The sequence below is a fragment of the Cervus elaphus genome, chromosome 32 (assembly GCF_910594005.1).
Source record: "Cervus elaphus chromosome 32, mCerEla1.1, whole genome shotgun sequence".
NCBI lineage: Eukaryota > Metazoa > Chordata > Mammalia > Artiodactyla > Cervidae > Cervus > Cervus elaphus.
The window spans coordinates 8,103,761-8,175,849 of NC_057846.1; the positions used below are offsets into that span (position 1 = coordinate 8,103,761).

The following is a 72,089-nucleotide window of genomic DNA, read 5'->3' on the forward strand; positions in this document are numbered from 1 at the left end:
GACCTTTATGGATGAGGGTAAAAATAATTGAAAGCTATGCTTGTCATATCTAAAGAACTCAGTTCAGTTCAGTTGCTCAGTCATGTCCAACTCTGTGACCCCATGAACCGCAGCATGCCAGGCCTCCCTGTCCATCACCAACTCCCAGAGTTTACCCAGACTCATGTCCATTGAGTCGGTGATGCCATCCAACCATCTCATTCTCTGTCGTCCCCTTCTCCTGCCTTCAATCTTTCCCAGCATCAGGGTCTTTTCCAATGAGTCAGTTCTCCGCATCAGGTGGCCAAAGTATTGGAGTTTCAGCTTCAACATCAGTCCTTCCAATGAACACCCAGGAATGATCTCCTTTAGGATGGACTGGTTGGATCTCCTTGCGGTCCAAGGGACTCTCAAGAGTCTTCTCCAACACCACAGTTCAAAAGCAATTCAATTGAAGAAGTTCAAAAGAAGTTCAATTCTTCGGTGCTCAGCTTTCTTTATAGTCCATCTCTCACATCCGTGCATGACTACCAGAAAAACCATAGACTTGACTAGACAGACCTTTGTAGACAAAGTAATGTCTCTGCTTTTTAATATGCTGTCTAGTTTGGTCATAACTTTCCTTCCGAGGAGTAAGCGTCTTTTAATTTCATGGCTGCAGTCACCATCTGCAATGATTTTGGAGCCCAGAAAAATAAAGTCATTCACTGTTTCCACTGTTTCCCCATATATTTGCCATGAAGTGATGGGACTGGATGCCATGATCTTAGTTCTGAATGTTGAGCTTTAAGCCAACTTTTTAAGTTTCCTCTTTCACTTTCATCAAGAGGCTCTTTAGTTCTTCTTTGCTTTCTGCCATAAGAGTGGTGTCATCTGCATATCTTAACATCTTTTGTGATTTTTTTTCCTCTAGCTTGCCTTTCTTCTTCACCTTTATATCTCAGTTCCTGAACTAATGCCTCACATGGTAGATTCTCAGAAACCTAAAGCTTATAGAATACTTGAATCAAAAGTTAATCACTACAAGTGATTATTAATAATTTTGTTAGATGCCTTAATTGTATTTGGCAATATAATATCAAAAGTACTGCTTTTTAAGGATGTATTCTGAAGAATTTCCAAGGGAAATAATTTTAAAATATCTGGGATTATTTTAAAATACTCCAACAAGCAAGAGCAGTAACTAAAATGATATTATATTGGTAATTATAAAAGCTGAATGCTGCATGTATCATACTAAAAAGTCTTGTAAAGAGATCAGTCGTGTTAAAGCTTTGTGACCGACAGGTAAATTCTGGTCTGGGGAATTTTATTTTCTGAGTTCTAAGACATGACAAGTATTTTTGCCAATTATTTTTTTTGTAACACATTATTGAGAACTGAGGGCTTCCATGGTGACTCAGCTGGTAAAGAATCTGTCTGCAATGCGGGAGACCTGAGTTTGACCCCTGGACTGGGAAGATTCCCTTGGAGGAGGACATGGCAACCCACTCCAGTGGGAATCCCATGGACAGAGCAGCCTGTGGTCTACAGTCCATGAGGTTGCAAAGAGTCAGACATGACTGAGTGACTAAGCAGAGCACACAGCATTGAGAACTGTAAAAAATATCGGCACTCATCAATCATCAAGCTGTCCCTGAAAGAAAAGAGAAAGCCTGGTAGAAAGAGCAGTCTCCTTTCCAGTGCTTCCCTCACTAGCCTACTAGAGTCTGGGCTCTAATCCCATCACTGCACTGAGCTACTCAGGCCACCGTGGGCCTTCTGCTTGCCGAATCTAATAGACTCCTCCTCCTCTCACTCCAGATGCCTGCTTCCTTGTCTACTGTGTCTTTCAGATTTCTGTCCTTGGGCTTGGCCCCAGTGCCATTTAGCTCCTGGAACCAGCTAAATGGTTAGTGGTGGAAGCTAACAGTGGTATCCCCACTCACAGATGCTTGAGTCAGGGATTTGGGAGGGGAGTGGGGGCAGCCTGTGTCTGTCCTATGACACCTGGGTCCTCACCTGGCAAGGCCTGAAGGCTGGGTGAATGCTTGGGGCATGGAAGCATCTCCAGGCACCCTCACCCACCTGTGTAGCTGCTTATGTTGATGGTTGGCTGAGATCTCAGCTAGGCCATCAGCCAGGCATAGGCACACAGTCTCTCTGGGGCTCATTTGGCTCCTTCACAGTGGGGTGACCAGGTTCCTAGAGAGCAAGTGAAGGTAGGATATATCCGACGCAAGTGAGGCTGGGACACAGGCCCCCCCCCCGCCCCCAACACGAGGAGAAGGCATCACAGACCCCACTTCCCAGCGAGAGGTTGTCCATGTCAGCGTGCCCGGGAGACACTGTCAAGAGATCTTTGGGAACATGGTCTCCTTGGCCCCATCACCCTCCTCCATGCTTCTCCCCCATCTTTGAAATTTCCTTCTAAACCTCTCTCTACTCTCAGCTTAAGGACAGTAATCTCCTGGATGGGTCTGGCCTGGATCCTTTCCTCTTTTCACTTTGAACTTTCTCCTTTCATCTTGGTCTAGGCCACAGCCACAACTACCTCCACTTTGTATCAATAGCTGCAGTAAACAACACAGCAAGCAGGTCTGTAGAGCGCAGACTCCACTCCTGAGCCTTAAATCCAAAGCGCTGTTTACAGACAACCCCATTTTAATGCCCTGTAGACACCTTAAACTCATTTTATATGGATGGAATTCATTATGTGTGTCCTGTGTTATTACAGGGAATGGCACCCCTGTCCCGTTGCCCCAGATAGAAAATTGTTATCTTAGATTCCTTCTTTTTACTGCACGTATCTTTTCTATCAATTTCCAAGTCTTTTAGAAGGATTCTGCATCCTTCTAAATATCTTTTCAAAACCTAACTTCTCTCCATTCCCACTGCCCCTGCCTGGTTGAGCCGCATATGACCTCTTACCAGGATCACTTCACTGTTTCTCCTAGTCTTTTATCCTTAACATCCACACAGAATGTTCCTCGTTCTTTCCACTGGTACACTTTAAACTCCAAGATCAGCACACTTCTTATGAAAATCTCTTAAAGTGCCACACTCTTTTCTGCCTCTGAGCCTTTACTGTTGTTCCACTTGCCTAGAACCCTTTTTCCTTTTGTCTCCCAGCCTCTTTGTTCGTGGTTGGCCTTTAAAATCTCAGTGTCACCTCTTCCAGGAAGCTCTCCCTGATAAGCAGCCCCCTTCACTGGCACACATACACTTTCCAAGCAAATCAACAACTGCAAGAACTTGGTACACTTGTGGATGGATGCAGTGCTCTGCAATGATTCCTCTGTGGCCCTCCAATTTAAAATAACTCCACGTGTGGTCATGGCTGTATTGCATAACTCTCTGCAGACTGTAAGCCTCTTCCCATGAGAACTCTCCTCTCCTAATCTCTTATTTATTAATTCTGTCCACAAACAATGATAGCATCTCTTGCTGCTCTTGTAGGGGCCAGATGCCATGGTAAACAGGACTCCATTCATAGCTTGGCTGTAGCTCATGGTAGATTTTCAGAAAAATCTGCGTTTATAGCTTGGCTGTAGCTCATGGTAGGTTTTCAGAAAATCTGTGTTTACTGTTTGAATAAATGATGAACAGTTGTGGGTGCTCACCAGCATTTTGCAACGGCTGATGAGAAGGAAGCCACCTCCCTGAATCTCCACTGGGGTCGTTACGGAAATCCTCCTGTACACATAGGGTCAGGACTGTGATTTGCCAGTTTACATAAAGCAAGTCAGTAAACCTCAAGTATGCTGTGGAAGCTCCCTTGGTTTAAAGGCTGTTGACATCCATGTCCCAGAGGAAAAACAGCAACATCACATCACAGAAGCCCTCACCTCACTGACAGACACGTGCTGTCTGCATCAACATTCCCAGCTCTTTTCCTTTCCAGGCTGCACCTGCCGGCCTGCCCGATAGAACATCTCCAGGCCTGTTCTCCCAGGTCTCCTTTGGTGAATTCTCTTGGGAACTGTCTCCTCTTGAGTCAGGTCATGTAGTCCACTCCCAGATTTGAAAGCCACAAATACTTGTTCTTTACCATTCTATTCCCAGGTGGTGCAGTGGATAAAGAACCCACCTGCCAATGCAGGAGATGTAAGAGACTCAGTTCGATCCCTGGGTTGGAAAGATCCCCTGGAGGAGGGCCTGAAAACCCACTCCAGTATCCTTGCCTGCAGAATCCCATGGACGGAGGAGCCTGGTGGGCTGCAGTCCATGGGGTCAGAAGGAGTCAGACATGACTGAGCGCACCACGCACAGTACACCAGTCTATGGAATCAGCTACCATTGCCCTCTGGGCGGCAGGGACTCTGGGGGAAATCATGCTCTAGGCGAACATCATTTATTTCACTTTTAGCAGCTTTTATCTTTTGGCGGGGGGCTCGATCGCATTGTAGACATTTTTATAATCGGCGTAAACCTTCATTTACTTTTATTTGACCTGTGCTGCTTTAAAAGCACCGCATCGCCACTGAGTTTCCCTTGCTTAGTGACTGAGCTCTGTTTGTAGTTATGAAGGATCGACTTTGGGTGTGATGGTCCAGAGCCACAGAATGGCCACTTTTGCGTGGTTAAACGTGCTGTCAGGCCAGTCAATCCACACACATTTACCACGGCATCATCACAGGTCCGAAGGGTGCAGGGGCTTCCTTATGGGGAGGAACACTGCCACTTTCTCAGTAGGTTATCCGTTCTAACTAAATGCCTGACAGTGTCGGGTGAATAGATTCTGTGCATGCCGAAGCACACTGCACTGCCTCCAAGAGAAAATAGTAAAATATACTTGTTATATTATTTTCACACTTCTAACTATTCTGTATTTTCAAAATTCTCCTTATGTGAGTAATGTGCATGTGTGTGTGCGTGCATGTGTGTGTGTGTGTGTGTGTGTGTGTGCACGCCTGCCTACTCAGTTGCTAAGTTGTGTCTGACTCTTTTGTGACCCCATGGACTATAGCCCACCAGGCTCCTCTGTCCATGGGACTTCCCAGGCAAGAATAATGACGTGGGTTGCCATTTCCTTCTCCAGAGAATCTTCTCAACCCAGGGACTGAACCCGCATCTCCTGCGTCTCCTGCATTGGCAGGCGGATCCTTTGTCACTAATGCCCCCTGGAAGCCCTATGCAAGTAATACTGAACCATCTGTCCAATTTCAACTGGGGCTGTTCATTGTGCCCTAATGGATGACTGGGATCCTTCCCCACCTGTGAGCATGGGCCGTGGGGGAGAACGAGAACCTTCTTTTAATCACAGAACACCAATCTGTTCCTTGTAGACAAATAGAAACACAGGGGGCCTGATGCCCAGAAATAGCCTGTGAGGCCTGATTCTGAAGCAGGAACCATGAGACCCGAAACACAGCTAGACAGCACCTGCTCACCCACATAAAGGTCAAGCCTGGACACTTTTTCCTTTTCAGTTTGAAATAAGGGTTAATCACATAATTTAGGAAGCACTTGGGAACAAAGTCCTGTGAATTCTCACAGTTACAGTTAATATTAAAAAATTAACCTCACATGTGGTGAAAAGAACAGGAGAACTGAGAATGCTTTCAAGTTAAAAAAAAAAAAAACTGTGATATTAATAACACAGAAGAAATTTATTTTTATTAACTCATGCTTCTAAAATTTCAACCAGTGTGATTCAGGCTCCCATCTTATCATACTGTGATGTTGTTCTGCCAAAAGTAACTCTGTATCGATATTTTAGAAATGCCGCAGGGCTTTTATGTAACTAGTTGCCATTTTACCTCAAAAAAAAAAAATAAATAAATAATGCTTCCTGTTTTTACTTTTACTTATCTGGAATAAGTAGCTATTGACATCGGCTGAAGTCAGTATAAAGGTTTATTTACCCCAATGCAAATGTTGACCAATAGGGAGCCTAGCTTGGTGTTTATATTGAAGGACAATAAATTGTGATATTGACTGGGCTGGGGCATCAATATTTGCATTGTTGTAAACATTTAAAAAATCTCCATGAAATATTCTTCAGAAATCCTCTTGTCATCAGAGGAGCTGAGCTAGGGCTGTTTGGGGACGAGCTGTGTCTAGAAGCAAGCAGGTAACTTGAATGAGCTATAAATTGTTCTGGTTTCCATGTTTACACAAAGACACATTTTTTATGGTGAGGGATAGTGGTGATTATTAGGAGCTTTCAGGTGACAACACCCACCCCCACCCCAAATAAAAGATTTTTGTCTAAAACACCTCCCTGTGCAGAAATAGTCTCCATGATCAGCTTATGTCTTAAAAAATCTCATGTCTTCCAAAGAATATATGCTCCTAATAGAGTGAAACATTAATTCCAACTAGACTAATTCATACCTGGGGATATTTAGACTCCACTGGCGTGAAGTTTTCCTTTGTGTTTACAGTGGAAAGAAGATGATTTAAAACAAATTTGTAGGTAGGGGAGGTAAGATGATTAATTGACTACTTAGTCAGTTGAGCAAAATCTATACAAAATCTTATCAGTGCCTATGAATACCTGTGTGCTCCTGTGAGTTCTTAAATACAAGTGGGGTGTGTGTGTGTGTGTGTGTTAGAGTATGTGTAACTTTTACCTAATTGCATACACATGTGGTTGCATACTTTTGACAACATGCCTTGACATTCTGGTATGGAATTGGAAGAAATGAGACAGGGGCAGTTCCTACTAGAGAGGATACAAATACACTTTCTAGTTAATCCATGCTACCGCATGTGTGCTCAGTCATGTCCAACTCTTTGCAACTCCACAGATGGAATTTCCCAAGCAAGAATACTAGGGTTGCCATTTCCTCCTCCAGGGGATCTTCCCAACTCAGGGATAGAACCCGCTTCTCCTGCATTGGCAGGCAGATCTTTACCACTGAGCCACCTGGAAAGCCCAGTTAATCCATAACTCCTAATTATTTCCAAGTTGGCAAAGCTGTAACCTCCCTTGGCTAGCCCAGTAATCCTAGGTGAGTGACTCCAGGTAATGAGCCCCCTGTTGGAGAAGCAGGGATTGAATGTCCCATCACAGGGTTTGAGGTCCAGTGTCTTTGTAAAGAAAGGCAGCTCCTACAGCACCCTGATCGGAGGAGATCAAAGAGCTTGGGAAGATGTGCCAAGTAGGATGCCTGTTAATGTGTGAGCATGAATTTGGATGGAAAATTTGGAATTTCAAGATACATGCACCATGGTTACATTCCTAGAGGATGTGAGATACAAAACAGAAAAATAAAAAAAAAAATGCTGTATATGCCTTGTGATGCCTAACTTTCTCCTCTAGGCAGCTCTCTCTGGTTACAGAGCCCTATTCTCAGTCTCTCAGCTGTAACCCCAGTCCCTCCCTGCCCTCTGCCTCCCCAGCTCCAGGACTGCACCCCTCCCCACGCTGACTCCTTCCCTGCTGCCCATCAGGGGAAGGCAAGGTGTGTAGGGGCTGCGGGCTTTCCTCCAAGGCCCCAAGAGCCTGCCTTGAATGCCCAGCCACACAAATGCCACAGTCATCTGGCTCAGAGACACCAGGACCCAAGTACTCAGGAGTCTGAGCTCCTGGTTTTGCCACCTGGACATGATGATGAAGCACAGCTCAAAGATGCATGCAGGCTGGCTCCCCTGGGCAGCCGGAGGGGAGGGCAGAGTTTGGAGTGGGGCTACCCGCCACCCAGGACAGCAGGAGAAGCAAGTGAAGGATCAAGGTTCCCATCTGTGCTGTACCCTCCAGCCTGCCTGCATCTTGGTCTTCCATCCTACCCCTCACAGGACTGGACCCTGACTTCCATCTGCTTCGTGGCTTCCCCTGGGCATGAGCTGGGTGCCATCCTGGGTGGTCACGCTCCACAGTCCCCACCCTCCACCCTGTGATCACAGGAACATCAGAAGGCACTGCTCTGGGACCCTCCTCCTATCTCTCTCTTCTCATCCTTTTGAGCCTTTTTATAAATTGCCATGTGAAAGTGAAGTTGCTTACTTGTGTCCAGCTCTTTGCGACCCCATGGACTGTAGCCTACGAGGTTCCTCCATCCATGGAATTTTCCAGGCAAGAGTGCTGGAGTGGGTTGCCATTTCCTACATGTAAATTGCCATGTACATTTAAAAAAAGTGGAGCAAAATCCCTCAGCTGGCTGAGTCTGTCCCTCTCCATCGCAGCCCTGAGCCAGCTGGCACCTCCCTGGCCCTGTCTCTCCTTCCTCGTCTCCAGGCTGTGACCTCACTTCCTGCTGCCAGATGCAGCCAGGTGTGGCCACCACATGACCTGGCTGGCCTTGCTCTGTAATACAACATCACCCACCCTGCTCAGCTCTGCTGCTCCTTGAGCAGCATCCCCAGGGCTCCCCTGGGACCAAATTCACAAAACAAGTTTCGCTCTCGGGTCCAGTCGCCGCTCAGAAATGATTTATTCTTCGCAGCACACTCCTTTCTCAGGAAGAAATGAATCTTCCCGTCTCTGCTCCAGCCCTGTTTGCTGCCAGTCCTCGAGCTGTCGGCCCCTGGCCCGGCCTTGACAGATGAGTCTCGCTGCACTAGGGTCTTTGCAATTCCAGGCACAGCCTACCCTCTTGCAGATGGTCCTTTTATGAATGCCCCTCCTCCAGCTTACCCTGCTGCATCCTGAGACCGGTGGAGCTGAACACAGCATGGGCCCCAGGTAGGCGGCGCTGGCGGACACCTGCAATCTCAGCATCGTCCCCTGCGAGGAGGACCCATCACCCCAACAGCTGACCCCAGAGGCTTGGCCACTGGCTATCAATGGACCACTAATCAGTGCCTTCACTGTGAGTGTCTGGGTTCTGTGAATTAATAGCTTCTCGTAGCTCTGCAGCATTCTACGCTGTACAGAATATGTCCATATATTTAAAGCATTTAAGCACATCTATAGAATGCAGAGTAGATATTCACACCCTCCCCTCTTGTTTCAGAGGGAACATAAGGGACTCTGCCCAGATAGCCCAGTGACAGTTCAGCTAAAGCAGCCAGGGGACTGACAGTGGGACACCCCTGTCTGTTGCAGCTGCTGCTCCAGAATCCATCTCAGGAGAAGCAGTTTAAATGCCTTGTTGTTCTTTTCAAAAGGGGTTGTGTTTCTGGTCCTTTCTTGGACGAGGGTATTGTCTGAAGGGCTGGAAGAAGATCAGAAGGAAGGAGGCATAGGAGTAACCCAGAAGTGCCTCCAAGGACGCCAAAGAGGGAGAACACAGAATCACGAACCAACCCCCCCCCCCCGCCCCCGCCGCCATCCTGGCCACTACCCCTGCCCCCTCAGTGGGCAGCTTGGTCCCATGTCCTCTTGTCTCTCTGCTATGTTACTACAGCTGGAACTTCTCCTGCTTCATCACCACGCCTGAAGAAACTCTGCACTCAAGGCTCTCTGCTGGGGGCACTGTCCCTGGGGTGTGTTTGAGTATGTGAGGGCATGTTTGGTCCTCAGAATGACCGGAGGGTCTGATGGCACCGAGAGGAAGGGAGAGCCTGAAACACTACACATCGGCACTGTGGTGGGGGGTCCAGCCACCACCCCCCAGCCCCCCGGACAGTGTCACCACCTGTGGACACAGCACATTTAGGAGGCCCTGCTGTTGGTCCCTGGACTCGCTGAGAACCTGGAGGACCATGCTTCTCTGCTTCTTCTTGCGTCTGCCTGCTCATCCTTCCTTCGAGATGTTTTTCTTCTTGGGTGCTGTGAAGAATCACACACCTTTTGAAATGACCCCACCATAGGAAACCTCTCCCTGATTCGTGAACAAAGACTTCCTCCTTTAAATTCTTCTTCATGTGTGGGCGCAGTCACTCAGTCGTGTCCGACTCTTTGCGACCCCAGGGACTATAGCCTGCCAGGTTCCTCTGTCCATGGGATTCTCCAAGCAAGAATACTGGAGTGGGTTGCCATTTCCTTCTCCAGGGGATCTTCCCAACCAGGGATCAAACCCGTGTCTACTGCATTGCAGGCAGATTCTTTACCACTGAGCCACCCAGTGGGAAACCCAAGTTCCACTTTAGTGTGTATTTATTCTTCAAAATATTCTCTGGACCCCTCAGGCACTTGACGACAGAGACGATCCTGTCTAAGCCTCTTGGATTGTTCTTTGGAGTCAGATCTGTCTCCCCAGTTTTAAGCCCTGGAGGCAAGGCCAGTCTCCGTTCTGCGAGGTGTAGGGCCAAGTGTTGTTCTCATGCACAGATAACATACAGTCACAGTGGTCATCATCAGAGTCATGAGTTTTGGTAAGTGGAATATCCTAGGCTTTCTGAACACTTCGTTTTCATAACAAATTGAATAATGCAAGAGACATGGAGCTCTCAGTTCAGAAGTTCTGTTTGGGGACATTTCTCCCGATGACTGGGAGGAGCCTTCTTTGATGTAGTGCTAGATGGCGTGTCAGGCCAGGTGTGCGTGCCACCCAGCAGAGGGAACCTCAGCCCGTGTATATGTCACACTGGGAGTGCATGTGAGGTTGAAGTTCTCTAAGTTCCGGGGCGGGTGGGGGGGATCTGGTTTGTAAGGAAAAATGAAACACCAGAAAGGATTGAAAACAGGATCTGAGAGACTGAATGACCCCTAGAGAATATCATTATAGAAAGTCAAGTGCTAATGAATCAGGATCTTGGGATTCCATGAATGTTCCCCAACATGGAACATCTGAGAAATAGATTTACAGGGAAATAAATGGCAAGTTAAGTATTCTGCTAAATAAAGAAAGAAAATGTGCTAACATATATGCATGTGTGGGCATGCAGGCGAGTTTGTCTTAAGAACTGACAAATGTATGAGCTTACTATCTGGGGTCTGTGTGTGCCCAGGAGCGTCGACATGAATAAAAAGAAAATGACAATGTTCTGGGGATGTCTTTGGAGTCTTATACATCTATTTTGAAAAATATTGAAGAAAAATGTGGGCAGTTTATCCAATAAACATTTCTGTGGTTGATGGGGACAATGTATGTCATCCCTGGAGACTAGACTGTTGAAAAGTAAAATTTCAGTTACTTTATATGCTTTGTGGAGTATAATCTCTTTTTTTCAGAAAACTGTTAGCACTGTGTGTATGCACTGAGTCTAGAATCAGTATTTCTCTGGGAACTGAAGCAGACAGTTTCCCAACCAGTGGAGAGGGAGCTACCTGGGGAAGGACCCAAGATAGGGGTGGAGAATGTGACCTTCAGTGGAATCCAGAAGCAAGACTCCTAAGGTCAAGAGGGGTGTGAGCGTCTTAAGAATCCACAAGCTGTTTGAAGGAATGTCAAGTTTCTCAGCACACAGACCATCCAGATTTACTTAAAGGACAAGTCAATTTTAAGAAGCTGCAAAACTTGAGGACAGCCAAGATTCTGACATGCGATGAAGTTTGTTTGGCACCTGTGTTATTCCACACACTTTGTGAGCTACTAAAGTTATCTGCACTTTGTAGTGTGCATGTCTGTGAGTTTTAACATATGCTCAGATTCAAGCACCCGCCACCCCCAGAACTGGACACAGTACGTGACATAAATCATCTTGCCCTTTTGTAATCAAGCTCTTACCCTTCTCCCAACCTCTGCTGTTCAGATGACATGAATTCTGCTCATCTGTTTTCAAGTTTGCTGACTCTTGACTCTTTTTGTTTTCATTCCACTGTTGAGCTTATCCAGTGAATATCTGAAATTCAGTTCTAAATATTCTCAATTTTTTATTGTTTATGGCTTCTGGGTCTCTGTGGAAATTCTCTATTTTCATATTCCTTTTGAGAGTGCTACCTTTTACTTCTTGGGACATAGTTATACTAGCTGCGTTAAAGTCTTTGATCATTGTAACATCTAGGTCTTCTCTGGGTGGGCTTCTGTTAATGGTCTTTTCCCTAGTGAATTGTTTAGCTTTTCCTTGTTCTTTGTGTGATTATTAACGGATTGTATCCTGCCCATTTTGAATATTATGTTAGTAGACTCGCAATCTGGTTAAAATCCTTTGAGAATACACTGGGAGGTAGAATCGACCCAGTCTTAGCAGCCAAATAGACCAGTTAGGCTCACACCACAGTCCTGGCCCTCCCGCTCCTGTGGCTCCAATGTTAGTTCTGATTCCAAAGTGTTGGCAGTGTCAGAAGATTGTTGTGCATTGGCCAGCCAGGATCCTGAGTGGAGGCATGAACCATAGTTTAGTTCTCGAAGCCCTTGGTATACTGTCCTGGGTGAGTCCCACACACGGTCAGTGGTGAGCCTGAGATTGCTCACATGCTTCCTGTGAGCTCCCTTTTCTCTGAGATTTCCCCCCACAGGCTGGCTCCGTGGGTCCCCCTTCCTTGCCTGCAGCCTGGAAAGCAGAAGTCTTAGCTCCTGTGAATGTCTCTCACTTCTTGTGACGGCAAGTCAAACTGCAGGGCAAAGCGGGGAAAGAGAGGAGAAAACTATAACTGCGATTCCTTCTGTTCTTCTGAACACAGTTCCCTTAGTACCCCAGGTCACAGAGAAGATCTTGGTTGTTTTGCTGTTTTGTCTTCAGTTTTAGGTGGCCTCTGAGCCTACTACCATTGCTCCTGGACTTTAGCCTCAGGACCAAGGTTTATCACAGGGCAAGGAGAGGGGGAAAAAGAACAAAACCAATAACAAAACTAAAAAGTAATATCTCTCCATCTTGAAAGTTTTCCCTTTCCTTTTCTCAGACCAGAAAGCGAGGGTTTTTCATGATATTTTTTCCGTTAGCATCCTCTACGCAGTTTTAGATTCTGGCTGCTCTGAGTCAAGCCAAGAAAGAGGAAGAAAAATATCAAGAAATTTACCACCGTGGTGTTCTTCATACAAGTTTCAATTCTCCCGTTCATCTACCTTCTATTCTTTACTTTTCAGAGTCCTCGGGGTTTGTTTTTTTTTTTTTTTTTTTTTTTTAATGTTTCTTGTCTAGTTGTAATGAGCAGGGGAGATCAGGTAAAGTGTGTTTGTGTGCGTGTATGCTAAGTCACTTCAGTCATGTCTGATTCTCTGTGACCCCATGGACTGTAGCCCACCAGGCTCCTCTGTCCATAGGATTCTCCAGGCAAGAATACTGGAGTGGGTTGCCATGCCCTACTCCAGATCCAGGGGATCTTCCCAATCCAGGAATCATATCCAGTTTGATGTGATTCGAGTCTCTTAAGTCTCCTGCAATGGCAGGCTGATTCTTTACCTCTAGTACCACCTGGGAAGTCCCAGGTAAAGTATGTTTACTCCATCTTAACTGGAACTATGAATGCTGTCATCAGAATTGATGATACTGACAATAACTAATTAAATCAGTTTGGCTTTTTATTATCACCGTGCTTGTGTGACTTTAAACGATATTGATGAACAGACATTCCCACCGCCCTGCCTTTGATAAACCAGCGATGTAGGAAAATGGAAACTGGGAGTCATAGGAAATGGGGCTGCAGAGTCAGGTATTATGTCATACCCCTTCAATTATAGGGGAGGCACCAGGTTTAAAAAGACGGAGTCTAGAATTTCCATGGCAGAGCAAGGATACGAAAAAAGAATCAAATACACCTGTAGCCTCCAGTGGACAGGACTGGTCTGTAGGGGCATCCACTCCCCCAGACCAAGGATGTCAGTGGTGGGAGGTGAATCTCCAAGAAAAGCAGAGGATGACAGAGATTGTGCAGAGCAGGTCCAGCGTGCAGACGGAAGGGTCTGAAAGAGAGTGGAGGTGAGGCGGAGGGAGTAGTCTAGGGAATGATGTGGCATGGGAAAAACGGGGAACAGGAGGCTACTGGAGAGGTCAGACACGTCCATCAGGAGACATGCCCGTCAGGGGCCAGGGGACTGCAGCTCACGGCCAAGTCCCATCTACCAAGTCCCATCACGGCCAAGTCTCATTTTCTGTGTGTCCCTCAAGAATGTCTTATTATGTTTTTAAATAGCTGAATGTCCATCAAAAGAAGAGGAATACTTTGTGACGCAATAAGATGCTGTGACATGAAAATGTTGCTGTGCATAATCGACTTTGCTGGGACCCACTCCTTCTGGCTCTTTCTTGTGGCTGCATTGGACTGGCAGTGCCTGAGTTCAGAAGTCCCTGCACAGGCAGCATGACCTCAAATATTTGGGAGGTCTCAAATATTTGCCACGTGGTCAAAAAAAGTGTGCTGACCCTGTTCTAGAGGCTCGGTGATGAGGGCCTCACAGAGAAGGGAGGTTCCTAGGGCTGATGCTGGGGTCTTCAAGGCATCACAGGACACTCAGGTGAGGTCTGGGAGTCAGCTGTAGCTACAGGCTTCATACAAGCCTGGCTATGGCCAAGTCCTCCCACGGGGCTGACAGTGGCTTTGAGCTTTGGTGAGAACAGAGTAGTTGTGGGAGCGAGCTTCTGATTTACCTGAACTACTGAGTGACTGTCTTCAACAGACACCCTTCGTTCTCCCTGCTTTCTCTGTTTAACGTGTTATTTTATCATCTGCTTATGCTCCGTCTCTGTCTCTCTCTGCCCGCTTTCTTCACCAGTTGCTGACTTCACTGGTTGATCCACGAGCTCCCGTCCACCCCTCCCCTGCACCATGGAAGGTGCCAGCAGTCGGGTCTCAGATGTGGTAGTTAGTCTGCTGAAGAAGAGAATTAGAACAGAAACAAAGAATAACTTGTTTTCCCTCAGTTACTGTTGTTAGATTTTTCACTTCAAGGACCAATGTCATCAAACAAAAGTATTCCTCTATCCCGTGTCTTGGGGTTGTGGGAAAGGAAAAGAGTGACTAGGTTGGAAGGAAACCAGGGGTCTGGGAGTTAATGCCATCTAAGCAGAGCAGCTGAAGAGAGGCAGAGAGGGAAAGAACTCAATGCCCTCAGGGCAAGCAGAGCTCAGGGCTCCAGAGAAGGAAGGGGCCAGGGAGGTCACGTGCATCTCTGTGCACTGTAGGTGTCAACCCCCTTGAAGCAGGTGCTGAGGTTTTTCAGGGAGGTTTTGATGCTCCAGCATGGTTTTGCCCTATTAGGTCAAGTTCAAATTCAAGTCCTTGCTTGTGTCCACATCCCTGTTGCCAGCTTCCATTCCTTGCCTAGAGCTCTTATCACAGCGCCTGTTAGTGTTTCTGCTGCGGAGGCTGCCGGTGGCTCTGCAGAGGCCTGTTTTGTGTGGACGGCAGCACTTTTTCCCTGCCTGCCCATTCCAGGAAGGTAGAGAGCCTAATCACGTTCCCTGCAATCATTCCACTGCTAATTGCATATAGACAGAGCTGAATCACCAAGCTGATTCCACTCGGGAAAAAATGCAACCCAATTGATGATGCCATAAGAAGACTCTCTGAGACACTTCTGGTTAGACACTTCTGAAACCTGCTGCATCCTAACTCATTCGGAGGAAGCAGGGGCCTGAGCTACAAGAGCTTTTAATGAGGGGTATTTGTGGAGATGGACAACCAAGCTCTTTTCTTATTCACTCCAGGTCTCGCTTGATGAAGGCTTTTTAGTTCCCCCTTAGGAAATGTGCAATAAAATTATTTAACCTTAGGAGATTAGGACACATCAAGGACACTCTTTATGTGTCCAGTTCTGTATCAAAAGAAATATTAAACTTAAAAGATATCTGCTGGTTTCTTAAAAGTCACCAAAGAAGGTTTGAATAGTTCATTACAAGAGCCAGACTAGCCACCAGAATTATAGTCAGTTACTTCATTCATTCAGTCTTGACCATATGATCATTCGGCGACTTCTGTGTGTTCAATGCTGCCATACATATTGGGGCTAAAGATAAATAAAACCCCCTTCTGTCTTATAAATTCGAGTGGGGTAAACACAGGCAATTATATAACAATGCACTGTGATTGGTGCAACACTAGAGGCAAATAAATAAATAAATAAACTGTAGAAAGGAGGTAAGGAATTTTGATTGCAAGAAAGGGTTCCCAAATGAGTGATATCTAAGATGGTTTTGAAGACAAAAAGGAAGAGGATGCAAAGCACAGGTAAACAGCTCAGTCTGTAGGAACTTCATGGCACATCTAGTGGGTGGGGGGAGAAAGGAGCTGGGAACAGAACCGAAAGACATGGATGAGAGCCAGCTCAGAAAGAGGAGCGGAGCAGGACAAGGTGCTAAGGATGGGGGAGGGGAGGTTTGTTTTGTTTTGGTTTTGCGATCCTTTGGGGATCAATACTAAATATAATAACCTGGAGGAAGGGGTAACAGTGGAGAAGGGATTGTAATAATCCAGAGTAGGTAACTGGCATTGAGTTAACACAGGTAACAGGATGAGAGAAAGAAGAAAATAGATTTGAAAACTATAAAGGGGGTAAAAACAACTAGATTTGTTGATGGAAGGGAGGGAATGAGTGAAAAAGTAGAAATTAAATGTGACTCTCTTTTATCCTGGGAGAATGGGGAAGAAGCCCCACCACCAGCAGAGATTAGCAGACGCAGGGTAAGTGCAGGTTTGAGGGGTGAATGATGGTTCAGCCTGGGGTGTCTGGGAGACACATGAGGGGTGTTATCCTGGCAGTTCCAGGAACAAAGGTCAGCAGATCGTCCTGGGATGCTGACATGGACCTGGAAATTGGGAGTAGAACTGGTCATTTAAACTGTAGACACGGGATTCAGAGTATGGATTGACCAAGGGGAGGAGATAGAGGAGAGCTGAGGAGGGGACTTTATAAGATGCCATCAAATTGCCAAATTGCTCCTAGAATCTGTTCTTTCTGACTCTTTTAGATCCTTCTGTGAAGGATCTAAAAAGAATTTGCTCAATTTCTCTCATACAATTCTCAGACCCAACCTAGGAAGGAGGAATAAAAGCATTTCCACGTGTCACTAACAAGGGAACTGGGGCTCAGCAGTTTACTCAAGGCTGCGTAATTCCTAAAAGAAAGAGCCATAATGAGGGCTCAGAAGCACTGAGTTTGTCCTGACAAATCATAGTTGTCTTGTTTTCTTACATTGTGCTCCATCGGCACACAGGTGTGCCTGCCTATGTTTAGATTTTGTGTGAGATGAAGAGAGATGGAAGGAAACCTTAGCAGTGGAACCGATGAAAGAGTAAATAAGCTCCTCTTTTTCCTCCACCTCTCTTCACTTCTACGTGACGGGGTTGAAGGCCCACCTGTGTGTGGAGTTCCACTCGGAGCCGAGGAGGGAGGCGGTCCCAGACAGCCAGGCAGGGTTGTGCACGCATCTCAGCCAGTGATTCAGTAGCAGGTAGATGTGGTGGTGGGTAGATTTTGAGAACTACTTGCAAAGATGATTATGTTATGTTAAATATATTCAAAAGTGATAGTGAAATTCGCTCAGTCGTGTCCAACTCTTTGCGACCCCATGGGCCACATGGTCTGTGGAATTCTTCAGGCCAGAATACTGGAGTGGGTAGCCGATCCCTTTTCCAGGGGATCTTCCCAACCCAGGGATCAAACCCAGGTCTTCCTCATTGCAGGCAGCTTCTTTACCAGCTGAGGCACCAGGGAAGCCCAAGAATACTGGAGTGGGTAGCCTACCCCTTCTCCAGTGGATCTTCCCGACCCAGGAATTGAATTGGGGTCTCCTGCATTACAGGCGGATTCTTTACCAGCTGAGGCACCAGGGAAGCCCGAGAATACTGGAGTGGGTAGCCTACCCCTTCTCCAGTGGGTCTTCCCGACCCAGGAATTGAATTGGGGTCTCCTGCATTGCAGGCGGATTCTTTACCAGCTGAGCTACAAAGTGAAAGTGAAAGTGAAGTCGCTTAGTTGTGTCCAACTCTTTGCGACCCCGTGGACTGTAGCCTACCAAGCTCCTCCGTCCATGGGATTCTCCAGGCAAGAATACTGGAGTGGGTTGCCATTTCCTTCTCCAGGGGATCTTCCTGACCCAGGGATCAAACCCGGGTTTCCCGCATTGGAGGCAGACGCTTTATCCTCTGAGCCCCCAGGGAAGCCCCAGGGAAGCCCTAAATATGTTCAAAGCCTATAATCAAATCTAGTGTAAACAAAGATTTTCACCATGCCTCCCTTTCTCACTGGACCCAAATAATCCTACATCCTCAGGCTTTCTCTTACCCTTGTGGGTAGCCTGTGTCCCCATCTCCTCTCCGGGCCAACCGGAAGTGCAGGCTGGCTTTTCCAGCTCCAGCATTGATGACACTTGCAGCTTCCTCTCAGGATCTGATCTGAATTTATTCACTGGATTGTTTTAACTATAAATCTGATCCCATCCTGGGCTTTCTTCTCTCTCCCTTCCCCCAGGCGGGATGTTTTCACAGCCTGTTTGCTTGGTACATCACCAGTGCTCCCTCCGTGTCCAGCAGGCCTCTCATTGGCCTCCAGTGGTTGTGGGTCTTGGGGAAGGAACAGAACCCTGCCCGCTATACTTCTTTCCTCCTAAGTCTGGGTGGGAGGAGAATTCCTCTTGTTTAGTGAACAAAGCACTGCTCAGATCTGCATGCCTGTTCTTCAAAAGGATGACTTATAAGTTACTTCACTTTCCATCCTCTACAAAATATTTAACATATACACAAGGCTGTGCTTTACTCCTAGAGTTATTCCTTCTTCCAATCATCGGTTATATTTTAAGAAGTTTTTTCATTTTTCTTTGTAAGACTGGAGGTTGATAGAGACTTGGTTCCATGCAGTCACTGTTAGATGAACCACAGGACCATAGAGGGGTCAATATGAATCTTTCTGGGTTCGGTACTCCTTTTAGACCTCTTTTCAGAAAGAAATAGGATCTTTTGTTAAAAACACACACGCACACACACAGAAGCATACGTGCATGATGTCATTTCCGTAGCTTCAGAAACCCCTAGGGTTGGAGCTCTAGTTTTCAGACAAAAATCCTGCTCTTAGTGCGGAAATCGTCTTCATGGCTAAAGCACAGACAGCCCTGCTTTCCCAAGGCAACTCAGGACGAGGTGGCTGCAGTGACCCCCTGCAAGTGGACTTCTGACCATTTGTGTGCATAATAGAGCCTGGGACCTTAACCCATTAAGAATCTTTTTTAAAAAACCCATTAAATTAATCTGGACAAGGATTTTCAAAGCAACTTCAAATCCCACAGCCCTGATTCCTGGCTTATATCTCTAGGGATTTAGAAAAAGAGAAAGCAAACAGCCGACGTTCGAGGTAATATGACACTGCGGAGTTCTATATTTATCCCCTATCAATGTCTTTCAGACCAAATTGGCTGAGTTTACAAATCAAAAGCTGATTCCTTCACTTATTTTTTTAATTTTTTTTTTTTTTTTTTTTTTTTTTAGCAGCCATCAGCTGCACCATTGCAAACATCCAGGTTCCAGACATCAAGCTGCAAACTCCGAACCTCCAGCTGTGCATTTTCTGACTTTGAAACCATCCCCCGTAATAGACGGTTTGCATGCAAACCTGAGCTGGGGTTCCTCGTGAAAAGGCAGGCAGCAGAGGGGCACACAACTCCAAGAGCCCAACCAGTTGCTGGAGCTGGGTCTCCAAAAACAGCTTGTTGTTAAAGGAAGGGATGGGTCTCAGAGATATATGGGACCTGGTGCGGTGGAGTGCAAAGGGGTCACTTTCATATAATTGTGTTTTGTTTGCAGCTCCTTCTCAACACAAATGTAAAGATGATTCCCAGAAAGTGTTCCACTTTAAAAATTAAGGGAATTCCCTTTTCTTTTTATATATCCATAAAATATATTTCATGTATGCATATTCATATGTTTTCACAAACATACATTTGGTTTCAACTGTCACAAGAGTTCTTAATATATGTTTTGCTGTTACCTTTATATCTAGATAGGTAGGTATGCAGATAGATTGATAGGTATATAGATGATAGATATGTAGTTAGATGGATGGTACATAGATAAGTAGATAGATCAATAGGTTGAGAGATAGTCGTGCAATTTACAGTTCAATCAGTTTATGTAAACTTAATTGGATTTATGATTACTGCTTTATGATGGAATCAGTTTAAGAGGTTAATTTGAAGGTTTGGGGGACTCCGTCATCTGAGTGGGGATGCTGTGGGAAATGAGATGTTTCCAGGTCTAAGAGAAGTCCACCGGCAGTAGTGATGACTCTAGCCTGGCAGGCAAGCATGGGCGGGGACTGCAGCTCCTCCCCAGCAACCAATGCGGGTGTGTTTAGGGAGGGTTCCTCTCCTGTAATGGGAACCAGAGACTCTGGAAAACTCATCCCACCCCACTCCCCAGCACTGGCCCCTGTGTTTGATGCATAACGTTCTGTGTTTGATGCATAACGTTTGATGCATAACGTTCTGTGTTTGAAGCTGTACCTCAGCGCACGAGCAAGAAAAATTCAGAACTTTTCCCTGAAGAGATCTTTGACATTCACGCATTCTTAGAGAGATTGTTAGACTCTCCTTTCTACCAGCCAAGCTATCTGCATCCAAAGGAAAGGTCAAGAAAAATACATACGTGTGTATGTGTGTGTGTGTGTGTGTGTGTGTGTGTGCGCGCGCGCGCGCATGCGCATGCTCAATCATGTCTGACTCTTTGTGACCCCAAGGACTGAGCCCCACCAGGTGCCTCTGTCCATGGGATTTTCCAGGCAAGAGTACTGAAGCGGGTTGCCATTTCCTCCTCCAGGGGATCTTTCCAACCCAGGAAGACTGAACCCATGTCTCCTGGGTCTCCTGTATTAGCAGGCAGGTTCTTTACCACTGAGCCACCTGGGAAGCCTCTAATGTGTGCATATGTGTGTGTATGTATGTATGAATATATATATATATACATATATATATATATATATATATATATACACACACACACACACATATGTTGGTGGGGTGGGGGCGCTTCCCATGTGGCTATGTTAGTAATCTCCAACATGGTAATTGCCAGTGCAAGAGATGTAAGGGATGGGGATTTGGTCCCTAGGTTGGGAAAATGCCCTGGAGAAGGAAATGGCAACCTACTCCAGTATTCTTGCCTGGAGAATCCCATGGACAGAGGAGCCTGGCAGGCTACAGTCCATAGGGTGGAAAAGAGTAAGACACGCCTGAAGCGACTTAGCATGCATCTACATATATATATGTATGTTCTTGTGTTCTTAGCTGTGAAATTAGAGATACTTCTCAAGCCCCCAGTTGGTCTCACATGGGCTATACAGCTGCACCTGCCTTCTTAGAAGAAAGGATCCCCAGGAATTGTAACCCTTGTAAATCAATCAATCAAGACTTTGATTTTCTAAATCAAAATCTCCTAATTTAAGAGAACAGAGTAGAACTTTCTAGTCCCAGGATCTGTGGTAAATCGTTTGTAAAGTTATTATGATTCAGTCCCCCTGGAAAAGCAGAGATCTGATTATTCTTTCATTTTCACATCGAGATGCTCCTGTATCAAGGATCTGGAGTACTATAGTATGCTCATATCAGTTGTGGGTCAGTAAGGGTAATCATGAGAGCTGCCGGTTGTTCAGAGGTTACCATATGCTGAGTACTTTACTATACTTATTGAATACTCACAACCACCCTGTACGTTGGTGTCATTTTCCCATTTTAAAGAAGAGGAATCAGAAGAATGCAGAGTGAGTCATCAGCTAGGATGACTGCGGGGGCCAATGTGCAGACATGGGAACTCACCCCTGCCCACAGTGCGGCTGAAGGCCAGTGGGGCTAAGAGCTGAGATCAACACTTCAACCATTTTGCTCCAGCTGAATACCAGTTCTTCGGAAGCTCTCCTGTGTCAGTTGCTCAGCAGGAACAAACATTGTATTAATATTTAGAAATGACTTTTGACACTGGTCATCTCACCCTGTCACAGCAGATGTGGCTTTTGTCTGGAGCCCACGAGCCCCCAGCCTGATCCCACAGCCCCAGGATTCCCCCAGCACCAGGTTAAGATCGCCCTGAGGGCCCATCTCCATGCCGAGAAACCCCAGCTTTACCTCTTGTTAGTTCTCGGAGGACCCCTCCAATGCAGCCTCCCCACCACTGCCTCTTCAGGCTGAGGTAGAGTGAGGGTCTGCTATAAGGGTTTTTGGCTGAGGCCTGGGAGCCCCAGGCTGCTCTGAGTTCTCAGCAGGAATGGTGGAAGGGGATGAGGAGGGCTTCCTTGCTCCATCGGCAGCTGCTGACTCTGGATCTCACAACACCCTCACCCACCTCTAATGTCTTCCCTGAACACATCTTCTCTAGTTCCGCCCTCACCACTTCCTCCCTCAAACCTCAAACGAGTCCTCTGGCTTTCGAGGGCTGCTGTTGAAGATACTAACCATGCTTCTATCACCATGTGTTTGTGGGCCAGACCTCCCAGCACCTGAGCAAAACCATGGCTTCCTCCATCAAAGCACAAAACTTCCAGCACTGCTCAGCTCAAAATCAAGACACCTTGGAGGGACACCCTCTTACCTGTCCCCAGCTCTCCCCAAAGCCCAGTCTGCATTGAACAGGAACTTCCTGATGCAAATCAAAAGGGAGGAGGGAACCAGAGTCTAGAGGACTAGTTTAGGACTAGACGAATCTTCCCTGGTGGGTTTTCCCTGGTGGCTCAGCCGGTGAAGAATCTGCCTGCAGGAGACCTGGGATCAATCCCTGGGTTGGGAAGATCCCCTTGAGAAGGGAACCGCTACCTACTCCAGTATTCTGGCCTGGAGAATTCCAGGTACTGTGTAGTCCATGGGGTTGCAAACAGTCAGACACGACTGAGTGACTTTCACTTTCAGACAAACCTAGAAGATGAATCTAGGACTAGACAAGTCTAAGACTAGGCTAGTCACAGAATTTGAAATAATTTTTTAAACGATTCCAAATTTGGAATTCTAGAATTCTGTGCTCTTTTTTTCTCTTAGTTTCTGAGGTCCAGTGATTTTTTTATTTCAACTCATATTTATGCCATAAAAATATTAAGCAAGGAGACAGCTGTGCCTTCTCCTCTCCAATAGCTACAGCTGTTCTCCTTGACAAGTGTTTCTCGGGTGAGATAAAAATGATAACCATGGCTATTATTATTTTCAGTTATACAGATTTCAGAGCCCAATCTATGAACTCAGAAACTTGGGGTTTATTTTCCAAAGGAGTGTCACTTACACAGGGCAGTTTTCATACTTCCATGGCTTATAAACTTCTGAGCTTAAGTCCTCCGAAGAATATGAAGCTTCTCTGGAGCTTCAGGAAATGAAATTATCATGTTTCCAATTTGCTTCCTTCCCCTGCTTAGATTGTCAGAGTCTGCTTAATGAAATAGTTCTGTTCCTGAAAAGTTGGTTGCAAAACGAATTCTGTTAGATAAATCACAATTCCTCATTGATCTCCATTTTTAAATTAAGGATGCATCCCCCAAGGAAATAATCAGCCCCAAGATTAAATATAAATTATACTAAACACTCGATAAAACTTTTAAAATCACATATTTAAAGAAAGACTATTGTTAGAACACTAGTGGTGATGATATTTTTTAAAGTCGGGAAATACAAATATTTTGCCAGGAATAATGACCAAAGGTGGTGCTGTTTGGGAACAGAGTGAATGGATAAGAATGATATGATCCATATATACATTGGAATATTGTTCAGCCATAAAAAAGGAGCAAACTTGAGTCATTTGTAGAGATGTGGATGGACCCAGATCCTGCTGTACAGAGTGAAGTCAGTCAGAAAGAAAAAAGCAGGTATATATATTAATGCATAAAAATGGAAACTAGAAAAGTGGTTCGGATGAACCTACTTTTAGGACAGAAATAGAAATGCGAATGTTGAGGACAGACTTATAGACAGTGGGGGGAGGGGAGGGTGGGATGAGCTGAGAAAGTAGTGTTGACACATACACACTGCCATGTGTAAAATAAATAGCTAGTGGAAGGCTGCCGTACAGATCAGGGAACTCAGCACGCGGCTCTGGAATGACCTCGACGGGTGGGGTAGGAGAAGGGTGGGAGGGAGGCTCCAGAGGGAGGGGATATATGTATACTTAAAGCTGACTCCTGGGTCAGGAAGATACCCTGGTGAAGGGACAGGCTATCCATTCCAGTATTCTTGGGCTTCACTGGTGGCTCAGATGGTAAAGAATCCACCACCTGTGATGTGGGAGACCCAGGTTCGATCCCTGGGTTGGGAAGGTCCCCTGAAGGAGCATATGGCAACCCGCTCTAGTATTCTTGCCTGGAGAATCCCCATGGACAGAGGAGCCTGGTGGGCTACAGTCCATGGGGTCACAAAGAGTCGGACAGGACTGCGCGATGAGGCACAGCACAGCATAGCTGATTCACGTTGTGTACAGTGGAAACTGATGCAACATTATAAAACAATTATTCTCCAATTAAAATAAAATTAATAACATAGAAGCAATAAATAAAAAGAAAAAAGAAGTTGACAAACTTCCAATTATGTAAACTACATCCTGAGTGCCTTGAAAGCCAGAAATGCCCAAGACATGGCCCCTGCTGTTAAAGAACTTCAATTACATGGGAAATAAAGCCAGTGAACAAGACATAAACCCACCCTTAGAAAACACTCATCGCTGCGGGATTAACAGGTGTGGGGGCATCCTGTGACCTAGTGTGCTGCCTCTGTCCACACATGTGATCCTGGACTCCTTTAAGCTTCAGTTTCCCACATAACAAAATACAGGATTGACCTAAATCCCTAATTCCCAACGTTGAGTATACATGAGAATTTTTAAGACTCCTCATCCCAGGAGATTCTGATTTCGTAGGTATGACTGGCAACTAAACTTCTCTATTCAAACCATGATTCTATACAGTTCTACTGACCTCAGCTTCTGTCCTGCCTCTGTGGGTCTGTTTTCTTTTTGTCTTTCTTCCAATATTTTTATAAGTTATCCATTCGAGCAACAAAGCACTGGTCATTTCATAGCCAGAGCACAGATGCTACTAAAAGAAAACTTTCCTTGAATCATTAACTCTATAAATCCAGATTTCAGTTAAGTGTTTTTTTTTTTTTTCTTTTCTGTTTGCTTGTTTAAGTAATACTGATAGTTACCTCATTTCTGGTGATTCAGAGTTTTATTTGTTTTGTATGTATATGTATATATGTTTAGTCACTAAGTCGTCTCTGAGTCTTTTCGACCCCATGGACTGTAGCCTGTCAGGCTCCTCTGTCCATTGGATTTCCAGGTAAAAATACCAGAGTGGGTCTGCCATTTCCTTCTCCAGGGGATCTTCCTGGACCAGGGATCGAATCTGTGTCCTCTTCATCGGCAGATAGGTTCTTTACCACTGAGCCACCTTGGAAACCCATATATGTATATATACTAGCTTTCTCTCTGGTTTTGATATTTTTGCTTCTAATTGAGAAAAAGTATTTGGGGAGAAAGATGAAAAATATGACAATGAAAGCTAAAATGTATAAAGCGTTTTAATCTATACATATTAATTTTCATATGCCTTACCCAATTTAATCAGGAAGTGTAGGGACTTCTGCTTTATTGATTACGCCAAAGCCTTTGACTGTGTAGATCACAACAAACTGTGGACAATTCTTCAAGAGATGGGAATACCAGACCACCTGACCTGCCTCCTGAGAAATCTGTATGTAGGTCAAGAAGCAACAGTTAGAACTGGACATCGAACAACAGACTGGTTCCAAATTGGGTAAGGAGTACATCAAGGCTGTTTATTGTCACCCTATTTATTTAACTTACATGCAGAGTGCATCATGCAAAATGCCGAGTTGGATGAAGCACAATCTGGAATCAAGATTGCTGGGAGAAATATCAATAACTTCAGATACACAGATGACACCACCCTTATGGCAGAAATTGAAGAGGAATTGAAGAGACTCTTGATGAAAGTGAAAGAGGAGAGTGAAAAACTGGTTTAAAACACAACATTAAAAAAAAAAATAATATCATGGCATCCAGTCCTGTCACTTCATGGCAAATAGATGGGGAAACAATGGAAATAGTGACAGATTTTATTTTCTTAGGCTCTAAAATCACTGCAAATGGTGACTTCAGCCATGAAATTAAAGGACACTTGCTCCTTGAAAGAAAAGCTATGGCTAACCTGGACAGCATATTAAAAAGCAGAGATATTACTTTGCCAACAAAGGTCTGTCTAGTTAAGGCTATATTTATTCCAGTAGTCATGTGTGGATGTGAGAGTTGGACTATAAAGAAAGCTGAGCACCAAAGGACTGATGCTTTCAAACTGTGGTGTTGGAGAAGACTCTTGAGAGTCCCTTGGACTGTGAGGAGATCCAACCAGTCCATCCTAAAGGAAATCAGTCCTGCATATTCATTGGAAGGATTGATGCTGAAGACAAAACTCCAATACTTTGGCCACCTGATGCGAAGAAGTGACTCATTGGAAAAAACCCTGATGCTGGGAAAGATTGAAGGCAGGAAGAGAAGGGAAACAACAGAAGATGAGATGGCTGGATGGCATCACTGACTCGATGGACATGAGTTTGAGCAAGCTTCAGGAGTTGGTAATGGACAGGGAAGCCTGGCGTGCTGCAGTACTTGGGGTCGCAAAGAGTCGGACACAACTGAGCAACTGAACTAAACTGAACTGTAGGGACTTCGCTGACAATCCAGTGGTTAAGACTTTGCCTTCCAGTGCAGAGTCGTCCAATGCATGGGGTGTGGGCTCAGTCACTGGTCAGGGAGTTAAGATCCCGCGTGCCTCGAGGCCAAAAAACCAAAACATGCAAGGGAAGCAATATTGTAACAAATTCAGTGACTGTACTTTTTCTCTAATTCTACATTTGTTCTGGAGAACACAGGTTAGTAAAATTAAGCTTCCTTGGTTTTTGAAGGATGACATTAGTGTAATTCTCTTCCTCTAGTAGTACAGATGTAGATCAGTAGGAAATGCACACTTTGCCCAAATCTTAAACTATCAAACTTCCTTCCCTACATAAAATTGCCTGATATTAATATTGTAAATTTCACATGCAGTAGTGCAATGTTCTCACAAAAAACATGAGAATTTTTTTTTTTTACTATGATTGCCCTTTTATTTACATCCTTGCATCTCACCCTGTGGCAATATCCCCCTCTCTGCCTCAACTTCTCCGTTTGGATGTTCCTATAACAAGTTCATTGGAGTTTGGTTCCTGTAAGTCTTACTGTGGTCACACAAGAACCTGTTTGATTGGTAGCATTAAACCAGAAGCATGCTTTGTGGTTGGACAGAACAAGGGACCTGGGAACCCTGCGCCGTTTTGTTTCCTTGCTTTGATGGTGTCATCACAGCCTCCCAGGAGATCTGAGGTCCTACCAGCCACTGTCCTGACGCTGGAACTCAGTCCAGAAACAGCTGTCCAAAGCTAATTTATCTCCTAATGCTATGGCACTGTTAATTTATAAATTACACTGGTAATTTGAGCTATTATTAATTTCAGATGGTGTAGGGCAAGCCTAATTAAAATATGACACCAATTGCCACACATATGTACCAAGGACCACCATTTAAAATTAATGGGAATATCAAGTGTGACACTAGTGTCCGCGATGCTCTGCACAGTAATTACAGCATCTAGTGGGGAAGATCTGACAAATGTAGGCTCACGGTGGGTACAAATAAACAACGACAATGTAAAAGGAAGCACAAGCTCTTCATTTAAGCCTCTCCTCCACGTTTCCTCCACCCTTCATCAGTTCAAGGTTAGTGCTCTTTCCCCTAAAGATGCTTAGTGAGCAGTGAGACAATTAAGGCCACTGTGCTTACTGGTGGGGACCATGTGTCTCTATGGGCTAATGTTGACTGTCTTCTCAGATTCTGGACTTTGGGGCCCTGCTTACTACTTTCAGCATGTTCTTGACTCTTCCTGTGAATTGATTGACTCTTGCTTGCCTGCTGTGACAGATGCTATCTGCAGGTAGTACAGGCAGGGGAGCTCCTGTCCGTGTATACTACAGCTTCCATAGGCAGAAAGACAGCTGGGGGATGCTCAGGTTGGACTAGGTCTGGATGATGACAGACTTATCAAGACCCAGGAGTGCCGGCCACTCTGGGCAGGCAGTGGTCCTTCTGTGTACGAGAGCTATTGTCTTCTGTGTCATTGTCATCACCCCTACTATTACCGTTATAAAAATGGTGATCTTAGCAACGTCACAGAACAAATATAAGCATTGTTTACATGTCGTTATTGTTGTTCAGGCGCCCAGTCGTGTCTGACTTTTTGCGACCCCATGGACTGCAGCGCGCCAGGCCTCCCCGTCCATCACCAACTCCTGGAGTTTGCCCAAGTTCATGTCAATTGCATCGGTGATGCCATCCAGCCATCTCATCCTCTGATGCCCTCTTCTCCTTATTTACATACCACACACATAATTCTTTGTATGACATCAGTTTCTTTTAATTGTCATATTTATTTTCTGCATCACAGATACAGGCAGCATTATGGAGAGGTTTTATGCCCTGGGGGAAGGACTGTGCCTCTTCCCTTCCCCTCAGAACGGGCCCCCCACACTGTGTTAACAGAGCCCTGATCCTCTGAGTCTGGACCTCCAGGCAAATCATAGGGTAACTGTATAGTGCTTTCAAAGAGGGTTTGAAAAGCCACAAGTGTGTAGTGCTTTCAAAGTGGGCTTCAAAGCACTTTCTTGAAATCAGTTTATCATTTGTTCCTCCAGACATCCCGGTGTGCTCTGTGGTGACCTAGAGGGGTGGGATGGGGGTCCCTATCTCAGACCCAGAGCCTGACTGCTTGGTGAGATTCGGGGAGGCTGAACATTGACATTATTCATCACTTATTGAGGACCAGTAATTCTCCAGACTCTGTGCTTGGTCCAGGTAGGAGCACAAACATTGTACCTGGTCCACTGGGGAACCGAGGACAAGCTAGTGATGTAAGAGGTAGAAGGGAGGCAGGCAGGAGAGCTGGAGTCCATCCCGAGAATCTGGACTGAGCCTAAGCACGATGCTCTGCAGACACAACCACTCCACACTTGGTTTGCTAAGTTTGTGCCTTTGTTGTTTTTCTTCCTATTTCCTCACCCCTTCTCCTGCAGCTGTGGGATTTGTGAGTGAAGACGAATATTTGGAAATCCAGGGCATCACCCGGGAGCAGTCGGGGGACTACGAGTGCAGTGCCTTCAACGACGTGGCGGCCCCAGTGGTGCGGAGAGTCAAGGTCACCGTGAACTGTAAGTGGTCTCAGGCGCCCCCACCCAGCACCTTCAGGAGGTGCTGCCCTCCTGGCCAAAGAGAGAGCTGGACCACACTGTCAGCCCTGACACGGGGCGGGAAATGGTGCAGCCTCGCTGGCCATTTTCTGCTTTCAAGAGCAACGATTCTAAGCTCTTAAAGAAAATAAATGGGAGCTGAAAATAATTTTATATAATCCAAAACTTGACTTAGAGTCCCTAAAAGATCATTACATCGCATCCAATGCATAATTTATACAAGCTTGTCTTTGAATCCCAATTTTTACTCATAATGTCACCAAGCTTCTCATTCTCTGGACAGTCATCTCCTTAATAGGGAGCAAAAATGAAAAGCATGTGTATGGAAGAAGTGTTATAATTTATGTTTATATATACTTATGTTATCTCATCCTCTTCTAATTATGTTGATGGACATGGTATACATTCACAATTGAATTATAAATAGATAAACATACACATATCTGATGTGAGAGGGTATATCTCATACCTGATTTTTGCTAATAGAGGTACTGAACCCCAAAAGCTGGAGGCCACTTCTCTGGACCCCTCCTCTTCCTTCACCATCCAAATTCTCTCTGACATCGATGCTGCTCAATGTCCCCGCTCCCTCATGCATTCTCTCTAGGTTCCTCATTAGGTACCCTGACTCGGGTCTCTAGGACATTCGGAAAGTTTTCCCAGATGTGCTACTTTCAGATGCTCTTAGGACAGAATAGAACCCAAGAGTTAAACCAGCAGACAAGAAGAGTTTCTCCTTCCAAACTTGGGTGGGGTTGGACATAGAGGAAGAATACCTTGGTTTGATATTTACTCCTTCACTTTAATATGTTGGTTTCTGTTACAATTTGAGCCTAATTAACACAAAGCACTTGACGAATCAAGGAAACAGGTGAAGCAATCATGCCATTTTTGTACCCTACCACAATTTCCTTTTAAAGTGACATAACCTAAAGAGTAAGGAGATGTAAGAGAAGGGGAAAACCTATGTAGAGAAATAAGAGAAATCTATTTGTAAATCAGCACATGAAGTTTATAGCCTGAGGTGGTCAGATGCGGGTCCAGGATTTGGCTTCAAAGTGCTAAACCAAAGATAGGAAACATCATTTGGTTTGAGGTTCATGTCCATAAGATAAAAGTGAATTTGTTGCTTCGGAGAAGCACTGCTTTTTTCTGGTGCTGAGACTTGAAAAATAATTTCACTTTAAGGTCCCTATAAATAGAGCACAACAAGCATCACTTGCAACGGTCATGCAATGGTTGGCTGTGGCTCTTTTTCATAATGCATTTCAGTGCAACTGTCGGCATTGACAAGGGTGGTTTGGCAGAGACTTGGAGTGAAAGCAGGCTGAATACTTAGGTAAAGTTGTTCTGGCTGGATTCAAGCGTCCAGGGTAGAACACCTCCAAGAATGACGGATCTGTATATCCCCCAGGCAATTCTCTGTGACTATTATTTCTTGCAACTGAGTTTTTGATGGGAATTGAATAGTTCAAGCTTATATACTCTGGCAAAAACCTGGTGTGCAGAAAACCTATAGGGCTAGATTAAAGGTACTGTCAAGCCATGGGGCATATGGTGGATGGGGTTGGCTATATCGTAGGAAAGTGGAAAAGTTTAAACAGGAAATAGGCCTCAATGCCTGCTCATTCCACTGGTGTCCAGAGGGAAGCAGAGACAGTGCATGCGAGCCTTTCCTTGGTGATACAGGATGGCTTCCTTCTCCAGCACTTCGTGGAGACCAGAGTTAGAGTGGGGCCTGGAAAACAGATCGAGGGAGGCATTTGAGATGCTGTTGAATGTCCTCTCTTTGTAGATCCTCCATACATTTCAGAAGCTAAGGGGACCGGCATGCCTGTGGGACAGAAGGGGACCCTGCAGTGCGAAGCCTCCGCGGTTCCCTCAGCAGAATTCCAGTGGTAAAAGGATGACAAAAGGTAAGACTCCCTCCCCCTCTCCCTCCCCCAAAAAGAAGGAAGCTCTTCCAGGTCCCTGGTTCCACACGACGCAAATGGATTCCTGCAAAGTCCTCTCTTGAATGCCTCCTGCCTGTGAAGGAGAAACAGTACCCAGACCAGTCTCTTCTTGATGTGAATGAACTTCAGCTGTGTTTGTAATGCCGCCATGCAGAACTATCACTCGCCAGTCAAGGAGCCTAAGAAAAACTATTTCTTTAGGAAAATGGACTGTCCAAGGAAAGACCACCAGGAGCCCTGGAAAGCCTGTGAATTTTTTATAGGCCTGGGAAATAATGTGTTCTGCCCGCAGCTATTTTTAACGCATTCTCAGGCTTGCATGAAGGCGTCAGGAGTGCTCCCGGTGCTGAGTTAGCTGTGGCCGAGGACTGTGGTTCCATTGCAGACACACTCAGTGGTGCAGGAACGTGTCCGTGACCCGACTTGGCCTCGCTGTGAGTAGAGCCTGTACTCTCACGGCAGGAGAAAAGACAAGGGCCTCCCCGTCCCCTCCTATTGTCGCAGCCGCCGTCCGGATGTTTGCCCTGATTCACTGAAGTTTGTCACTGCGAGGAGTTATCACATGGCGCGTTAGCAAAGGGTTCAGCAGCTCCAAAAGCCAGGCAATTACTGCCATCAAAGAGCTATTTTAAGGTGGATGATCAGCAATTGATGGGCAAGAGCTGTCCACGGTCAGAACACAACTTGGTGAGAACAGGGAGGGGGCAATGCGGAGTCCTGAGGTGTATGTGGGGTGTAGCTGGGGGAAGGAGTCGGAGAGCCTGAGAAGCTGAGGAAAAAGCAAAAAAAAAGGGCAACTTTGGGAAGGAGAGAGGGTGAGCAGCTCCAGGCCAAGACGCAGATTGAGAGCAACCCAGCTGCTGCCCACAGGAGTCAACATCCCCAGCGCCTGAAGTCCTTTACTTAAGAGGCCAGTGTTCAAGGCAATGCTTGGTGCAATAGCCAAGATGTGGAAGCAACCTGTGTGCCCACTGACAGATGAATGGATAAAGAAGATACGGTGCGTATATACAATGGAATATTACTCAGTCATAAAACAGAATGAAATAATGCCGTTTACAGCAACTTGGATGGACCTGGAGATTATCATAGTGAGTGAGGTGAAACAAAAAGACAAATACCATATACCATCACTTATATATGGAATCTAAAATATGGCAAATGAACTTATTTACAGGATAGAAACAAACTCATAGACATAGAAATCAAACGTGCTTACCACAGCGGGCAGGGAGGTAGAGAGATACATTAGGAGTTTGGGATCCACAGATACACACTACTGTTTTATATATATATATACATATATATATATATATAAGAGATAATCAACAAGGGGAGGACCTGCTGTATAATAGTACAGGGGACTATATTCAACATTTGAATAACCTATAAGGGGAGAGAATCTGCAAAAGAATATACACACACACACACACACATATATATATATGAATGTATAACTAACTCACTTTGCAGTACACTTGAAGTTAATGTGACACTGTAAATCAACTATTCTTCAATAAAATACAAAGTTAGGGATTTCCCTGGTGGTCCAGTGGTTAGGACTCTGCTTCCCTTGCAGGGCATGCAGAGTTGACCCCTAGTCTGGGAATTAAGATCCCACATGCCACACAGGGCAGCCAAGAATTTTTTAAATTAATTTTTTAAAAAAAGGCCAGTCAGCACCAAGAGCCCCTCTAGTCTCTGCATTATCCTCTGAACTTGGTTTACAACCAAATCACTTAGTCAGAGGCTCGTTATAATCCTTCCAAGTGAGAAGCACTACTTTTTTGTTCTGAAGCACCAATTCTGGCAGCAACTTGGGTGCACTGTATTCATCTAGCCCATTTTGTAGATGCGTGCACTGAGAAAGAATGAGTAAAAGCAGACTCAGAAAGAGATTAGAAGAAACAACTGGCTTTTCTCCTTTTGCCCAAGAATTCATAATCAAGCAGAAAGGAATAGTATTTTCCCAATAAATAAATGTGGGTTTCTTTCTTCAAAATCCTGCTTGCTTTCTCCATCTATTTTATCTTTTCTTTTATACTAAGAAGAAAACTGAAGCATGAAAGTCCAATATCAGAAAACATAGCAAAAAGCCAAAAATCTGTTGAGCTCCAGGGTAAATTCCTGAACTTTCAGTGGGTTAAATCTTCAAGGAAGTTAATCAGCTACATCCTGTCTTTCTAATCTTTGATGGGATGAAAAATGCAAGCTAAATGTGGAGGAAACAAAATCTTAAAAGATGTGGAGGAAAGATTAGCCCTCAGGCAGAAGTGGCCAATGGTGGGCACACAGAGGGCGAGCTCAGCTCTGCACGGCCACTGTGCCCCAGGGACGGGGCTGCGGGCTTCACCCAGGACGACAGAGCCCTACTGGCAGCATCTCCGTGGGCAGGGGGCTTTCGGAGCCCTGGGCTCAGGCGGCTCTGAGTCCTCTGAGCCCTTCTCGAGGCAGCTCCTTTTCTCTCCTTTCGTTCATTCCACTCAGTTTTTCTATTGGTTCTTCAATTATTTATCCGCCGCCCCACCCCCCCCGGCCATGTTCTCCCATTGAATGGAGGTGTCTGTCCTCTGGGCACCAGGCTCTTGAAGAGCATCTCTGCTCTGAAGTCTTGTCGCTGCCTGTCCTTCCTGGACCACTGGCAGGTCACTCCTCCAGGGAGGTCTCCCAGGGAAGATGGCCCCCACTAGGGGGAAGGCCAGCTCTAACCTAACTGACATTCCTGGGGAGATGAGTAGATTTCTGAGACCAATCAAAGGAGTCCTTGTGATGGGGACAGGCGGTTTTCTCAGAATTTAGGGTAGCAGTCTCTCTTGACTGTGTTCTAGCCACTCAGCGCCCACCACCACCATATGTGCCATGGATCTAAAGGGACAGGAAAGGGAACCCTGTCCTTAATAAGGACCACTCATCTGTAGGGACTCGAGTTGTTGAAAAGCATGAAGAAGCTGAAGCCTGGTAGTGATACTGAACTGGCCTCTGTACCCCGGCACCGAATTGAATCTCAGAGGCAGAGTTTTCGGTGAAGAAGAAGAGAATAGCTTTACTGCTTTGGCAGGAAAGGGGGACCACAGTGGGTTCATGCCCTCAAAACTTTGTGTCCCAACTTGGAGGGGATAATGGGGAGTTTTATAGTAATGGTTCAGAGAGGAGGGTGGGGTCAGCTAGTCGACATTCTTCTGATTGGCTGATGGTGAGATAATCAGGGGTCAGCGTCATTAACCTTTTGTACTTGTGGGCAGTTTATAGTTAACTTTTCCCACATGGTGGTGGTTTCAACATCTGCTATACAACTCAAAGATAATATATGTATCCCTTAAAAGGGAGAGGAGGGCATGGCAACCCACTCCAGTATTCTTGCCTGGAGAATCCCGAGGCCAGAGGAGCCTGGCAGGCTACAGTTCACAGGGTCATGGAGTTGGACACAACTGAAGCAACTTAGCACGCATTGTATCCTTTATCAGCCTCCCCCGTGGCCTTGAAGGGGAACCAAGACCCTGTCCCAAGGCTGTTCCATTGCTTCTTGGCTGCTTCTCCCCATCTTGCATGCCCTCCCTTCCCTAATTAGCAAGTGTTTGAACCCGCCCTTTGCAACTCAGGGAAGGTCTAGGAGGCTGAATGAAACCTATTTCCTACAAACTAGAAAACTGGGGATACAGAAAAGCTTTATGCACCAGAGCTCCACAGGGCCCTGCTCCGTTTCAGCACACCTGTCTCAGCACAGCTGTCTCAGTTTCAGACACCTCCATTCTCCCATTGCACGGAGGCATCTGTCCTCTGTGGCATGGGGTAGTGTGTGACCACACACAGCCTCACCCCAGAAGCTGCAAAATGCTGCCGAATACCACTGGCCGCCCTGCTCTGCTTTTAGCTAAAGACATTTCAGAGCTGTCAGCAGAGCCTGCTTTCTGGGCAAGTGTCTCTCCCCACTGCAGAGCTGAAATCTAATTCACAGCTTGGTCCCCATGTGACGACTTCCTCCCCAGCCCAGGGATGGCGTCAGAATGGCAAGAGGGATCAATAAGCTTGAGGGACTCAGAGAAGCCTCCGGCAGGTGGGCTGCAGAGCCTCCTACGGACAGCATCCCCTGCAGGACAGCAACAGAACAAGCCGGAGATAGAACAGTGGCTTCTGGCTGCACAGCCAGACACCTCATTCCTTTCGGACTGTGCTCACATTATAACCAAGTACGTGGACCCGGGCTGGTTCGCCGTCCCTCGCGTGGGAGAGAGAAAAGCCCCCACATGAACATCTACAGGATGGAAAGCAATACATGTTTCCCCAGCCCTGCTCTGACTTCCCTGGAGACAGACGCTGGGTTGCGACAGAGGCCCGAATCCTGCTCTTCTCATCACAGCGGTCACACGTCTTGGCGATGGAGAGAACCGTCCATTCGTCCTGCAGAGTGGACACTTCAGATAGTGATACAGCAGCTGATGTCGCTGCCAAAGCTGTCCTGTGGCCCAGGGACAGGAAGGAGTTTGCAGTGTCTCACTCCACAGAAATATATTATTTTGCATAACATTTTTTGGTTTACAAAGCATTTTCTCATCATTATCCTGCTGGGCTTTATTTTCTATTTCTGCCCAGAATATTGTCTTTCTCGATTGGATGACTCCAGTACCAGCCATTTGCCTCAGTTTCTGCCCTGCGAACCCATTCCAACATGTGTCCACCTTGACATATTGTCCTGTCCACATGTCCTGTTCCAGCCATACCCTACACAGGCAGCTGAGCTTTGGGGATCAATCCCTGAGATCCTCCATTTAGAAGGATGGTTGTCCCCACTGGTGGTTATCTTTCCTGTAGCATAGACAGCCTCTGGGCAAGGAAGACAAATTATTTCAGGGAAACGAACAGTTTGGCTTAAAGCCTGTTCTCCGAAATAGGATATCCCAGCGGTTTTTACAGAGAAGAGCGCTGGTCTCATGATTTCCATGCAGACATGCAGGTTCAATAGGAATTGCTCCTAACAGCCTCCAAAGGAGAATGTGGCCCCACCAACCACCGAAGCAGTTTTTCCTTTCCCTCTCTGTCTGCCCTGTAATAGTGTCCGCACTTCTAACAAGTGTACCTGGCTGTCCTCCCCACCTCTCTCCCTGGCTTTCATCAGTGGCCCCCAGCTATTGTTCTGAGCCCTTGAGACACGTTGAACTCCAAGTCTGGGTAAGACAGCCAGGGAGGTGGTCCTGGCCACCTGAGGCCACACTCTCGGGCTCCTGTAATCCCTCCCAGGATGAGATGCTCTAATCCAATGGACAGATCGCCCCTCCCAGGCCCATCAGGGTCCCCTAGTGTAAAAACAGCCCCTGATTCTTTTATCCTGATCACAACCAAGGATAAATTACTATCTGTAAAATGTCTCAAGTCCTTAAGGGACAGTTTTACTACCAGGTGCATGAAAAGCTTTGCTCTTTCAAACCCATCGGCTTTTTCTCCTGTTTGAAGACTAGGTTCTTCATTTCCATGGTTGCCATCATCATCTTCTTCAATAACATCAATTCTCCAGCACCTACTGCTCGGATCCTGTGGGGCTGAATGGCACACAGGTGGCGCATTGTATTTGTTGAAGGCACCTGCCTTCAGAGAACTTCAATAACTGCATAGAGAGATGAAGATCTGCATTGTGCCAAGCATGTCTCCAGGCACACACAGAGATAAAACAGAGAAATGTAACTACGTGCGTCATGGTGATGAACTTGTTGTGTAGTTGAGTGGAAAGAAAAGGGGGGATTATAGTGATGCCAGAAAGGGGGAAGAGGGAAGATCACTAATTCCAGAGTGTTTCTTCTTCCTTGTAAGGAAAAATACTTATAACCATCCCCTTTTTCCTCTCTTTTTGGTCTCTTGTTTGTCTCAGGCTGGTTGAAGGAAAGAAGGGGGTCAAAGTGGAAAACAGACCTTTCCTCTCAAAACTCATCTTCTTCAACGTCTCTGAACACGACTATGGGAACTGCACGTGTGTGGCCTCCAACAAGCTGGGTCACACCAATGCCAGCATCACACTGTTCGGTGAGACGGAGCCCCAAGCTAGACAGCAAGGAGCACAGTGGGGGGGGGGGGGACGGGGAGTAGGGAAAGATGGGGGGCAAGGAAGAGAGTCAGGAGTAGTTAGGCGGGGGTGGGAGAGAAGGACAGGGATGAGAAGGGAGGGGGAGAGAGCGAAACAGCACGGGTGTGAAAGTGAACACCGGGTTTCATTCTGTACTAGAAGTCCTGACACTGCAGGAAAGGGTTTGGGGGATACTGAAGTGACATTGAACTTTCCCCCGAGTATCTCCTTAACTGACTGTGGGGATGGCAATCGGATCTAGTCGTCAAGAACCCAGAGAGGAACATACACTACTTCCATACTTCTTCCCTGGATGAGTGTGAAATGTTACCATTTCTGAAATGTTTTCTGAACCTCAGGATATAAGAGAAACTTCATTGTATTAATAAAAGTAGACTCATGGGCCTTGGGATCCTGAGTAATGTTGGTGTCAGATGGAGAATTAACATAGCCAATGGGTGTGTCCCTGGTTCTCCATCTGTGTCCCAGGGCGTTGGGCTGCATTGAGATATTATCTGTCCAACTGAGCCACCATCTCGACAGAAGTCGCATAGTCATTCATGCATTAATTCATCCAGTCACTATTCATTGAAGGACTAATGTGGGCAAGGCAAGATGTGGTGCCTTCATGGCACCCCCGGCAACTGGAAGGGTGCCAGAATCAAGGGAAGGAGGCAAGGAAACAAACTTAGATCCCCGGGTCTCATGCTTCTGTGGGGAGAACAGTCACACAGACCTGAGCCTGGATGCCCGAGAGCCATTCTGCGTCTCTGACGGGCTCCCTCCCCAGGAAGAAGCAGACTGTCCACACAGCCCATGGGGCTCATTTCTGGTTGCTTTGTGGGGCGTTGGGGGTGGGGGGAGGCACATCCCTCCAGGCCCCAGCAAGGACCTTAGCTTGGAATCCTTCGATTTGTTCCCCCATCTCCCATGTTAACAAGCACTCTCGAGTGTCCTGGGGAGGGAAAGGTAAGGAAGCTAGCAGATCATTGGCAGAAGCCTAAACCCCTTTATTCTGAGAATTCCCAGATAATCTCAGAGCTCCATAAAGCACCCCTCATCCCCTGCCCACCCTGCCACATCTCCTCCATGGCACCACCGACCCCGATCAGATCCAGACAGCCCACCTGTGCTCTTCCCCTGTTCCATTCAGATTTCCAGATTGCATTCCATCCCCCCTTTTACCCAACACATAAAATAAACCCCAGCTTTATCCTCCAGGGCTGGGAGGGGGTAGGCTGCCCTTGATCCCAGGACTGGCAGACCGGAATGGGCAGAGCTGTGATTAGACTGATGGATGTGTCTGACGCCTCCCACCCAGGGACAGTCATCAGGGCCGCTCACGTTTGTCAGCCTTTTGGCTTTTTGGCAGGTGTCTGTCTGCATGAACAGAAGGACCATGATTAGGAAGGGGCAGCCCCACCTCCCCTTGCCTCCCAGATCCAAGGCTCTCCCCGCCCTCCTCCCACAGCCTTCCTCTTCCCTGTAAACAGTCTCCCTCCTCCTTTGACCCCTTTGCTCCTTTGAATCAGATGCATGAAATGGTTTTGCAACTGACTTTATCACTGCTGTCTAATTCCCTGGCCTCGTCCCCTGAAGCCATCTCAGATGAGAAGAGAGAGAAAAAGCAAACTTTAAGAGTGAAATACCGGCATTTGTGACAAGCAATGCAGTGAAGCATGCGCCATAAATCTGCTCCTTTCCACAGACCCGTGTTTGGCAATTAAGACCTCTGCCCGCATCCCCGGCAGTCTGTCAACATCCCCTGCACCCCGTGTGTCATGTGGGACGGCCCTACAGTTGCCAGCTTTCTGGAGTCCAGGGGACTCTCTAAAAGCATGTATGGAAAAGTGATAGTATGGACTCAAGTAAGTTTAGAAAGACTCAGATCAAACAAAGATGAACTGGGTCCATGTGGGGATGTTCTTTAACACAGGAAGGCTCAGAGCCCTTGCATGCTAAATCTCTAAGAGGGAGAAACAGTTTGGAACATTTCCAAATTTAATCAATGAGCAACCAGGTTTTTAGCCTCATTTAAGAGAGCGTTTCTGAGAAGCCCGTCACAGCATCACCACCTGGATGATGCCTAGATCCATGGGGCTACGGAATCCCATTAACGTGCCACGCCTGCATTTCCACCCCCTTGGCTCACACTGCAGCTGGTCCACACAGCCCAGCCCCTCAACTCTTTATCAACACCCACTATCAATAAGGCCTCTTGACAAATATAAACATGTTAGCGAGTTTTCTATGCCCTTTCCTGTGATCAGACCCATCAAGCCGACTTGCGCAAGTTAGAAAGCAGCCTTTGCTTTATGCAAATACACAACCTTTGTGATGAAACTCCTTCTCCTGTAGCATGCGAGAGCTAGCTAAATTAGCATCATTTTGCCACCAACCTGCTCGGAAGCTGCACGCATGACCTGACATTGAAAAGTGAGGGATGCTGGTGCTGGTTAGATTCCTTCAGGGTCAATACCTTTGAGGTACTACAGCCAAATGGGGTAGGGGTGGTCCTTCCTAGCAGGAACCCTACCAGTAGGATTCTGAGAACCTGGTCCCTGAGGCTCCAGAGGCGTCAGGGGACCAGGAGAATTCAGCCCCTGGGATCCTGAATCACAGAGATTCCTGGGGGGGGGGGGGGGGGGGGGCCTAGCTCCTGCCGTGGTGCTGGGAGGCCAGAAATCTCTGCACTTGGTCTCCCCAAGTGAACCAGTGGAGCTGTGGATGAGACAGAGACCTCATCTGGAAAGAGGCTTTGGTCCTCTGCTACTAAGTCAGCACCCCAGCTCAGCACACGCCCAGAGTCCGTGCTCCTGCGGGGGCTGAGAACGCATGGCCAGCCCCTCGCCTTTCAACCTCAGCATCCTGTGTGCACGCACCCAGCCCTTCACCGTTCCTCATCTGCATCTTGCCCCACCACCTCTGGTTTTTTTGTGTTCCTTTATTTCTCCATCCCTCCAGAAATGTTTGTGAAAAGCAGTATACAAACTATATATGATGGATATATAGCTACTGTATATATAATATGTGTGTTTGTTTTCATTTTTCTCTCCTGTGTGTCCCTCACCCGATATAGAGCTAAGTGAGCCTACAAGCTCATCTTTGTTGCAAGGTCAGTATCCCCCCGTCCCCCTGCTTTATGGGTTCTCCCCTCCCCGCTTTCTCCCAGAGCCCCTCCCCCTGCCCTCCTGTGTGTTCCCCGAGGCTCCTGTCTGTCCAGCAGCTAGTGGATGGCGGCAGGCGCGAAGTGGGTTACTGGGAGCCGATGAAACTCCAAGGACCCCCTTACTCTCTGCTCACATTGCCCACCTCCCCTGAAGGGCTGGGAAGGGAGAGGAAAAGAAATAACCCTATCCTCTCAAAGCCTGGGGGTCTGCATGGAGACAAAAGGCTCAGAGAGCGAGCAACAGGCAGAGAAGTCCACCCACTGAATTCTTCTCATAGGAGCCTCAGTGACAGCCACCCCCCCCCACCAGCCACAGAAGCAAACCCCCAGGGCACGGAGTTTTAGAGGGTCCCTAAGCTGTCACAGAGCATTCATGGGGAGTGTCTTCCGGGAGGAAGGTGGGCAGGTGCCCCTGCAAGGTCCTTGGAGTGGACGCCGCTGAGCTCCTGTCCAGAACCCGACTTCCACGGGTGCTGTGCTCTTGGGCAGGTCAGGAAGTATCATTCAGACTCAACTTCCTCTTCTGGACCATAGAATTGACCACCCGCCTTACAATCTGAGAGTTGTTCTAGCCTTCACCTGAGAACACATAGTAAAAAGGCTTTGAAAACCACCAGGTGCGTCTTGAACCATTGGAGCCCAGTCTCTGGTTACAGGGACCCCCTCTCCCCATATGACGATCCAGGGGTTCATGAACTCATTTCTCAAGCCCTCTCCCTAACTTCTTCCCACCTCTTCCATGCCAGCCCTCCTCAGCCTGTGATACCTGCATCTCTCGCCTCTTTTTACTCAGCCCCTCAAATTGTCTCAAGGTCCCTAGCCTAGTTAAAGTGATTCATTTAGGCCATGACTAAATGCTCAGAAGTGGGCCCAGGCTGAGTGGTGGAATTGGACGAATTCCGTGTGTGCTAACTTTTCCTGCGGAGGACAGTGCCGACCCTCAGAGAGCCCCGCAGGAAAGCGGCTGTGACCACAGTCAAGAGAGTGTCTTTCCCCACTTCCCGCCATCCTTCTCATCCCACCTAGCACCCCCCTCATCTTGTTCATCCATTCACATCTGGCCATGCAAGCAATCATCAGAGGATGGCATTAGACTTGGGGAGGGGGAGATGGAAGAAATGAATTATATGGGAAATTATTTGACAGAAGAGGAGAAAGCTTTTATGGTGAGAAGATTCAGGGATGCAGTATTCACCTTAGTGATATAGAGTGCCATGGTGATGAACCACAAACAGGAAAATGAAACAGAAATAGAAAGAAAGGGAAGTCAATGGAAGGCTCCAGGTTCAATTAGTAATTCAACGTATGCTTATTGAACCCCTGGCCAAGGCATATGCACAGATCTCGAAGAACATTGGAAAAGTAGCAAAGGACATATGGTGAAAAGGACGTGTGAGAGGCTGGAGGTAGGGCAGAGGATAACTTGCAAGGGACTTTGAGTGACTTAGAGTGACTCAGCTCATTGTGATCACTGATATCTGTATTCTCAGCTGGAAAGGGAGCTTTTAAAACAGGGATTGGTTGTCAAGGAGTTAGAACTCCACTACAGGTGCATCCCAGGGATGGAGGGAGCATGTCCCACACTGAAGCCAACAGTAACAAAACTGACCAGAAGCAAACAAATCCCTGCCTAGTTCTGAGCAGGGGTCTAGGAGCAGAGGCTCCACCTGCTGACTCAGAGCTGAGCATCCTCACCCCCGCTTTGTGCTCTGTGATCCGCTGTGAATGTGGGGCAGGGTCTCCATGTCAGCTCTCTTCTCTACGTTGCTCCCACCCCATCACCCTTCTCTTTGGGTGCAGGGCAATGGGTCAAGGCCAGTGTTGTAGATGGTAGAATCCTGGAACATTCCAAGACTTGGATTAGTGTGGTCTTCAGGGTGGCTGTCAGACTCTTGTACACTAAGGGCTGTATTAGAGAAAACAGACCATGCTCTTGGGGCCTTTATCTTATGCACTGCTCTCTGTGTGTGTATGTGTTGCTTTTTCCTCCTCCATGGCTAGCCTACCCAGGAACAGAGCGCTACCTCATTCCTCTGGAATACACCCAGGTTATGCTCCTCTCATTTAGAAGGATTTCCACCCATGAGGAACACTTAGCTTTAAAAGACATTCCAAGCTATTTTGTTACTCAGTTTCCAAATGGTGCAGAAGGATCCAAAAAAGAGAATTTTGTTCCTTCTCAGCATTTTCTGCCACCATGACGTATTTCTCTGCTCCCCCTCTCGCAAACACAATGGCCTGCATGTCCCCCTCTTGTATTAATATGTAGTGCTGCAGGACTCCCGCAGGACTCCCACCAGTCCTTAGACTGGTGGATCCACCACCGTCCCTCATGCCCTCCCTCATGAGGCAAGTGTGCCGGGGACGCACTCAGCGGCTCGGTGGCTGTTCATTTCCCATCCCTGGTCTGTTGTCTTTTATCTCCTGGGCGAGGAGTCAGATTTGATGGTATCAGTGGTCTGGGGAAGGTCGGCTGATTCATGCCGGCCAAACCTCGCAGTGACCCTCAAATCATCTTAATAGAGAATGGGGGAGCAAGTCAACTCTGTGCTTCAGGAGAAACAGTTGCAGTGGGAGAGAGGATCTATTCTTCCCTGCTGAGGATGAGAGAGAGCTCGTTAAACCCAGTCTCCCAGCAGTTAGCATTTCTATGGCACATGTGTGTAAATGCAGAAGGTACCAAACTAAAATCCCCTCGCCCTATTTCTGGAGTGTTTGTGTATCCTGTGTATCCATTCTGGCATGAATCCAGCCCTCTTCTGCTCACTAGTAAAGACAACAGCCCTGTGGTCACCTAAGAACTTGGATTCAGCTGGGTTTGGTGGCAGAAAGATAGTGTTATGGATTGACCCTTGACTTCTCTGAGTCACCACTTTGATCTTTGATTATTGATCTGCCCACAGCCTTTTCTGGAGTAGATTCTTGGGGCAGCTAATGTCCAGTTGGATCAAGAGTTGTATCATGTCTCAGGTGCCTTTAAAGAGCAGACTGAGAGTTTGAATACATGGGGACGCACTCAGGTGATTTTGGTCAAATGTTCTGGTTGAGTCTAGATGGAGTCATCTCTAGGTTATTCTTCGTTCTATATGCAAGGATCTTTGCACGGAGAATCCTATCACTTTGATGCAGACGGCTTTAATGTCATTTTCTTTTTCTCAGTTTTATTTTCCCTTATTTCAAGTATGATGGATGACTAAAATTGTAAGATATTTATTTATTTATTTTTCATTTATTTTTATTAGTTGGAGGCTAATTACTTTACAATATTGTACTGGTTTCTGTGCATCATGGTGATTAGATACCTATACACACTGTGGAGGCCTTCCCGGGCGATGCTAGCAGTAAAGAACCCGCCTGCCAATACAAGAGACATAAGAGATGAAGGTTCAACCCCTGGGTTGGGAAGATCCCCTGGAGAAGAAAATGGCACCCTACTCCAGTATTCTTGCCTGGGAAATCCCACGGACCGAGGAGCCTGGTGGGATACAGTCTATGGTGTCACAAAGAGTCGGACACGACTGGAGTGACTTAGCACGCACACATACACGTACCCTGTGGAAGGATTTCCCATCCTCTGTATCCAGGGTGAACACATGCAGAGGCCCCCAGCTAACGAGGAAAGATGAGAGATCAGCCTGCTTCTGGCCAGTCAGCAAGATAGGCTCTATGCATTGTCCCAAGAACCTGGACTGGTGAATGGAGGTCTTTCCTGGTCCAGCCAGCAGAGGGGAGCTGATGCCCAGCATTTCCCCAGGCAGGCCCCAGCAGCAGGGATGCAGGTCTTACTGCCTTAGATCACCCCAGAGAGAGGAAGCCCTCGGGGCCAGCTGGTTACAGTCTGACTCATCAAGAGAGGTCAGATATCAAAGGTCTGCCCTCCTCCAGTACACAGAACCTCGCTCACTAATATCTCAAAGATGCATAGATGAATGCCGGTTAACTTTACAGATCAAACAGAACATGGGCACCTGCATTCATATTACTGCAGGAGGGCCTAGGCTTTAGTTTTATAATAAAGCCTGCAGACTTCAGGGCTTCCCTGGTGACTCAGAGGATAAAGAATCCACCTGCAATGCAGGAGACCCAGGTTCAACCCCTGGGTTGGGAAGATCCTGGAGGAGGGCACAGCAACCCACTCCAGTATTCTTGCTTGGAAAATCCCATGGACAGAGGAGCCTGGCAGGCTGTAGTCCATGGGATCACAGAGAGTCAAACACAGCAGAGTGATTAACACTTCCACCTCTACTTCTGCGGACTTCAGCTAATTAGAGGATAGTCTGGTGGCTAAAGAAAAAAGGTTGTTCTACGGAGAAATGTTTATTGGCTTGGGGGCTCAGGCTCCAGGGTACCAGCTTCCCCAGCCAAGACATGGCGGGGATGTTGGATCTCTGAGTCAGAGATCCAATGTGAACATCCTGCCCCAAGCCCCATGCAACCTATGCCAACTGACTTCCCAGCATAGAGGAGGGGCACGTGTCCAAGGGCTGGGCTGTGGCCAGGACAGTATGGGGTCTGGGCTGGTTCAGCCTCCTTCCCCCAAACCATCGGAGGGTAAATTAAATGTCTCTGGCTGCTTTCTGCCTTAACAGTGGCTTGTTTTTCATTTCTTTTAGAACTGAAAACCACAACTCTGCCCCCTGGGAAAGGTTGGTATGTTTACTTTCCAGGCAGCTACTGCCTTGGGCTGGGGGGCGCAAGACTTATCGCCTTCTTGCAAGATGCATTCTCTTCTGCGCTAACCCCAGGAGGCAGCCCGGTGGGGACCGCCTGACCTCAGGCCGGCCCTGTGTCAATTCAGATTAACTATCCCCAAGGACATCGATTCTCCCCGGGTGCCTCCCCTGCAAAGTCTAACTTGTCTTTGCTGGCAGCACTAATGGGGACCTGTCAGTGCCCAGAATAGCTCCACGTCTGGGCCCTTCTGTAGCAGGCCCGCCTCTTTCTTTGCACACGATGCTCTAATGCGATGATCTTCTTGGACCTTGGCCTTGCATGCTGGCCTCTGCTTACCTCATTCTCTCTTTTTCTAACTTGGAGCTGGAAGGGAAGTGGCAGGAGGAAGGGGTCAGGGGAAGGAAGGGGGCGGTTCTTGGGTGAGTCACTTGGCTACGAATAAAAATTCATCCTATTTGGGGGCTTTCATTCTGTCCAGATGTTTCCGATGGATAATTGACACTCGTCACAGCTCTCCGGGACCCTGACGGTCCTGGTAATTAGTCTCTTCAGGCCTCCAGAGTTCACTAATGAGACTGAGGCAATAAGGCCTTCCAGGCTGAGTGGAGGTGCTGCTGGATGGAGCACACAGACCTCCTGTGTGGCCGCATCGCCGAGCAGATGGGCTGAGCTGTTACTCTGGCCAGCTTGGGTTCTGAGAGGGCCTCGCGGCCGGAGCCTGAGATCCACACCTGCCTGGACAGCAGGTCCTCCTCTCGTGGGCATCCTCCTGTGCCAATCAGTGTGGGCGGGTCTGGGGTCGCCAGCTTGACCGGTACCCGGGCCAGGCAGGCCCTGCAGCCCCACTCTCTGCTCTCTTCCTCTCTGGAGATGTGAGCGGCCGGCAAAGCCACAGCTCTGAGTCCATGAAAAGAAAACTGTATTTGGAGACAGAAAGCAAGGGACCCTGGGGACATCACTTAAGGTCTCCAAGAGTGAGTTTCCACACATTAGAGCAGGAGGTAACAGCCTTCATCTCCTACATGAGGGACTTCAAGGGGCCAGAACCCATTTCCAGGTGCAAACACTCCACCTGGAATCCTAACCAATATGGCCTTACCTCTGGGTATATCTTCCCTCAACCGCGTGAATTTTCAGTGACTTGTATTGGGAGTTGTTAGAAAAGTGGGGGAAGGGTGTTTGAAAGACAGCAAAGTAGGAGAAGAATGTTTTGCTTTGTTTTCAGTTTGGTTTGTACTTTTCTTTTTCAAGTAGAACCTTAAGAAAAAGAAAAATACAGACACAAAGTAGGTATAGACACGTCAGCATGGATCACTGTTCTGGCCCCTTCCTTCCTTCAACTAATGTTTGTTAAGTACCTGCCAAGGGCCCAGCTGGGCACAGATCCTGCCTTTATGGAACTCAGAGCATGGAGGAGGAGACATGTGAGACACATGAAGGGAACTGTAGAATGGGTGTGTATTTTAATAGTGGGATGTGTATGGTGTGGTAGAAGGAAACAGAGCAAGTCAAAGAAGGCTGCCTGGAAGAGGTGACTGAGGCCAGAACAGAACCTGGAACAAGAAGTAGGAGTGAGTCTAGTGAAGAGCATTTCAGGCAGAAGATGTGATATTGGGAAGAAAAGAGAACAGGCTGGAAGGTGCACACGTATGTGTGTTGCTGGTATTGTGTGGAGTAGGAGCAGGGAGGGCCCGAGGCACACGTGTCCCAAGAGTGAGGCTAAGGATTCAGAGGGCAAGCCTCTGAGTGTCCTACGGAGCAGCTGAGAGGTTTCCCAAAGGCCAAAGGTATCTAATCCACTAGTGGTCTGGTCAGCTTAGAGTCACAGAAACATCGGCCTGGGGTTGGCATAAGGAGTCAACCCAGAAAGTCCAGGGTGGGTAGTGGACAGCTGGTGCTTGGACCCTGGGAGGATGTGAGGAGACCCCCGTCTCAGGTTTCTGCAGGAACCGCCGCTGTTTCCTTCTCCAGGGCAGCTGTGTCCAGAGAGATGCTGGGTGGGGAGCAGGAAGGGGTGGGGAGGCGAGGTCCTGCTGGACGAGGTGGTGTCCAGGGGAGCGCCAGCCCCACGGACACGCCTGGGAGAGGAGGGCAGCTACGGAACTTCATACTCCGAGTGCCCTCCCCGCTGCTTCACACCCAGCCGGCATTTCCTCTCCTCTCTGGAAGGCGTTCTCTGATTCGGGGGATCAGGGCCCTCCCCACAGGCTTCCTGAGTGCATCCCCGAGGCAGCAGAGCACCCAGGAGCCCCAGGGGGGCAGGAAGAGTCAGAACACAACACGCACCCCAGATACCTGCCACACCGCGGCCGTTGCCAGGTGCCCGGCGTGTTTGCCAGCTCCCAGCTGCCTCCCGCGGGGAGCTGCAGACTCCCTGGCCAGCAAAGGCTTCTGACTTTTCTTGCCTGGCCAGGTCCCTGCTGGGCTGTCTGCCTGGTGTGCGCATCCTCCATCCACCTCCCTGGAGATGTGTGGTCCCTGTAGCCCAGAGGAGTGGAGGGCGGCAGGGACAGAGAGCGTCTCCATGCAGGAAGGGGCATCATCCCCTTTCTCCTACCAGGCACTGGAACAGGAGGGCCACGCTGGGGTGAGTGGGAAGTGAGTTTCAAGGCTATGTGAGCCAGTGTTCAGGAGAGAAAGGAGGTGAGAGAGGAAGGGAGCCCTGTGTGAATAGATACCTGTGTGTCCGGATGCGTGAGCAAAGTGAGCAGAGCACACTTGGAATCACAGGCAGCGTGCCAGGGGGAGGGGCGTGCAGCCACCAACTCTCCCATCACACCTGGAACCTGGCTCCCAGGGACCCAGAACAAACTCCCCATCTCAGAGCTGGCCTCGGGCAAAGATAGGTCTCCCCTGCCAAGAATCTTGGGGTGTCCCAGAGTGGAAGAGCATCCCCTCTGGGAGCGGCTTCTCTCCTGAGATTCCAAGGACTGCTGTATAGAGTCAGCAGTGATTGAACATAAGAGCTGGGGTTTCTGGTGATGATTTGCATAGAAACAGGAGTTAGATTTTAGAAGATGCAACCAACTTGTGATCAATGGTCAAGGAAAAGCAAATCTGAAATTGAATTACAAGTCATCCAGAGCTTTGGAGGTTCACAGGGGTGCCCCTTTGTCATGGGTATGCTGTGGACTGGGAGAGGGAGGATGATAAGCTTTGTGTCACCAGACATTCACCTCCCTGTGAATGTCATCTCTTGTCCTTCTCCTCAGGAGAACTTGCACTGCCAAGAAGTTCTGGCCTCAAGAGCACTGCGGTTGGGGAGGAAGAAAATTTCCTATATCCTTCTGGGTACTTCTGGATGGCTTAGGAATTAAATTGACATGGAATAGAGTAACAGGGGACAATAAAATACAAATTTAATAATTATATATATACGTGAACGGAGAAGGAAATGGCAACCCACTCCAGTTTTCTTGCCTGGAGAGTCCCAAGGACAGAGGAGCCTGTTAGGCTGCAGTCCATGGGGTCACGAAGAGTTGGACACAACTGAGCGACTTCACTTTTACTTTTCACTTTCACGCATTGGAGAAGGAAATGGCAACCCACTCCAGTGTTCTTGCCTGGAGAATCCCAGGGATGGCGGAGCCTGGTGGGCTACCATCTATGAGGTTGCAGAGAGTCGGACACGACTGAAGCGACTTAGCAACAGCAGCAGCAGCATATACATGAAAGGGGTTTCCCTGGTGGCTCAGTGGTAAAGAATCCGCCTGCAATGCAGGAGACACAGGAGATTCAGGTGTGATCCCTGGATCAAGAAGATCCCCTGGAGGAGGACATGGAAACACACTCCAGTATTCATGCCTGGAGAATCCCTGTGGACCGAGGAGCCTGGTGGGCTACTGTCTATGGGGTTGCAAAGAGGCAGACACGACTGAGGGACTGAGCTCACACATACATGGAAGAGACAAGGAAAACTGATGCACTCACCAAAATGTCCCAAACCTTCATCTTAAATGCCGTCTTCAGCTAGAGACAGAAGAGGATGCTGGGGAGAGGGGGTTAGGACTTCAAACAGAGAGGAGGCATTTCACATGGAGATGGAAATGTTGCTGTGTGGTGGCAGTTATTGGTGGGCAGGCAGAGATGGACACAGAGGGAAGTATAACAGACAGATTCTGCAGGCTACTTCCTGTCGCCACAGCCAGTTCACACCGTGTCACCTGTGGTGACAGCTCCCTTCCTGGGACAGGTCCTCCTTCTACATTCTTTACCCAGTCAGATGTTGTTTTTGTTCAGTCGCTCAGTCTTGTCTGACTTTTTGTGACGCCATGGACTGCAGCACACCAGGCTTCTCTGTCCTTCACCACCTCCCAGAGTTTGCTCAAACTCACGTCCGTTGAGTCAATGATGCCATCCGACCGTCTCATCCTCTGTCGTCCCCTTCTCCTCCTGCCTTCAGTCTTTCCTACCATCAGGGTCTTTTCCAATGAGTCGGCTCTTCACATGAGGTGGCCAAAGTATTGGAGCTTCAGCTTTAGCCTCAGTCTTTCCAATGAATATTCAGGGTTGATTTCATTTAGGATAGACTGGTTTCATCTCCTTGCAGTCCAAGGGACTCTCAAGAGTCTTCTCCAATACCACAGTTCAAAAGCATCAATTCTTTGACGCTCAGTCTTCTTTATGGTCTAACTCTCTCATCTGTATCAGTTCAGATCAGTTCAGTCGCTCAGCCATGTCTGACTGTTTGTGACCTCGTGAACTGCAGCACACCAGGCCTCCCTGTCCATTACCAACTCCCGGAGTCCACCCAAACCCATGTCTATTGAGTCGGTGATTCCATCCAACCATCTCATCCTCTGTCGTCCCCTTCTCCTCCTGCCCTCAGTCTTTCCCAGCATCAGGGTCTTTTCCAATGAGTCAGCTCTCCGCATCAGGTGGCCAAAGTATTGGAGTTTAAGCTTCAACATCAGTCCTTCCAGTGAACACCCAGGACTGATCTCCTTTAGGATGGACTGGTTGGATCTCCTTGCAGTCCAATGGACTCTCAAGAGTCTTCTCCAACACCACAGTTCAGTTCAAAAGCCATCAATTCTTTGGTGCTCAGCTTTCTTTATAGTCCAACTCTCACATCCATACATGACCACTGGAAAAACCATAGCTTGACTAGATGGATCTTTGTTGGCAAAGTAATGTCTCTGCTTTTTAAGATGCTGTCTAGGTTGGTCATAACTTTCCTTCCAAGGAGTAAGCATGTTTTAATTTCATGGCTGCAGTCACCATCTGCAGTGATTTTGGAGCCCAGAAAAATAAAGTCAACCACTGTTTCCACTGTTTCCCCATCTATCTGCCATGAAGTGATGGGACCAGATGCCATGATCTTAATTTTCTGAATGTTGAGCTTTAAGCCAACTTTTTCACTCTCCTCTTTCACTTTCATTAAGAGGCTCTTTAGTTCTTCTTCACTTTCTGCCCTAAGGGTGGTGTTATCTGCATATCTGAGGTTATTCATATTTCTCCTGGCAATCTTGATTCCAGCTTGTGCTTCTTCCAGCCCAGCATTTCTCATGATGTACTCTGCGTTTAAGTTAAATAAGCAGGGTGACATTATACAGCCTTGACGTACTCCTTTTCCTATTTGGAACCAGTCTGTGTTCCACATCCGTATATGACTAATAGAAAAACCATAGCTTACACCATGCAGACCTTTGTCGGCAAAATAATGTCTCTGCTTTCTAATATGCTGTCTAGGTTTGTCATAGCTTTTCTTCCAAGGAAGATCAAAGCTTCTTCCTCAGTCTTGAGCTTTGACCATTCTCAACTCAAAATAATCTGTGTGCCAAAGAGACACTTTGGGGTGGCGACTCACCACCCTTCATTGAGAAGCAGCACCAGAGACCCGGAGGCTGGATGACCTGGTGCATTTCAGACTCATAACTGTTCAGGGGTAGGCTTAGATTAGAACAAGAGCTTTGTTCCAAAGGTCTAAGAAAGAAATCACATGGGCATTGCTTCCAGGCTAGGAGTTCTAAGACTTGAGAACATAATTCCATATGGCATTAGGGAGCCTGGCTTGATGGTAAACTGTAGTAGCCAGAATTGTCTCTGTGTCCAGCGTCCGAGTCAGGCAAGCAGGTCTGGCTTTGTCCCTTCAACCTGGTGAGGATGTGGACTTAGCGAGGGCACAAGCTTCAAGTGCCTCTGCTAAGTCCAGTGATAGCATCACCGACTCAATGGACACGAATTTGAGCAAACTCCAGGGAGACAGTGAAGGACAGAGGACACTGATGTGCTGCAGCCCATGGGGTGGCCAAGAGTTGGACACCACTGAGCAACTGAACAGCAACAACACAGTCCCGTGCGACAGAGGCTGCCGGAGCAAGTGCGGTCTGAGAAGATGCCTTGCTTCATTAGGCGCCTAATTCATCCAGGCATCCAAACGTGTATACTGTTCATGAATCTTAACTGCATTTGTCATCGGCATGGCCATGGGTCTCAGGGAGCTGGAAAGCTTAAATGATAGGGAAGCTGCTGGGGAATGTTATGACCTCATAGTTACCTTGCCTCCCGAATTTGGCTGCATCTCCAAGAGTATCTGTGTGCAGGCCAGGCCTCTGTGTGGCTCTTAGAGAAAGGCGCCATCCATCTCCCCTCGACAGACACATGCCATGGCACGCTCTGCATCCCACTGTCCCTGTAAATCCTCCCATGTGCGCGGCCAGAAGCCATCTGTCTCTTGACTTGATCCCACCTCATGGCAGCTGGGTTTGACCTTCTGAGCCTGTGGAACTTGAAGGAGGTCTGCTCTTAGCTGGTCCAGATTGGGGAGAGGCCAAGAGCACTGCCCTGAAATAGAGTGACTGACAGAAGGAACGCCAAGGCTGCTGAAGCATCTACAGGGGGATGGTCAATGTGTCCACCAAGTCCTTTCCTGTAGGACAGTTGGAGCGGCTGAAGGGCCACGTGGATGTTTGAGGCGGGCAGTGCTCAGAGGGGTTGGACGATGATGCAGGCGATAGAGGGATCTCACTTTACCAATGCTCTGGGTAGGGTGTTCATTACTCCACCACCTTCTTCTTGAGCCTGCCCCCTGAGTCAGGGCCTCCACGTGTTCTGATGGCAGGGGAGTAGCGGCCACCTGCACACCAAAACCCACACCTCTCAGCCCCTCTCTGCGCAGGTGGACTCCCCACCACCTAACCGTGTCCTCGGGATCAGGCTGCGGAAGGTTCATTCCCCATGCAGTCCCAGTGTGTGGACCAGGGGCGCTGGAGGCTCCCAGCCAGAGAGGCACCTCTGCGAAGCAGGGGGCCAGGCTCATGGCAGGTGTGTTCTCTCCGCAGGCCCGGGCGCCGTCAGCGAAGTGAGCAACGGGACGTCGTCGAGGAGGGCGGGCTGCCTCTGGCTGCTGCCTCTCCTGGTCTTGCACCTGCTCCTCAAGTTTTGATGTGAGAGCCGCATCCCCGACGGGGAGGAGCCGCCGCACCGTCAGCACGTCAGCGATGGCGACCGGCAGCATCAAGGCGAGCACCCCTGTTCTAAAGCAGACACGATCCCACCAAATTCAGACAACAGAGCCGAAGGGGACACAGATTTGAGGGAGGGGAACCAAGAATGCTCTGGGAAAACGAATTGAATGAGGACGCTGGAAATCACCGTGCAGATACCTAGGTACAGCCGAGTTTTCTTTCTTTTTCCAAATGGGAAGAACACCCGTGGCTCTGGACCCACCTGTAAACTGCATGGCGTGACCTCTGTTACCAGGCAGGCAGGGGCTCAGCCGCTCTGCCCACCACAGTGCCCCCCACCAAGGAAAATTCTGGAGTTCAGCCACCCCAAATTCAATCATTCCATAGAGAAGAACTCAGAGGGAGGCGAGCGGGCCCATTCCTGGAATGTGTCCCTATTTTGTGTGTGTGATGAAATGCAGCATCAAAAAGATAAATAAAAAGGAAAAAACAAGACAGCCTGACAGCTACAACAATCCCACAATCAACAGTCACAAAAGATATTCTTAAACGTTCTTTTTGTTTGTTTGTTTTTCATTGTATTACAAGGACATCATGGATAATAAGGGATTCTGATTCATTATTAATTTTATTAATTATATTTTCTGATATGAGTCTAAAACTTAGTGCAAAAACAAGACAAAACAAAACAACAACAACAACAAAAAGTACAGAGAGGAAAGGGGTGAAGGGAAGTGTGTTTGTTAAAGGTTAGACGTGAATAGTGTACTTCTTACCTAGGTTTACAACTGGTGGACCACACACCAGGCTAATCACCTGGTGAGGATTTGGCAAATCCACCAAAAAAAAAAAAAAAGAAAGAAAAACCACATACAATTTAACCAACATCTCCACCAGCGCTACAGATTTCTTATTCTGTGCATTTAATGCAGACAATACTATGCTTCTACATGCTGTTTAGAAATGGAAGGGTGACCTGCACTGTATCTTGAGTTTGCTGACAATGCTTCTTTTGATGACATATATTATACAGTATATGTATATACATATTTTTTTTTGTTAGAGTTCTAGCCATTTCCTTTCTCAGCAGGGTCCTTTCTCAAACATTACTGCATGCTGTATATGGCGTTAGCTGTGTGTTGCTCTTCTAAAAGATGATAGAGTTTACTGGTAATTGTGTAATCAACTCCTGCCTTTTTATCTTCTTGGGTTATTCACATGTCAGAGACATTTCTAAAACGCGACAAGAGAAACAAAACACTAACACCAGACGCAGCATCTTTTCCAGGGGCGGCTCTCGGACGTGAGGGCTCATGCGGGAGGCCCGGCTTCTCCAGCAAGAGCCCCGGGTGTGGACAGACAGCAAGCTGCCGAACCAACTCCGCAGTCAGTAACCACTCGCTTGGGAATCTAGGATGCCTTTGTGACCGCTGGAGAATCGAATCCTCTTGGTTTATTTTATTTAATTTCCCACCTTTGTGTGCGTGTGTATGAAAGAGAAGAAAAGGCAGTTTTTAGGTAAACTTTTCTTCGTCCCCCGAAATCTGGGAACCGGAGGGGCCTCGGGGAGGGGTCCTGATGTGGTGAGGAAAGGTGGGATTGGGGGCTGGGAGGGAAGGGTTGTCTCTGACTTGACATTAAAAAGTGTTCCATGTCCCTCTTCACCTGGTGTGGTACCTCATTGTCAAGCAGGGGGTGTGGGGGAGTAGAGCCTGCCTGGCTCAGGCGTGAAGGTGGGGTTGGCCTCCTGACTCAGGCTCTCTGGCCCCCTCTGGAGTGGAGTGGGGTTCCCCGTGGCATGGGCTCTGACCACAGGCAGGGGTTTGGGAAAACACTCCTCCATTACAAGCGGGGGAGGTGAGGCTCTGGTGACCGCACCTCCAGTGCCTTCAGGAGGACCTGCTGTGTCCACAGCTTCCCTGTAACCCAGATGGCAGGTCCAGGGACAGCTTTCACACATGATTGCTTCTGGGTGCAGAGTGCAGCCATCGCCCCCCAAACCCCTGAAACATTGTGTGTGAGTACTGACACATCCTAAGCCCCATCGGCCAGAGTGTCGGGGACTTTCCGCCCAAGCCTGCCTTCCAAACCTTGCCTCTAGCGACAAATTAAGAGAAAAGGTAGGTGTTAATGCAGAATCGTTTTCAAATAAGTCTAACCTGTTCTGATTCTGAGACTTCAATAAGCAGCTGAAGAGTCGCTGAAAGGCAGAAATGAGGTCAGAGCTGAACCATGCAGGGATTACTGTGCTGTGGTGTCCTTGGGGGCCAGTCCCACCCGAGAGAAGGAGGAAGTGTCGGAAAGCAGTCGTTTCGTTTCCAGCAGCTCCTGGCAGCTTTGAGAAAAGCTTGTTGACTTCATGTTTCTTTTTTTAAAAATTTTTTTTTTTTTTCATATTCTTTCCCACTGGTTTATCACAGGATCTTCAGTACAGTTTCGTGTGCTCTGCAGTAGGACCTTGCTTATCCATTCTAAATGTAACATGTTTGCGTCTCTTAACCCCAAACACACAGTCCACCCCTCTCCCACCCACCCTGCTTCATGTTTCTTTGCACCTTTTCTGACCTTCCACCTCCACCACCAGGTGTCAGGTTCTCCAGCTCCCTCCTGGTAGCGTGGCCTGAAAAAGTCTGACCAAGCCTCACAGATCCGGGCTGGCCCTGCAGTCATTCTACCCCATGTCTCGAAACTGCGGAAGGCAAGGGGCTGTCTCCTTACAGTGAGAGTGGGTGAGATATACTAGCTTCTATGTGACCAGAGCTTCTGTAGACACAGAGGATCAGGGGAATTCCATGCAGATTGTGCCTCACAGGAATACAGCAGGAAAAAGGCAGATAACTTCCATACTTCTCAACTTGAGCCCAGAACCGCTTTGAATAAAATGTACCAGGGCACCTTGCAGACAGTCTTCTCAGACCTTGCTGGGATGAGAGCACAGCGTGATGGGTAACCTCCACGTGATTCAGAGCTTTCTCATTCAGATTTACTAAGCTTGATTTACTTCACCCATCACCATCCTCCCAGGAAGGGCTCTATCTGTCACGACCAGCTCTGTAAAGTGACACCAATGAGGAAGGGTTCATTTACCTACTTGCCATTTCAATAGCCCTTCCTGTCTCGAGGCTCTTTAGAGCTGTGGTCATTCCCGAGCATGTGTCTGGTAGCACCAGCTTTGCTGTGACCTCTAGACTCGGCAGCTGGGAGAACTCCCTGCTCTGCCTCCAGAGGGTTTCTTCTCTTCTTCTGTTTAGTGCAACACACAAGCCATGAGCTGCTGAATTCCAGTCTTTTTTAAAGGGTGCCTATGAGGTAGGGTGCCGGAGCCTGCCGGCAAACGAACTGGTCAAGAACGCAATTACCAGAGTATCTAGGAAAAAGAAGACTCAGAAAGAAGACTCAGAAAGAGAAAGATGGGGTTGAGAGGGATGGAGTCCGCTTGCGTCTGACTCCGCCAACTTTATTGAAGAATACCACGCCTATATATACGCTAACAGGAGTTACTAAGAACAGATCGAGGGTTTGCATACGTGCAGAGCTACAGATGTTTTAAATTCCCACACTCAAGATCAGTAAAGCATTAATTACCCTAGCGCCCAACATGATTAAGATCATTAGAACATTAGATAGAAAACAGGCTTCATCAATAGAACATTAGATGGAAAACAGGTTTCAGGCATGATGAGCTTATCAGCACCAGAAAAACAGGCAAAAAGGTCACCGGTGTGTTTTTTCCCTGAAGGAGACAAATGCCAGTCTATACTTTAACAAGAAGGGGTGGCAGGACAAAGAGAGACCTTTTGATCTCTCTTAGAGCCGTAAGGGGCCTGTACATTCAGGCCGGCTCCCTGCAGTAGGGCCTCCAGCCAGGCTCAGAGTTCAGTCCAGGAGGACGTGGTTTTGATAGGAGCTCATGGGGTGATTCCCTGGCTTCTCTTCTCAGGAAAGAAGCTTGGAAAGACAGTGCTCACTAGAGCAAGTAAAGAACCATCCTGAATAGCCTGTGTGGGTGTTTTTCATGGTGCAGGTGCCAATGGACGAACGCCACTGCCTGCCTGGATTTCAGACATACAGGACCTCTTTGGAACTCAAGTCATGGTCATGCTTCAGGATTCAGGCACCACCCCTAACCTTAGGTTGTCCTTTGGGGAAACCATGGTTGTGGTTTTGCAGATTTTATCCTATAATAGTGTGTGTGTGTCGGGGGAGCTGCTAATAGTGGGGTTCAAACCCTAAACGCTCTAACCACACGCTGGCAGAAAATCCCATTCATCTTCTTTCAACAGAATATCTGCTCCTTTCCAATCTCACAAGTGCAGCTGCTCTTGAGTTCCTGCCGTGAACTCTCTCCCCATCAGTGCTTCTACACAATCGTTTTAGATGTCTGACGTGTTATAGAACTGGTCCAAGGATGTCTGTCTGCCAAATGGGACGTGCTGAGCTGGAGCTGTCTTTGCCATCAACGAGCCACAAATGTTTGCTTCTGTTGCTATGGATGATGATAGTGATGGTGATGATGAAACACAGTTGTTCTTCAGGCTGGAGAGAAGTTGGAAAGTGAATGGACCCTGGAATCTGATGGAGGTCCAGGAAACTTCACTAGACTGACCCTGTCTTAACCTTGTACCTCTGGACCTTGAATTCAGAAAGGAAAACAGTCTCACTAATTAGTCCCAAGAAGGTCCCTCTACTGTGTGGGTTTGTTTAGTAAAAGTGTATCATCTGGGAACAGCAAATCGCCCCCAGCTTTTTTTTTTTTTTTTTTTTAATTCTTATGAGGGTAAACATTTGAGGAACTTTTCATTACAGCAGAGAAGTCTCTGCAGGTGGATGGAAGTGACTGAGGGGTGAGGTCTGCCCCATGAGCCTGTAGGCTGCTCTGATTCTGCTCACCAAGTGCATGAGCACACGACAGTCACCAGACAAACAGCTGAGACTCGAGAGGGTCTGTATCTGTGTGAGGCACCAATACTACCCCTCTCAAGCATTTTTTAATGTTTATTTTTTTTTATTTTTTTAAATATTTATTTCGTTCTGCTGGGTCTTAGTTGTAGCATGCACTCTCCTTTTATTGCAGCATGTGGAATCTAGTTCCCTGACCAGGGATGGAACCTAGGCACCCTGCATTGGGAGCACAGGGTCTTAGCCACTGGACCACCAGGGAAGTCCCTTAACATTTATCTTAAACCAAACCCCAGAACTAATTTGGTTGAGAGCTTACTCCTTGGGCTTGCTCCATGGAAGCATCTCCTTTGTCATTCCCATTGTGGCTGAGTCAGGCTGTCCAAGAGCATGGGTGCTCACCCCTCTCGGCTCTTAATTCCAGCCATATTTCCATGAGTGCCCAACTCCGTCTTCCTCCAAGACAATACATGCAAGTCAATATCGCTGTGATGTATGAGTAACAGAGATCTGAAATCTCTGCCCCTTAATCCTCATGCGCCTCCCACAACTCCCATCTTCTCGCAGCAGGTCCATCTCATGGGACGAGAACAACCTGGCTTTCTGCAAAAAGACTACTCCTAATTTCTGAGCATTAAGTGAAGGTTATTTCTTACAGTGTGTATTTGATGCATGGGGGCCATGAGCCTTTATGTAGGAAGCATGGTTTGGCTTTAGTTGTTTGCATGTTGATTTTACCTTCATGCAAGCCTGCAAATCACCTAGATACTTGCTTCTAGCATATTCCGTGAGTGTGTGAGTTGATTTCCATTCTTTAGGGCTCATTAACATTATTTGAAAATGAGGTATTCCTCTGCCAGAATATCTACTGGATTAGAACTTCCTAGAAGTGTAAGTTGGCTCTAGCTGTCCATTTACCTGGCTTCCAATGAATCTGATTTTTGGAATTTCTGAATATCAGCATAGTATTTTGGGAAGGAACTGAATTGTTAATCAGTAGAACTAGGTTTTAGTTCAGATTCTAGCTAGGCTAGAATCCTTTAGTTAGGCTCCTTTTCTGTTTCTTATGTATGAAGTGTCATGATAGAAGATTGCTATTTTTTTTCTCTCTTTAAAATGAAATAATCAAGTATTTTTGGATTTTAATAAGATTTCTATAAGAAACATTTTTGGAAAGTTGCTTTTTATATATATAAATGACAATTGAAGGTGTGACTCTGGGCAATTTTATAGCCAGTGCATTGTCTTTGTTCCCAGAATGGCTCATAGGAAGGGAAAACACACCATCAGAGCTGCAAGATTTGCAGACTTTTGAAGTGGTTCCTCGAGGAGAATTTGAGGGATGGACATCATAGCAGTTGGAAGGGAATGTTTTCTAATAAAAGACAGTGGCTTTTTCTGGGACGAGAAATGATTTTAGCCCCAAGCTGTTGTTCAGTTTTGTTTTCTATATGACACAAGGAAAACAAGGAGGAAATAAACTGCCGTATATCTTAAAGTCTGCAGAAGGAAACTATACTGGGACTAGACAAAACTCTCAGAGTTCCCACTAAGTGTGTGTGTGTGTGCGCACGTGCACACATGTGCACATATGTACCCATGCACATGTGTGGTGTTTACTGTAATTACTTAATTCTTCCAAACAGATGACATCTGTTATTCCCAAGATTCATCTTTAAAATAGCAGGAAATAATAATGAAAAGAAGGTCTCCAGATAAGGTTTTTAATGATCACATCACATCCTCCTGACAAGTATTCTCCTCAGGAGGAACATTGCTGCAGATCTCATTTGAAATATTTGTGTATCGTGGGCTCAATTCTCAGCTCACCGCGCTCCCTACACCTTTCTTCTCATACCCTAGACCTTCTGTTTCATCTTTAAATCCTCTGTGAAGAGCAGCAGGATGTAAAGACCGTGGACCGAGCTCGGACCAAGCTTCTTTGGGTTGTAGAGTTGAAGGGAGGACCGAGTGGAGTCACACCTCTTGTGCTCTGTCAAGGGGAGGAGCGCGCAGGCTCACGTGTGGGCGAGGGGTCCTTTCGTTCCCTGGGAAGGATGACGGAGACAGCGGGGGAAAGCGGAGTAGGTGGTCCGCCCTGTCACCTGTTCCAGCTATTGCCATGTCATTCCGTTCACTCACACCCGCAGTTCTCGTTTGTCCTGGACCCCTCGGAAAGGGAGGCAGACAGGAACTGAAACATATGGCAGTGGACGTCATCTGGTAAATACAAAATCTTTTCTCTAAATGCCCATATTATAGTTTAAAGAACAAGAATGATGGAAATGAAAAGATGAGAAGAAATCCAAAAGACTAAACTTATTGTTTCTGTACACGGGAAGAAGCCTACCATACAGATGTCAAGAGTGTTCTATGCTGCGGAAATCCTGGGGCTCAGAGGTGAGGCCCTACCTCCTGGCTCCCCCATCACGGTGAGCTCCACTCCTCGACAGGCCCTTGATGACATACAATCAGGGTTTGCATATTGAAAGTGGCATGTGGATTGCTTGCCAATTTCCCCTCATTTTTTTGAGGAATGGGTATAGGTGGAGTAAATAGAATATGACACAAGCAGACAAAAGATGCCTTCTGGTCCAGACACAGCCTTGGGTTTGCTGTGGGATGCACATCGTACCTTCCAGGGCCTTGATTTTCCAAGCGGGAAAATGAACGTTGGCCGAGCTGCTGTCAGGAGTCATCCCGAGGTCTGAAATCTTCAGCCTCTTTCTGTATCCTCACATAGCTCACATCTGTTTCCACAACTAAGACAAGGCCACGGCAGAAGCCAAGACAGCACCTTTGGACCGCCGTCGGGCAGCCGTCAGCCTCGTGGTGCTGTGTAGGAAACATCTCTTCCCCACTCACTGGGGAAGGACCTCCTTCTGTTGGGATGACATGAGATGGGAAGAAAGCCTGCCATTCTCATACATTTGGTTGTGAGTCTACTTTCTGAAAGTCAGAAGAGGAAACAAAGACGTGCTCTCAAGAGAAGAAACCCCAAAAAGGTACCAATGCACAAAATGCTCTAGAGAGTTTTGGATGCTGTGTAAGTTATTTCAAACTCACCAGGGAACTCCTTGTTAAAAAAAACCCTACTGTGGGGCTTCCTGGTGGTCCAGGGGTTAAAACTTCCCCTTCCAATGCAGGACATGTGGGTTCCATCCCTGGTCAGGGAGCCAGATCCCACTTGCCTCCTGGCCAAAAAACCAAAACAGAAGCAATACTGTAACAAATTCAATGGAGACTTTAAACATGGCCCACATCGAGGAAACCTTTAAAAAAGACAACCTGTTATGAAGTTTCACCCTGGATTTACTTCTAAGGTGCTTAAATTTCTCAAATATACTTGAGAAGAGTTGTGTTCAACATGCTTTGACATGTAACAAAGTAAACAATTAAAAAGACAAAGCAAAAAGCTGAACCCTTCTGGAATCGCCCAGGGAGCTGCCCATAGGTTAGAGCCAGCTCTTTAGGAATGGGGACTCAAACGCATGGGACTCTGACTGCTCCAGCTCTTTGCTTCCAGACTTTCTGCCTCTCCTCAGTGTATGTCTGACCACTGTAGGGAAAGGCAAACCTGCTTGTGCTGTTATTTGTAATAGGGAGTGATTTTGTGATTTTGACTCTTCCATTAACACCTAACAGTTCATGGCCCACAGTGAGCCAAGGAAATTAAATCAACACTGTTTTGTTGTGGTGGTTGTTTTCTGTTAGGCCTAAGGTAGTCAGAACATTTTACTCAAAAAAGCTTGCTTAATTCACCAAACACTCATGTGTTAGGGTTCCGAAATGTCAGGATAGTTCATCCCTCGCCTTGGCATTTCTTCCCCATGTTCTGGACAGGGGATGCCCGCCTCCAAGGGTAAAACATCATCAGCTAAGCATGTGATTGAGCCAATGTAAGCACAGCATGTGTGTGAGAGGGTCAGGCAAACCATTTGCCCAGCGCTGGCTCTGAACAAGGAAATCAATATTCCGTAGTGTAATTCACTAGTCAGAAGTAATCGCCCTCGATCACAGCGGCGCAAGGGCAGCAAATTCGTTACAACCTGTTTGCTGCCACTTCTCTCATGAACCTCAATACCACTGTTTTACAAATACTTCAGACGCCCTGGCCTCCTGATCATTTTTGCATTAATACATGTCTTTTTTTACAGCCACATATAGAATCATTTTTTCAAAACGTTGGCACACTCAGAGCATCTATATTAATGCCTCATCATTCCTTGTCTTCAAAAGTATACAAGAATAATCAGTCAGGCAGAGTCCAGGGAATAGGATAACCTGAGCGCCAGGACCCTGGGGATCAGACTGGAATTTGTGAATAGAAGCTCGGACTGTTTCCATTAACAGATACAACCATGTTGAGGCGCATCCCTGAACCTTTGATGAAAAAGTCTTTCCAACTAAATAACCCACGCCCCTAGATCACCCACAACTCTTTTAGTAGCATTTTTTTATGTATTTCCTTTTATTGCCTTTTCTTTCTCCCATTTGCTTCTTCTGGTGCAGCCCACCTTTGCAGTAAAAACCCAAGAAGTAAGCTATCTGAGGAGGATCAATTTCAAAAATCAGAAAGTGCTCTGTCCACAACGTTGTCCTAAGACCCCTTTGTTTACACTAGGGGTTCAAAGTATGACTTTGAAGCAAGAAATGTGGTTGGTTTGGGCAACCCCCCAGGAGGGTGCATTGCCCTGAAGTACGTCCACATCAGCCCAGATCATTGTCAAGGGCTTGGATGGCCTCGGAGGCTGTTCTCTGTGGTAAGTTGCACTAGTGGACCCCAGGCAGTAGGTTAGCAGGAAAGTTGTCTGTACTCAGGCACTTTTATTCAGCCTCAGCCACCTAATGAATAACCCAGATTAGCCACATGAACAGAACAAAGAACTCCAAGTTCCATCCTTTCAAAAGTTCCTTGAGGAATGATGTCAGCAACATGGCAGATAAGACATGTTTATCTTCTCTCCCCGTCTCCAGGACAATGGCTCAGCATCTATCCATGGAAAAATGTTCCCGCATGAAGTTATATGCCCAGGGGCTTGGAGGAGACTTGCCCACTCATGCATTGTGTGTTAGGCACATAGATCTCAGTCCTGGCCGTGGGCCCTGCAGTGGTCCGTGAATTGGGTCCAGTCCCTCTCATCCGTGTTCCAGAGGAAACTTGAGCTTTAGGGTCACCCATGGGAAAGTCAAAGAGAGGTGTCACAGCTAGACTTTGCAGAATCAAGGGAAAGCATATAAGCTGAGGAATTCTGCCCCATGAGACAGCAAAGAGCATGGGACAGTCATATCTGCAGAAGGTCTTAGCCTCAGTGTGCATAGCAGGGCCAGGCATTTCTCGCCCAGAGTCACTCAGTAAAGACAGGAGGAAGTGACTGCCACTTTAAATGTGAAGTTAGCAATGCAAAGCTTCAAGGGGTGTGAAAAATCAAGCACACATGACCCCACTAAATGATCATGATAATCCTCCAGTGACCCACCCCCAAGACATGGAATCTGCAATCTTCCCAATAATTCAAATAACTGTTTTAAGGAAGCTGCTCACATTGGTTTTGGCAACAATTTTTTGGATATAACACCAAAAACACAAGCAAGAAAAGCAAATGTAAATAAGTGAGATGATGTTCCAAAGCTAAAAATCTGCAAAAAAAATTGTCAGCACTATATATATAAAATAGATAACCAACAGGACCTAGTATATAGCACAGGAAATTATATTCAATATTTTATAATAATCTAGAAGGGAAATCTGAAAAAGAATATATATGTATATATATTTTTCATATACATACATATAACTGGATCACACTTGAAACTCACATGACATTTAATCAACTATACTTCAATAGAAGAAAGAAATAATCAACAAAATGAAAATGTAGCTCACAGAATAGGAGAAAAAATTGCAAACCATGTATCTGATAAGGCTTTAAAATGTATTAGGAATATATACAACTCAATCACAGACAAAAATTACCTGATTTTTAAAAATGAGAAGAGGAACCAAATAGACATTTTTACAAAGAAGACATACAAATGGCCAACATGTACATGCAAATATGCTCAGTATAATTAATCATCTGGGAAATGCAAATGAAACCCACACTGAGAATCACCTCACACATGTTAGGATGGGTATTATCAAAAGATAAGAGAACAAGTATGGGCAAGGATGTGGGGAGAGGAAACCCTTATGATCTGTTGGGAGGAATATAAACTGGTGCAGTCACAATGAAGTAACAGTATGGGGGTTCCTCAAAAAATTGGAAATGTAACTACCATACAGTCCTGCAATAGTACTTGTTGGCATACATCCAAAGGAATGAAATCAGAATGCTGAAGACATGTCTGTACCACTGTGTTCATCACAGTATTATTCACAATAGCCAAGACACGGAAACAACCGCAGTGTTCCTCTATGGATGAATGGATAAAAAACGATGTGATATGCATGTTGTATATATATCATATATGTGCTGGGCATAGTCACTCAGTCATGTCTGACTCTCTGCTACCCCATGGATGGACTGTAGTCCACCAGGCTCCTCTGTCCATAGGGATTCTCCCGGCAAGAATACTGGAGCGGGTTGCCATGCCCTCCTCCAGAGGAGCTTCCCAACCCAGGGATCAAACCCAGGTCTCCCGCATTGCAGGAGGATTCTTTACTGTCTGAGCCATCAGGGAAGTCCATATCATATATATGCAATGTATAATATATAGTGTGTTTGCATAAATATGTGTATATATATATAAATTTATATAGAATTCACCACTTGAAATAAGAAAATCCAGTCATCTGTGACACCATGATTGGACCTTGAGAGCATTGTGCTAAGCCAAGGGACTTCGCTGGTGGTCCAGTGGTTAAGACTCTGAGGTCCCAATGCAGGGGACCCAGGTTCAGTCCCTGGTCAGGGAACTAGATCCCACATGCCACAACTAACGGTTCGCATGCCACATCTAAAGGTCCTGCCTAAGACCCAGCACAGTCAAATGAAGTAAATAAATAAATATGAAAAAATATGCTAAGTGAAATAAGTCAGCAGAGAAAGACAAATGCTGTACAATATCACCTAAATGTGGAATCTAACAAAGCCTAACTCACACAGACGGAGAGTAAAATGGTGATTTCCAGGTGCCAGTGGACAAGATAAAGGGGATGTTGGTCAAAGGTACAGGCTCCCAGTCTGGGGAAGGATGCATACATAAATATGTATGTCTGAGTCCCTTAGCTGTTCCCTTGAAACTATCACTGCATTGTTAACCAGCTATATCCCAATACAAAATAAAAAGTTTTTTGTGTTTTTTTTAAGTACAAATTTCCAGAGATAATATAATGAGCAAGTTTGGGGAATTTAATGCACAGTGTGGTGACTGTAAGTAACAATACTGTCTTTTATATTTGATTCTTCATCAGAGTCTTATCCTTGAAAGTTGGAAATTGTGTGACATGATGGAGATGCTAACTAACCCTACTGTGTTCCTCATTTGGTAATAGATAAGTGTAACCCATTATCACATTGTAATCCTTAAATTTGCACATGGTTATTTGTCTATTATAGCTCAATAAAGCTGGGGACTGGGACTTCCCTGGTGGTCCAGTGGTTAAGATTTCACCTTCTAGTGCAGGGCGTGAAGGCTTAATCCCTGGTCGGGGAGCTAAGGTCAAACGTACCCTGTGGCCGGAAAAACCAAAACATAAACAGAAACAATATTGTAAGAAATTCAATAAAGACTTGTAAAACTGGTCCACATTTTTAAAAAAGGCTGTCCTTGCCTTAGAGCAGGAATCAGCAAACAAACAAAAAATTAAATTAAATTAAAAAAAAAAAAAAAGCTGGGCATGTTCCTTAAGGGAACGAGAAGGTCATACTAAACTCCAGATGGCCAGTCGCTCTGTGGTTCCTGGTGTGAGAGGTAACCAGCACAGGCTCAGTGAAAGTTTCCACTTCAACCCTTACATCACAAGAGAACTTACAAATCCCTTTCAGAATATTAGGTCTCTGCAGAGATTTGAAAAAGGAATTCAGTGGATGTTGGCTTTTCTTACTGAATCTAAGCTTATGTAATGATTTCTTTCAGTCCCATTGTTTTCCTTACATTTCTGAATCATGTTATCTTCTTTCTGGTGCACGTGTTCCTGAAAATAAACAAGCACCTTTCTAGAAATCAATGCACTGCCTCAGTGAAAAGCAGTTACATTGGAACTGGATAAGAAACCCATGTATACACTACCTCATTGTTTATTCAGGACTTAATATGTTCCCGACACCGTGCTAGGTATTGGGAATGGAGTGAAGTGCAGATGAAGCCATTCCTGCTCTGGAGATGTTTCCAGTCTGGTGGGTGAGAGAGTCAATAATAGCATTATCATACACATACACACGCAACACCCAGCATTTCACAACCCATGGTAGCTTTCAATTCATTTTATTTTGTGGATTCGGACAACCCACCCTTGGGACACTTCTCTGACTCTGGTTTTCAGATCCCTGTATTCAGACATAAGGAGGCACAGGGTCACTAGAGGTGAAGCCAGGATGGTAACCAGGGGGCCTGACGCTGGAACCTGCACCTTCCGTCTCTGAGCTATCTGGGCTTCCATGAATACCGCTTGAATTCAGTTCTGAGATTCACACTGAACTCTTCGAAGATGTGTCTTGCACTGAGCGGCATGTCATAGCTTAGTTGGCATCTTTTCCTTCCTGCGGCACATAAACTAACAAAGGAACAGATGGGAACTGGAGGACCAGCATCTCTGCTCTCGTCCTTGCCCCCAGGAGAGCAGCGCACATACGCAGCACGCTGAGTACTGAGATCTATAAACTATTTTTATTACCATCAGTTGGATGTCCCAGGTGGGATTAGTGGCAAAGAACCCACCTGCCAATGCAGGAGACGTGAGAGACACAGGTTTGGTCCCTGGGTACGGAAGATCCCCTGGAGGAGGGCATGGCAACTCACTCCAGTATTCTTGCTTGGAGAATCCCATGGACAGACAGAGTCAGGCGGGGTACAGTCCGTGAAGTTGCAAAAAGTTGGATACAACTTAGCACGCTAGCACTCACATAATTAATTACATGTTAATGTATTTAACAAAAAAGAACTTACGGGCAAGTTATATTAGAGTACCCCTCTTGGTTTAACATTTCTTGATGACTATTAAGAATTTTTATACTCAAATGTTTCTTCCAAAATGCTATTGTGAGATTTTTTTTAAGGCATTAAACTGATGCCATTTTCCATCTTTCTAGATGGTTTGAACTAGATGGCCTTAATTTAAGCCACCATGGTTATTATTCTCTGTGAGTCACACTTCTAAACACAGCTCAATGTTTTCTTTTTTTTTAAATTTTTTTATTTTTTTATTTTTTTAATTTTTTTATTAGTTGGAGGCTAATTACTTCACAACATTTCAGTGGGTTTTGTCATACATTGATATGAATCAGCCATAGATTTACACTTATTCCCCATCCCGATCCCCCCTCCCACCTCCCTCTCCACCCGATTCCTCTGGGTCTTCCCAGTGCACCAGGCCCGAGCACTTGTCTCATGCATCCCACCTGGGCTGGTGATCTGTTTCTTGTGTTAGAAGAAAATGAAATTCCCACCAGGTACAGGTAACACTCTCGTTTCTATTTGTTTGTCTGTATTTTATTCATTATTTTAAGTGGCTGATTTGGACTGGACACTTAGGGGTTTGCAGCATATTAGGAATAACTGCCTGGAAAATCCTGCACCAGTCATAGTATTGAAAATAAAAATCATTTATTCTTTGCAGTTTACAAAGTCCTTTCACCTACTCTATCTTCTCAAATCTTATTTAAAGTTCTCCATCACTATGGAAGGGAAGACCGGCCTTTCACACTCTGCACCTTCTTCATTGTTTGCATCTCTCTCATCCTTTGGGCTCTGAAATGCCTACTTTGGACCCAAAGACATGAATTACCCAAAGAGACATCAAAGGTCTCAACAAACGGGGAATTGTCTTCTTAGGTGGGAATGAGCCCTTGATTGCAGACAAGAACCACTAACACGTGTTCCATGACCCTACCTACAAACACCAGTTCAGTCCAGTCACTCAGTCCTGTCTGACTCTTTGCAACCCCATGGACTGTAGCATGCCAGGCCTCCCTGTCCATTGCCAACTCCCAGAGTTTACTCAAACTCATGTCCATTGAGTCAGTGATGCCATCTAACCATCTCATCCTCTGTCATCCTCTTCTCCTCCCACCCTCAATCTTTCCCAGAATCAGGGTCTTTTCAAATGAGTCAGCTCTTTGCATCAGGTGGCCAAAGTATTGGAGTTTCAGGTTCAACATTAGTTTCCTTTAGGATGGACTTGTTGGATCTCCTTGCAGTCCAAGGGACTCTCAAGAGTCTTCTTCAATGCCACAGTTCAAAAGCATCAATTCTTTGTCACTCAGCTTTCTTTATAGTCCAACTCTCACATCCATACATGACCACTGGAAAAACCATAGCCTTGACTAAATGGATCTTTGTTGGCAAAGTAATGTCTCTGCTTTTTAAGATGCTGTCTAGGTTGGTCATAACTTTCCTTCCAAGGAGTAAGAGTATTTTAATTTCATGGCTGCAATCACCATCCGCAGTGATTTTGGAGCCCAGGAAAATAAAGTCAACCACTGTTTCCATCTTTCCCCATCTATCTGCCATGAAGTGATAGGACCGGAGGCCATGATCTTAATTTTCTGAATGTTGAGCTTCAAGCCAACTTTTTCACTCTCCTCTTTCACTTTCATCAAGAGGCTCTTTAGTTCTTCTTCACTTTCTGCCCTAAGGGTGGTGTCATCTGCATATCTGAGGTTATTGATATTTTTCCTGGCAATCTTGATTCCAGCTTGTGCTTTATCCAGCCCGGCATTTCTCATAATATACTCTTCATATAAGTTAAATAAGCAGGATGACAATATACAGCCTTGATGTACTCCTTTTCCTATTTGGAACCAGTCTGTTGTTCCATGTCCAGTTCTAACTGTTGCTTCCTGACAAAGACCAGGGGCCTAAAGAAGATCCACAGGGCAGAGCCTGAGTGGCACGGCCCCTGACCCAGGGCCATCTGTGACCAGCTCTCTCCATGTACCCTGGGATGTCATATACAGACACACACGTGTTCTCTGTGTGCTAGGACACTGAAGCTGGGAACACTGTAGACTTCAGAGCAGATTAGACCATCCATCTGGGCCCTAGAAATCCAGGCCCACTTCCCTGATCCAGTCTGTGGTGTCCTCGCCTCCAGTCTATGCAAGAAATGTGCCATTGAGCTGTGGATGGAGCACACTGCCTGCATGGCTTCTGCTGGGCCCTGTGTTTTTCTGCAACAGGGATGCTAAAACAATCTCACCATTCAAGTCCACATGTGGCCCTGTTCCTGGAGATTCCAGGCCAACCCAGGTGCAGTAAAAAGCTTCAGGCTTTGGAAAATTCCTTCAAATAACCTCAGGATCTCTGGGAACTAAAGCTCAGAGCAAGATGATACTGCCAATCCTCATTCTTCCTGCTTCCCATCTTCTAGAGACCCGAGAGGACTTTCTTGGACATCCCCCTCTGCTAAGATGAATTGAGAACTAGCAGTGATATGGCCAGAAAACATTCTCTGTGGTGAAGCAGGCTCTGCTGATTCAGAGCAGGTGGCTAAGCCCCATGGATATGATGTGGGGACCAACCCTTTATGTTAAACAGGATTAGCAGCCCAGCCATTTACAGAGCTATAATGCCAGAGGCTCTAAGACCCTCCAGGAGCCCAGGACCTCTGGGAGATTTTACCTTCGATTCCATTTAAATCCAAGAGGCTTTAACCCCGCTGGCAGCTCCGGAGTTACTGCGGAGGCCTAGGGAGAAGCTGTTATGAAAAGCCAAGGCTGTTGCTAAGCAAAGAGAGTCTGGTGGAGGCAACTGACAGCGTCAAAGCAACACCTGGTTAAACTGAAATTGACAGGAGAGCGCCTCTCTGCTCTGAGCTGCTTTTGTGAGGGTTAGAGTTCCATCCGCCTAATACTAAAAAGGCAGTAAGCACAGAGAAGCTTGGTTCCTCTAGACACGTGTGTTCCCTACAGCATGGACATGGTGAGATATATGACAAACTGGGGGGTCGTCCTTGGGAGTTAGGGTGTGGGAGGCCCGCACCCCATGCTCACCATTCCAGGCTGTTCTGGGTTGAGCAGAGGTGGGCTGCACAGAGAGTCCCTGCAGTATAACATCCTCTTCCAGCCTCATCTGGAGAAAGGAAACTGCAGGACAAATGGCTTCTACTTGGTCAGTGAGAGGGCAAGGCTCCAGGCATCTAGGGTGTAGGTGGTTTTGCATCTGGGTAGCCTGGACCAGTTGGTCAGCAGGCTTCACTTTCCCCTAGGAGCCGCATCGCGGTCTCTGGAGATCTGGGAGTCTGCTCACGGGCCTGACCTCAAGGTAGTCTCCTCATTACAGCACTGATGCACAGCAGAGATTTATTTTAAAGATAACGTAGTTCAAAAGGATACATGCACCCCAATGCTCATGGCACCACTACTTACAATAGCCAAGTCATGGAAGCAAACTAGATGTCCATCAATGAATATAGAAGATATGGTACATATATGCAATGGAATACTACTCAGGCATAAAAATAACAAAATAATGTCGTTTACAGCAACATGGATGAACCTAGAGATTATCATACTAAGTGAAGTAGGTCAGACAAAGACAAATAACATATGATATTACTTATATGTGAAATCCAAAAATATTCAAATGAGCTTATTTACAAAGCAAAAACAGAGTCACAGACTTAGAGAAGAAACATACAGTTACCAGGGAGGAACGGTGTGGGGTGAGGGATAGTTGGGAAGTTTGGAATGGACCTGTACGTACGCACTACTATACAGTAAAATAGATAACCAACAGGGACCTACTATATAGCACAGGGAATATGTATAGATGCATATGTATGTAAAACTGAATCACTTTGCTATGCACCTGAAATTCACACAACATTGTAATCAACTATACTCCCATATTAAATAAAGATGAAAAAGAATAAAAGATAGCAGAGTGTCAGGATAGCCCAAATGGTGTTGCACAGATTCTAAGGAGGGCGGGTATTCAAAGGAGACTGGGACAGTAGTGGGGAGAGGGTGGTTGGGAGGGCCAGGGCAATTCACTGAGTCGGGGCAGGAAGACAGGATTTGGACAACAAGAGTATAAGGCCTTCCAGCAGGGAACCCACATGTGGGAAACTCCAAGCTGAAAATGAACAGCACAGTTAGATCTTTCTCGAGTGAGAAGAAACAAGAGATGGCTGAGACCCTGCACTATAATGAGACCCGGGCATTGCTCACTTTTTTCCTTCCCGAATGCACTTCTGCAAAGGCGACAGAGGGCGAGGACACGGAGATGAATGCACTCAGCTCACTGCTGTGAAACTCTGGCTGCAAACACAGGTGTGACCTCTGCCCTGGAGCTGGGCCGGCTATCCCGTGGGTCACCGTCCAATTGGCTGCTGCTTAAAGGCTCACTACCCTGACTGCTGAAGAAGCTAGTTTCTGCTTTCTTCCTTTGCCAGAACTTGCCTCTGTCCTCCTGATTAGAGTAGTTAGTTCTAATGGGATGAAAATAGAATGGAAACTAATGCAAAACGGCAGAGAAGGCAATGGCACCCCACTCCAGTACTCTTGCCTGGAAAACCCCATCGATGGAGGAATCTGGTGGGCTGCAGTCCATGGGGTCGCTAAGAGTTGGACATGACTGAGTGGCTTTACCTTCAATTTTCACTTTCATGCATTGGAGAAGGAAATGGCAACCCACTCCAGTGTTCTTGCCTGGAGAATCCCAGGGACGGGGGAGCCTGGTGGGCTGCCATCTATGGGGTCGCACAGAGTCGGACACGACTGAAGCGACTTAGCCGCAGCAGCAGCAGCAAAATGGGAAAGAGAGTGTGCCATTCTAAGACATTGTGCTTCAGTCAGAACCTGGTGCCCCAGGAAATGAATCCATTCTATTTGCTGTTCAGGGACACAGAAGAGCCTCCAGTCAACAGGACCTGGCCTGGACCACCCTGCTCTGCCAGGCCTTGGGTGCTTAGCTTGAGTATCTTCCTTCTGTCCCTCTGAAAGAAGCCCCTTCCTGCTCCCCCATGCTCTGCACCCATAAGGCTGGCCTTTACTGCTCGCCTCAGTGATGACCCCTGCTGCCCAGCTCAGGCTAGAGGTGGCTCCTGGGTCCACCTGGAGGAATCCAGAAAGGAGGGGAGGGAGTGGTTGGGGTTTTCATTCCTGGGCCCCTTCCCACTGGCTGCAGTTGGCACAGATCAAGTGCCTCCATGAATTCAGGCCTCAGTTCCCACCTGGCAGCCGTCTCCATGGTGACAGATCTACCCAAATTCTCATAAGCACTCCACGCCCTTGACCTTTCAGGCTGAAGGATTGCTGGAGCTTCCCATTGTCCCTGGGGCTGTGATGTCTCTCCATCCCCCGAGGCTTTTCCCTAATGCCAAACATCTGACTCTATCTGAGTCCTTCTTTAATCTCTCTTCAGCCTCCCCCTTTCAGGCTTGTCTCCTGCTTCTCCCAAAGCTCCTGGATGATCCATACACAGCCTGACTGTGGAGGGTCCCAGGAAGCTCCACGTGGGGTGGCTGTGGTGTCCAAGAGCAGCAGAAGGGTTCAGGGGCCACGCAGCATCCAACACGGAAATGCTTCCACATTTCAGCAGCCGCAGTCATCACACAGGTGCGTGCTGGCTGCCATCAGCCCTGTCCTGAGCATTAACTGCTCCTGCCTCATTTTTCACATAAAGAGACCAAGACTCAGGAAGGTCAAATGAAATGGCCCATTATAATTTTCCTGTCTGCGATGATTTGGGGCTACAGCTCACGAATCCTTTCAGGATGGTGAATGCCACATTCTATATATAAAACTATGACATATAAAGGAAACATGCAAGAAATTCTTCCTAAAGGGTCAGAACCCTGAGTGCATTTATGTCCTTTACCTGTGATTTTTTTTTTTTTTTTTTT

At 46.8% G+C, this 72,089-nt stretch overlaps 1 pseudogene; it reads left to right on the forward strand.

Annotated features, from left to right (window-relative positions):
• Positions 1 to 28,656: 28,656 nt before the first annotated feature.
• LOC122687729 lies at positions 28,657 to 52,865 on the forward strand (annotated as a pseudogene).
• Positions 52,866 to 72,089: the final 19,224 nt, after the last annotated feature.